The sequence below is a fragment of the Nelumbo lutea genome, chromosome 6, assembly GCF_056320005.1.
Source record: "Nelumbo lutea isolate HS-2025 chromosome 6, American lotus-T2T, whole genome shotgun sequence".
Lineage (NCBI taxonomy): Eukaryota > Viridiplantae > Streptophyta > Magnoliopsida > Proteales > Nelumbonaceae > Nelumbo > Nelumbo lutea.
This window is the reverse complement of record NC_142689.1, coordinates 28,409,636-28,481,724: the sequence shown is the minus strand read 5'-3', so window position 1 is coordinate 28,481,724 and position 72,089 is coordinate 28,409,636. Positions and strand designations below refer to the sequence as shown.

The window sequence follows — 72,089 nt, the reverse complement described above, 5'->3', positions numbered from 1 at the left end:
GAGAAGCGTTGGAAGTGGCAGGCTAGCTCTTGAACTTTGGTGAGGTACTTAGCCATGCTTTGTTCTCTGGCCTTGTACTTACCATTGACTTGGTTCACCACCAGTTGTGAGTCACTGAGGACTTCGACGTGCTTGGAGCCGAGGTCTTGGGTGAGCTGTAACCCCATTAGGGAGGGCTTTCGTACTCGGCTTCCTTGTTGGGTGCATGGAACTCGAATCTTAGCGCATACTCTATGACAACATTGTTGGGAGTGAGGAGAATGAGGCCCGTTCCACTTCCTTTGGCGTTGGATGAACCACCAACAAAAAGTACCACACAACGGGAACCTCCTCGGCCAGTCATGCTTCTTTTAGCTCTTCTTCGCGAGGTTGGCCGAGGGGCCTGCTAAAAGTCCTTTCTGCTATGAAGTCAGCTAAGGCTTGCGATATGATTGCGAGCCTTAGCTGGTACTGTATGTCAAACTCCGACAATTCTATTGCCCACTTAATCAGGCATTTCGAAGTCTTTGGCTTGGTGAGGACAGCCCTAAGGGGTTGATTTGTTAGGACTACTTTGGAGTTGGCTTGGAAATACATCCTGAGCTTTCTGGCCGAGATGGCGAGGGCATAAGCTAGCTTTTCCACTTTGGGGTACCGGGTCTCAGCGCCGCTGAGGACCTTGCTGACATAGTATACTTGTCTCTGAACTCCATCATCTTTCACCAGGACCGAGCTGACGGCCTCGTCTCGGAATGATAGGTACAAATACAGGATTTCTCTTGACACCGGCTGAGCGAGGAGCAGGAGTGAGGCGAGGTACAGTTTAAGCTCGTCGAAGGCATGCTGAATTCCTCCGTCTACTGGAAATCTTTCATCTTCTTGATGGCGTGGAAGGAGGGAAGGCATTTCGACATGAAGCAGTTGAGGGTGGCTATTTTGCCGGTCAGCCTCTGAGTCTCCTTCATTGACCGAGGGGGTGCCATGTCTAGTATGGCCTGTACCTTGCTTGGGTTGGCCTCAATGCCCCTTTGAGTGATGACAAAGCCTAAGAATTTCCCCGAGGTAACCCCAAAGGCACACTTGCTTGGATTGAGCTTCATGTTGAACTTACGCAAAGTATCAAAGGTCTCGACCAAGTCTGAGGTATGTGCTTCGATCTTCAGGCTTTTCACCACCATGTCGTCTACGTAGGCTATGACGTTCCTCCCCATCTGATTCTTGAAAATCTTATTGACAAGGCGCTAGTAAGTGGCCCCTGCATTCTTGAGACCGAACGACATCACTTTGTAGCAATACGTGTTGTGCTCAGTGATGAAAGATGTCTTCTCCTCGTCATCGGGGTGAATCTAGATCTGGTTATACCTGGAGAAGGCATCCATGAAGCTGAGTAGTTCATACCCTACAGTGGTGTCGATGAGATGGTCTATCCTGGGCAAAGGAAAACTGTCTTTTAGGCAGACTCGATTAAGGTCTGTGAAGTCAATACAAATCCGCCATTTCCCATTAGCTTTCCTTACCAAAACCACATTAGACAGCCAGTTAAGGTAATGTACCTCGCGGATGAAGTCGACATCGAGTATCTTGTCAACTTTCTCTCCTATAGCCTTCCATCGTTTCGGTGCAAAGTTCCTCTTCTTTTTTTGAACTGACTTAGAGCTCGGGTCCACGCTCAGCCTGTGAGTAATGACCGAATGGTCAATTCCGGGCATGTCAGCGGCAGACCAAGCAAAGATGTTTGCTTTAGTTCTGAGGAAACTCACCAATTCAGTTGGGTGTTCAAGGGGGAGGTTGGACCCAATGCGGACTGTCCTCTCTGGGGATGACTTGTCCAGGGGAACCGAGATGAGGTCCTCGACTGGTTGGCCTCATAGGAACTTCAGTTGGCTGGAGCCTCACTGGCGCGAGCCTCATTCTCTCATAGGTGTCATAGAAAATGATGTTAGTTGACAACCGCTATCCACTAAGATCATCTTCACCATAAAATTGGAGTTGATGGCTGCGACCACGAGGGCATCGTTGTGGGGGACAATAACCCCCTCTAGATCATCGTCAGTGAAGACGAGGGCATGTGAACCTCTCAGCCTTTTCGGAGTGTTCGGATATTTCTACTTCTTCGAGGCAAGCTCCTAGATGCTGAGTTGTCTGGCGTAGGCTTTTCGAGCCGAAGTCGAGGCTCCACCAGAGGCCATACCCCAGGCGATGATGTTGATGACACCTGCCACTTGCTGGTGGTGCTACTGATGCTGTTGTTGGGATGACAAGGCACCGACCTCTCCTCTGACGAATTGCTTGAGGTGTCCTCGATGAATGAGGGACTCTATTTCATTCTTTAGATCATGGTAGTCCTCGGTGTCGTGTTCAGTGCCACGGTGGTACTTATAGTACTTTGTAGGGTTCCCCCTCTTGGGGTTCCGCTTTAACTTTGTTGGCCACTTCACGAACTTCTCTTCCCCTATATGCATCAGAATCTGGGTGTGGGTGGAGTTAAGTAGCCTGTAGTCCCTGTAGGCCAGAGTGGCGTGCTTGTTGTCTTTGCCGCCATTATTGCCAGGGTGGTGCTGGTCTCCACTTTTCCTCTTCTTCTTCGGGGGGCCGTCATGGTGCTTGGCTGCTCTTGCTTGGTTGTCTCTGGCCAAAATCTCTTCGGCTGCAATGTATTTCTAGGCCTTCTTGAGGAATTCGAGTTTGGTCTTCAGCGGAATCTTGGCGACTGAGCACTTGAGAGTTGAGCCAGGGTGGAGTCCATTGATGGCTGCATGCATGGAGACCATAGGGTCGAGGTCTTGAACTTCGAGCTCTTCTTTCTTGAAGTAGTTGATGTAAGACCGCAAGCTTTCACTCGGCTCCTGTTTGAGCGACATCAGAGATACTACTTTCTTCTGGCATCGCTTGCTACTGATGAAGCGGGCAAGGAACATGGTTGTAAATTGCTCCCATGAGCTGATTGATTGAGGAGGAAGACTGGAGAACTAACGGCGAACAGCTCCCCTGAAGGTAGCCTAGAAGACTCGACACGTCAAGGTATCAGAATAGCTGTACAGTATCATGAGCGCTCTGAAACCCTCCAGGTGGTCATCGAGGTTAGTGCTTCCGTCGTACGTCTCCAGTGTGGGAGCCTTGAAGTGTGGGGGGAGAGGGTCTGAGATGATTTCCTGGGTGAATGCGCTCATGCGACCGGCGGAGCTGCCATGACTGGTTGAGGTGTCGGCTCGGTTCTCCTTAACCTGGCAGATCTTGTCCTTGATGGCTCCAATCCTGGCTCGCAACTCGACGATCCCTGGGTCGGCATGGGCATGGGCCCTACTCTTGTCTTTGCAGACCCGATGGGTGTTAGCTCAGAGTCCTGTATACTCCGAGGCAGGGTCACGTGCTCCTCTATGGGCGCAGTAGTCATTCAGAATGGCCTTGAGGTCTGAGACGGGAGGTGGAGTTGGATGGTGTTGGCTCTCGTCTCGACAACGAACTCTAGGGCGGCCGAACTACCTGCCATCATCCTGGGGGACCTCCCTACGACGGCGGTGGTGCTACTCCGAAGATTGATGATTGTCTTTGGATTGAGCGGGCGCACTCTCCCTTCAGCTGAGAGGACAAACATTCCTTCGAGGTGAGTCCAGGAGGCGGTTATTGCCCGATTCTGATGGTTCAACCAGCGGATTGCCGTGGCCGAGGGCAAGTATCTCGATGTTCTCACACTAACCCTATTCCTCTGACACCCCAACTGGGCGGTCGCCTTGAGAGGGACCTCCTGCTCGGGGGCAGACTTCTTCCATTCGTTGGTGAGGCTGTCCAAACGATCAAGAAAGGCCTGAAACTGTTTGTAGGTAACCATGGCTTCCGAGCTTACAGGGATTTTGAATCTTAGAGTGTTATCATTGTTTATCCTGAAGTGGGGGTCATCTTAGCAACCACGATCCCATAGATGGCGCCAATTGTTGCCACGTTGTTTGGCTAAGGGCAACAAGGTAAATTTACCCTTCAAGTTTCGAACGTTATCCGAGGACCCCAAGGCTTCGGAAGAGGTCGTTCGAAGTCGAGGACAGCAAACCGATGCAAGGACTATGGTAGCTGAGGACTACTGGCCAAGGCGAGGTCCCTAGTGGACTGAGGTACTGCAAAACAGGGAGTGTTAGAGGCCTTGGGGTGGATACCCTAGGCAGAGGCTCTGACGCTCAAGTTAGTACGATGTGTGAAGCTGGGGAGAATGCGAGAGTGTTCCTGGAGAAAATCCTCGGATGCACTAGATCTCCCAGAATTAATGCTAGGCAGATAATGTACGTGCAAGAAGTAAATGAGTGAGTAAATGTTGGGGTTACTCCGTTCCAGCTTCTTTTCAGGGGCAATTACCTCTTATTTATACTCGAGCGTGCTGGTGGTAGGTAGAGATGAACACCTCGGATGAGAGTCGTACGAGGTCAGACTGTAGGCCCTGGCGGTACACCAGATAGTTAAGTGATTGACTCCGTACGAAGGCAACAGGGCTCTCGTCTACTGTGGCTGATGTTAGCAGGCGTTAGTGGGCCCTCTAGCCCTATGTGGGCTGGGCCAAGCTAACCCACATCAGGAAGCTTTGATGAAGAAATTTCAGTGCTATCTTTTTCTAAAAATATTTCTACGAACATGAATTGTCTCATTTGTCTTGTAATTTTATCGGGACAAAAAGCTTTGGAAGCATTGAGTAGTAGATCATATAGATTAGGTTGGTTCCTTAGTTTTGACAATTTCTTAGGTGAAGAAGAAATGAGCCACGGACCCAAAAAGTCGCTATGCATAAAGAAGACTAAGTTCATGGGTTAGGTAAAAACCTCCAACCCATTAGTTTCAATTACTAGCTCATATTGACCAATTTGGTTTGATTGGTTCTACTTAATTATGCAAATTTTAAAATAAAAAAAAGAGAAAATAAGGAAAATTTGCACAAAAATGTAATTTTGTTCATTAGACAATAACCATAAAATAGGGAAAGATAACATAAAAAAATATATTAACAATTTTGTTAGTTAACGGAAAAACCAATAAAATGAGATTTGTTTGAATAAAATAGAAAATAGAAAATTAGAAACTGATTTTTTTTAATTAACGAATAAAATAAGAGAACTTTTCACTAAAATAACAGAAGTTTTTTGACATATAAACTAATATATATATATATATAAGTAACGAAAAGGTAAAAATAAGGAAAGATTAAAAATCAGGAACTTACTTCATACTTATTAATTAAAATAAATTAAGTAACTTAGTTTTATTAACTCAGTCTAAAATAAATAAAATTAATTTTGGAAAAAAATTAAATTTAAATAGTTGATAAAAAATTAACATAATAAAAGCAATAAAAAGGTTGTTAACAGAATTAAAAATCAGGAACTTACTTTATACTTATTAATTGAAATAAATTAAATAACTTATTTTTATTAACTTACTCTAAAATAAGTAAAATTAATATTGGAAAATTTTAAAATTTAAATAGTTAATAAAAAATTAGCATAATAAAAGTAATAAAAATGTTGTTAACAGACTTAACAAAAAATATTTTATTAGTTAAAATTGATACAAAATAATGTAAACATAATTTAATTAATATCAATAAAAAATTTATTTTGTAATTTAATTTAATAGAAAAAGTAAATTTCCCTCTTCCTGATAATCCCTTATAGATTTTTGTTTTGTTAATTTCGTAGATAATACATAACCTAAGATGGATTGGGTTCAGCTTGGCTCAATTACAAATGTCATAAGATTCCTGTCTAAATGTCATTTAATAAAGCATGTTCATCGCATTTAACAGTAATAAAATTAATAAAATGTAATTAAATATTAAAAGTCAAGATAAATAACAAAAAATTAACAGAAATTTATTTAACAATGCATAACCCAAAAATAATTTGGATTGGACTTAGTACCACTTGACCCAACTGATATTGTCATAAGGCTCCTTTCGCAATTTCTTTTTACAACACGCATGCAATGCATGAGGCATGACTAGTTGCAAATATAGCTGAACTTGAGGATCCCAAATCAAATAAGCTGATAAATGTGTGGATAAGCGATTGCACAAGTGTCGAGCTCCTAATTTGGTTCTGATTATGCAGATACAAAAAAAAAAAAAAATCATTACATTATGTTGGGAATTCGAATGGATTGGATCTGCTCCCCACAAAGCCCTCTCCACACCACTCGCATATAACATTGCAGCCACTCCAACCCCATGAATGACAACATACAAGTATAGAAGATGTTCCTGATGTGTGATTGCAATGTGTTGTGCTCCTTACAGCACAATGTAGCTGCATATTAAGAACATGCAAGTACAAAATATGTTTCCGATGTGTGACTACAATGTGTTGTGCTCCCCGCACCAACCCCACGATACATTGCAGCCACACATCAGGAACATCTTATGTACTTGTATGTTGTCATTCGTGGCGAAACGTCATTCATGTGTTAATGTTGAGAAGTGCTCCATGGGGAGCAAATCTGAATATATTTACTCCCAACCAAAGTTCAAAGTATCGATACATATCGTATTGGGAGCTTCCTATAGAGGGTGTATCGGGGTTTTGACCGGTTCAGGGGGTGGACGGACCTTAAACCAGTCCCTCTGAACCAAATTTGAATAAAAACTAAAAAATTAAAAAGAAAATCTATCAATACTGCCCGATACAATTCTACTGGTGTATCAAGTGTATTGATATTTAGAACCTTGCTCCCAACAAAATGCCATTCCACATTCTCTATGTCTACACATTTCAGACATAATGGGTCCCAATCTTATGGTGAGATGTGGTGATACATGATCACCAATAGAAAAACATATTTGAGCATGTGTATGCATTCCTTAATGATTTCCTACAAGCAAAAATTCTGCCTCACATAGCATCAAGCCGCGTAGGATATCTCCCATACATATATTTTAAATTCATGGGGAGATGTTCCACATGCTTCTAGAGTGTGTGCAGAGTTTTTGTTTGTCTGGAATTCCATCACTTCCTTGACTAAGTCTATAATTTCTTGTAGTTAAGAATGGTAATTTCAATCCTACCTGATGTTTTTTTTTTCTTGAAAAACAGATTTTAGGGCAAAGATAGGTTTTGGGACTTTACAACCCATACGCATACGAGTAGGGGATGGTATTTGATTAAACTTAACCCTCCTCGACCCCCTTATTGTTGGAAGGCATATGAACTTATGTATTAGGTGTTGAATGTAATAATATTTTGATCTTTTTGTGAAGGACAATTGGTGGTTTATGTATTTTCTACATGTTTTAATCACATCATTATAATTAAAATTTTGATATTTGTTGGTCATTTTACATGTTTATTACTTACATATAACATGAAATAATAGGAAATTGGATGCAGGGTTCTGAACCCAACTTGCCCACTCTTAAACATGGGGAGAATAAGGTTGAGGGTTTTTGCATTTTTATGTTCCCACCATGGGTTTTGGGAGGGTAAAGATTGGGAAGTCTAAGGAGATGGGAGATGGGTAGAGTCCCAAATTTACAAGACCATTTACCATCTCTAGCTACATTAATAATACCCTTATTACCCAAAATAAAATGGAGACAATATATCTTGATTCCTAAAAGCAAAAATTGTTGGAAGACTTTGGGAATATGACATCTAGCCACACATCGAGAATATCTCCCTATGAATTTAATGTACATATATGAGGGGTGGACATGAATTGGGCTTTTCATGAGCTATTTAGGCTCCATTCATGAAAAGTTTGATTTGATTAGGTTTAAACTAAACTTCAAGCAGAGCTTGAGCCTAGTATATAGGTTCATTTACTTATTGATTTGAGCTTGAGCCCAATAAAGCTAGGCTCATGAGGCTCACGAGCCTAATTAAGCTTTTATATATATTTGATATAAATATTATATATAATAAATAATTTTTCTAATTCATAATTTTTTTGTATGTAATATATATATTATTTTTGTAGGAATCTTAACCCATAGTTGAGCTCGAATCAAGCCAGATCAAACATATAAACTTTTGAGTCGAACCAAATTCGAATTCAAAATCTTTAGCTCGAACTCGAACCTCATGATTTTTCTTGCGAGCCAAATTGGAATAGCCAAATATTCGGCTCAGATCTACTCGAACCCACCCCTTATATATATCCCAATATTACGTTTCCTTGTAGGACAAACCCGAGACCCAAGTAATTTTTAAATATATTAGTGTTTGGTAAAAAAGACAAAATATCACATCAAGCTAGTGTTTGATTAAAACATTGGCGTATCCAAAAGTCACTAGGGAGTCTCGTCATGATCCTATTTTTTGAAGGGTTCTTGATTTCTACAAAGGAGCCCAGATCTTCCCCTCACATAGTGCTTCACACGTCAACTTCACAACATGTCTTGGCGAGAATATCATGTTCCCAATACATGATAGGTTATGGTTGTGAGGTCAATGTGAGAAGTGCTACATAAGGAGCAGATCTCAATTCTCCCCAAAAGTATTGTAAGTGTGACTATGGGTGGATTTAAGCCGAGCCGAGCCGAATAGTATGAGGCTCGAGCTCGGCTTGCCAAGGTAGTACAAAGCTCGAGCTTGAGCTTGAGCTTGGTTTGAGCTAGAATCTTGAGTTTGAACTCGACTCAAGTCAAAAACTCGTAAGTTTGAGTTCGGCTTGGCTCGATTTGAGAAAAAATGTTTTATAAAAACAAAAAATTATATATAAAAATATTTTTTATTTGATATTTAAAAAATTTAAGAATTATAATATTTTATTACATATTATTTTCTATTATATATATATATATAAATATTCAAGCTTGACTCACGAATCTCACGAGCTGAGCTCTATTAGGCTCGAGCTCGGCTCATTTATTAATTGAACCTATAAATTAGACTCGATTTAGCCGAACTTTTCACAAGTCATGCTCGAGTAGCTCATGAAGAACTCGACTCATGACCACCCCTAAGTGTAAAGTTTAGATCAACGCTCCACAATGGGGCACCCCACAAAGCCCCACATCGCATCCCCGCCTTGTATTGGAAACATTTACTAATGATGACTTCTTCGAATTTAGTATTATGATCGGGATATGTTCCCAGGCGGAGATGTGCTGTGAAACATTGTCGGGCGCATATGTTCTAAGTCACCGAGACATGTTCCAACATCATATCAATAAGATTTGACGCCACAAATCTCACATTCTCACCTCGAGATTGGGACCCATGTGCGGAGTCAGATCATGTTGGAACATATATGTTGGCAGCTAATCTTGACTGTGACCGAAAATACGAGACACGGATGAAAATGGTCTACCACGTGCAAGTCTGGTGTTCTGTGTCCCTCAGATCGCACTATAAATTCCAAAACCCTTTAAAACCCAAAACCCGCCTCAAGACTCAAGACTAGACTCCAAACAGAGCTATACGCTCTGCTTCACGTATCTCCGGAAGCAAGCATAGGATGAACAAATCAGAAAATCTAATCGTCAATAGACACAAATCTATCACTCCGATAAATACCAATCTCCGCAGGTAATGCATTTTCTATTTTTTTTCTTCTTTTCTAGTTTGTTGGTTTCCTAGAAGCTCAAAGTTGTTTTTGATCGTCGACAGATATGAAACCTGTTTTGCACTCCAAGTGTGGGTACACAGCAAGATTATTTACTCTACTTTGTTTGAATTTTTTTTTTCTAACTGTAATTCATCAGAAAAAGAAAATTTTGCAATCTGTAATTTATGGCATTCGTCATTGTCAAATTGAATTGTCAAGTTTCCAGTTACTAGGTGACCTATATGATAATATGACTAGTTATTTACTAACCGTTATTAACATTTTAAACACATGCACTCTTACTGATTCAAATTATGAAATGTAGATGCTGATTTCTATTTATCTTAGTGACAACAAGAAAGAGGATTGTATTATCATGGATAACAACTGAACTAGCTCAGAGAGATGTATAACGGGTTGTCCTTGCATCTTCACGCTTTTAGAGATTGATGATGGGTTTGATCTCTTTCTTGCTTGTAATTCTACTTAATGCTGTCCATCGTTAGATGCTTAGAATGTGTTTCTCCAAGTCCCAATTTTCTCTCCATGCCTCCGAATTAGTTAGTTGCTTGATGGCCTCGGTTGTTTATCCTGAAGTTACGTTGGGACTGATTAACAAACATGCGACATTATATGTTTCTGGAAGAAGGGAAGGTGTACATTTTCTATTGCAATCCATGAAATTTTGGAATACATAATCAATCTTCCTTGCAAGAAAACCTTGCCCCAGCTATTGGGTCGAGATAATCATATTTTGCACATGCCACACAGTGCATAATTGCTAACCATGGGACATAAGAATTGAGAAGATACAAGGGATATAAGTAGGTAAGGAAAACATTTTCTAAAAAAAAGTAGGTAAGGAAAAAGGAGGACATTCCAAAACTAAGGAGATCCCTCAATGTATCAAAAGATTAGAAAAATGTCAGATGTCCTACAACATGAAGAATCCTTTTTTAGTTCCCTTTTACCCAGGGATTTGGAAAAGTTCTTTGCTGAAAGTAAATTCTAAAATTGAAACTTTCAACCTGGAAACAGAAGCCGCATACACTCTTGAAACCACTGCCAGCTTTTTGAGTCCCCAACAACATGTGTATGTGCAAGCACTCTCATCCACCTAATGATACTGCTCTTAGTCAATGCCACTCATTCATTATGTCCAAATCGAGCTGTTGGGTTTGTGTTAGTGATTGTGGAAAGGCTAGAGCTTAAGTTATAGATGAGCTCCCCTCACCCAATGGGCTTAATTACATATGGATGATGGAACTTTTCAGAGGTACTAAAACTATCAAGTTGGCAATGCTTATGCAAGAAGCGGCCACAACATTTTGCTTAACCCTATATATAACAATAGAACACTAATCTCTTTGCTTCTTTTTTTTTTTCTTTCCTTTGTAAATTCTGTCATATGTAAAAGCCTTAAAAGCTTGTTTGCAACTGATGAGACCCCACCTGTGTTGCCATTCACTGATTCAAATTGATCCTCGACCTTTCCTTTCTCAAGAGTCAAGGCATAGTTGTCATTTCATACCAGTTAAATTTGTTTTTTGTTTTTTATTTTTTTGACCATGTTAAATTTCAGTTATAAATGCTTGAGGTTGTGCTTTAATAGATCTTTTTCACTGGCAACTAAAGGAAAAGAATTTATGGTTGTGATAGCAGTTTGATCAATGCAATTTCACCCTTCTGTTTCAGCATTTCCTTATATGCATCTAGTTTTCTTCTTTTGTATTGTTTCTTGGTGTAAATTCTTTTCCTGCCGTTAGGCTGTTCGTATGTAGACTGATACTCTTGTTGAGATTAACATTTCTCCTTTTACTTTCCTAAATATGAACTTAGTTTTTGTCATCATGCTTATTTCAGATGAAGGACATTGCTACAGAAAATTTTCAACAGGTATGAAATCTTAACAGATGAGCATAAAAGGCAAATACATGATATTTGTGGTATGTAAGGATTGACATCAAGTTTGGAGCTTGGCCCAAAGCTCAATAAAGCAGAAGAGATTAGGGAAGAACTTGAAAGGCTACGGCATTGAAAGGATCAAGAAAACGTTTCAGCCTATGTTAGACCTGTTCATGGGCCGGGCCGGGCTTTGCCTCTTAATCAACAGAAAATGTGCAGGCCCGATCATCGGGCCTAGATCTTGAGCCCGAGCCCGGCCCTTATATAAAGCCCAAAGACCAAGCCCGAGCCCGAAGCCCAACCTATACACAAAATGTCTTATTTTTAGTGTACTTTTATAAACTAATATTATATTAATTTAGTAATAATTTAATAAATTAATAAACTAATTTATATTTCTTAATAGTAAATTAATACTTATTAATAATTTAAGAAACAAATATATATTATATATATTTATTATTTATAACAAAATGCTTTTTTATTATATGTAATAGCATTGGGCCAGGCTCGGGCTTATTTCAGAAAGCCTGAGCCCGAGCCCGCGGGCCTGAAATTTTGTCGAAGCCTGAAAAATAATGGGTTGGGCCGGGCCGTCGGGCTATCCAGCCCATGAACATGTCTACTTCCGGTTCAATTATTGAAAAATTGTCTTTAGCACAATTCCTAAATGACAGTGACATCATGAAAGGATACGTCTCCTTATCTTTTAGGTCATTTTGTTTCATGTTCTGACTTAGAACATCATTTCCATCATGATATGTCTTCAAACTGTTTCTGAAGAGGCTTGATAGGTAGTTGGTAGGGGTGGATTCGAGCCTAGCCGAGCCGAATACTTGGCTATTCAAGCTCGGCTCGAGCTAGAGACTTGAGCTAGAGCTTGGCTCGGTTCAAAGCTCGCAAGTTTGAGCTCGACTACAAGCCAAGTTTTTTCTAAAAAATAAAAATTATATAGATAAAAATATTTTTTATTTTACATGCAACAAAATAAGAATTATAAAAATTATTTGCTATTATACATAGAAAATAAAAATATTATTTTATATAATAAAAATTATTTATTTTATATATAATTATATGTATATGTATATGTATGTATGCATGTATATAATAAAAAAATTATTTATTTATTATACTAGGCTCGCGAGCCTCACAAGACAAGTTTCATTGGGCTTGAGCTCGGCTCGATTAGAAAACGAGTCTATGTATCAAGCTCGAGGTTGGCTCGAATAGCTCGTGAGAAGCTCGGCTCGTGGCCACCCCTAGTAGGTGGTTATATACTATTTTTGTTGCTTTTTCATCTTCTACTTTGTGGATGTTTATTTTGGTTGTCTTATTTCTAGTTTCCTTTGGACTAACATAACCTTCTAAAATGCCCTACACATAATAATAGTCAAAAGTGGTGGAATGTAGGCAATTAGAAGGATGCTATTCATTTTCATTAGTCATATTAATGTGCCCTTAATTAGTTACTTTTTAATTGATCAGTAATAGTGACCTTCATTAATTATTTTTTGTAAATAGAACATATAGAAAAAAGGTGTTTTGAAGCTTTTAGAGCCTTACAAGTCTCCTCATTAACTTTTCCAAGAGCAATATCATGAGCATCAGTCTTCCAATAGAATCTATATAAGAATATAAAGAAGTTCTGGTCTGCAAAAGGGAGGAGTGAGCAATTATTTGCTTTGGAACACTTTAAGGAGGAAATTTGAGGAATTTATCATTTTGGGATCTTGTAATGAGAATTGTGAGAAGAGACTAGCTACTTGGAAGTGGAATTATACATCCAATGGTGGGCACCTACACTCATCAAGACTACCTTGGCAAATTTCTCGACTTATCATTTATTAGATTTTCATGTCATTTCAAAGGCGAGGGATTGCATTGAGCAACTTCAGAGGAATTTCATGTGGGAAGGAGGTGGAGAAAAGTGATAACCTTGTTAATTGAAAACTGGTTTGTAAACCAAAGGGGAAGGAGTTTTTGGTGTAGATTGCATCTCAGACAGGAATACAACATTGCTTAAAAAAGGCTTTGGAGATTTTCTCAATAACATGATGTCTTTTGGCCTTGGTTATCTAGAGCAATTATGAACTGATACTGAACACTAAGTTGGGACAATAACTTTTGTCTAGATAGGATCTCTTCAAACACGTGGAAAGGTAATATTAAATCATATACCTAATACCTCCTTCATTCTACACATTGGATACAGCCCTGGCAATTGTAATTATATCAAATTCTAGACTTGGTGAGGTAATGCCCCTTCCTTAGAGAATCTTTTGATCGTCTCATAATAATTAGTTGATGCAAGACCTTTGTGATTTAACACTTATCTTGCAACTAAATTCAGGTTGTAGTTGTGTAGATCAGAAACAAATATCATAGAAGAAGAAAGAAGAAGAGAAGAGGTGGATGTAAGATGATAACCCTAGGCAATCACATTCACACCTAAGGATGAGGGCGAAACTTGGCAGTCACACTGAATTCTGTAAAGAAGCTTTCTTTGTTCATCATCCAAAACTGTTATCCAAAGGATCCTTACAAGCTTAATAATAAAGAAGCTTTTAAAAGATGACACTTGCCTCACAACTTAGCTTGCCCCACAAGTTACTTACAAAAGAAGCTAAAACCTATCCCAAACAATTTCAAGCATAAATCCAAACAAAGGAAAGTTACTAGGTTGACACCTGGCCCCAAATATAACCCTCAAGCATGTAAAATTGCAAAAATACCCTTGCCATCTAGAAGTGTTGGAAAGCCAAATAAGCACTGTCTAGCAGTAATCTTGACCACATGAATCTTAAAGTGGATTGAAGATTCTAGGATCTTTGATCCCACAACTAATCTAGCTTCCATGTGGGCACCATCACCATAAGCGTAGGAGCAGCTTTCATTCTCTTTTTTTTTTGAAGACAAATAAAGAAGAAAATTTATTGAAAAAGAAAGCAAGGTACATTAACTAGGTGACAAAGAGTCACCAACCAACAAACAAACTGTATTCCAACAACTAAAACAACAGAAACAAATCCAACTACCAATATTAAACATTCAAAGTACACAAAAAATTAGCTGCAAAATTTTCTTTGCGAAGGCCTTCAAATTCTGGAAGAAATATCACCCGACCAATAATCCTTGAACTGATCAATACCCCTAGCTCTTCATTGCTTTTCATTTTGTCCTTGAAGATTCTCTTGTTTCTTTCCTTCCACACCTCCCAACACACAACAAAGGGAATATAGCTCCATATAATTTTTTCTTTGGTGTTCCCATGCACTATTGGCTATCTTCCAACAGTGATTTAAAAGGCAAGCCTAGGCGTATTTTAGGGTATGTGCCTCGCCTAGGTCCTAAACCCTTTTCAAAAGGCGCATGCCTGATGTGCCTCACCTCAAGGGGCATGGTACAAAGGCGGCTCATAGAATCAGGAATGCAATATGTTTTACATCATATTAGTTACTTGAAGTTATGCAATTGAGGAAAAAAAAAAGAGGTTGTGGGTTTTACATACTTGAAAATGCTTTATATGCTTGATTTTATTTTTAAATTTTCATTTGAATACACTTTAGATAATAGTTTTTTTTTAACATTTATTTTAAAATTTAAGTTTATATTTTTTATTAATATTATGCTTAATATTTTTAATTTTTTGCATCTTTTTGAAAATTTTGGAATTTTTTTTATTTTTCTGACATTTTTTTTTTATTTTTTAGCATTTTTTAATTTTTGCACCTTGTTTCAAAAAGGCGTGCGCCTCACATTGTGCCTTGCACATCAGGCACAAATTGCCCCTTGCACTTTTTTTTTATGTCTTGCACTTCTAAAACACTGGCTTCCAAAGATCTCATATTCATTGGGCACCCGCCTGGCCATATTGAAGAGCTTAAAAAAGTAGGCCCAAATACCTCTTACATAGCCACACTGAACTAGCAAATGCATGATGTTCTCCTCATTACCCTTGCACAACACCCATTTACTAGGGAACTAAAGGCCCCTTTTCTTCAAATTGTCTTGAGTAAGGATACAAACCTTTGATATCGGCCAATCAAATGCCTCCACTCTTGGAGGAGCAGGTTCCCTCCAAATACTTTTGATTGAATTAGGCACCATCTTTGGTTGTCCTTTGACACAATTTGAGTTTATTCCTAGGACTACTCATTGGGAAGGTGTTATTAGGGTATGGTGTTATTTAGAATGATCTCTTGTCGAGGGTTGTTATATAAGAAAGGGGGAGATTTTTCACTAGAAGGGTATTTAGATGCAGATTGGGCAAGGTCCTCAACAGACAAGAAGTCTACCACAGGTTACTACACCTTCCTTGGAGGGAATCTTCTTACTTGGAAGAGTAAAAAGCAAAGTGTGGTTGCTGGAAGCAGTGTTGAAGCTGAGTACATCGCAATGGCACATACAATGTTTGAGTTGATTTTGTGTAAGCATGTCCATTAGGAAATTGTAGTACCTATTTTCAAGGACCATAAAGTTGTTTTCTGACAACCAAGTCATTGCCCACACATTGCCTTTAATCAAGGGGTACAAGTCGGGTACCCGATTCGAAGAGTTTATACAATTATACTACATTAGGCCTGAGATTTTGGGCCAGGCCCATTGAAATTTTAATAATCCCCCAACTCGAGCCCACCCCAAGTTGCAGCCCTCTAATCTAGTCTTTCATGAGAGAACCTAACATATAGAGGTGGGCTGTCATTTTGTGAGAGAGAAGGTTGCAAGTGGTGATGTTTTTACACCTTATGTAAGATTAGAAGATCAACTAACTGATCTCTTCACCAAGACCCTAAGCTGCATGAGAATGGATTACATTTGTAACAAGTTGGAGCCATTTGACATTTATGCTCCCGCTTGAGGGGGATTGTTGGTCTGTTAGAAATATAGGTGGCAGATGTCTCTGTCTTTATTTTACATAACCAGGGGTATCTTTGTAATTTCCATAGTATTATAATATAAATAAAACTTTCTGTTATTGATAAAAAATAATATAAATAATACTTGGTGATAGTTAGGAGGTCGATTTTGACACTCTCCTAACGTTCTTTACTCTTTCTTTCTCTGTCTTCTTTTCCCTTTGTCTCCATGATCTTCTTCCTTTGCTGCCGGGTTTCTATTTTATTCCATTTATTTTATCCTTGAAATCTAAAGTCGATACCATGATATTTTCAATCTGGTACTCCTTTATTTCCTTTGCTATGTTAGGTAATTCACTTGCTTTCCATGTCTTTGCCTCTCCAAGTGGGTTGCTGACCAGCATGCCCTTCAAATTTTGTGCTTTGTTCAACATAAAGTCATTATTCTTAATGGATCCTTGTTCTTCTCTCTGTCTCTGGGAAGGATGAAGTTAATCCACGTGATGATAACTCTCGTGATTCTATTCTTCATGTTCCACAATTGACTATCAATCTTTTATCTATTAATAGGTTGACTAAAAGTTTGAATTGCTTTATTAATTGATGTATTTTTTCATGATTTCACTACGAGGATGATTGGCAATAGTTGTAATACAAATGGAGTAATCTTTTGCATAGTCCATCTATGAAATTATGATTTGGCGTGTTCAGTTAGTCCACTTGTCATTTGGGTCTTTGAAATTTCCTTTTAGTCAATTGTTTAAGTTTGTTGCTTATTCCATTTTACAGTGTGAAGTTTGCTAGTTGGCTAGACATTGTAGAGTATCTTATTTTCCTGGTAATAAAAATTGTTCTTTTCCTTTTCACATTATTCATTTTGATGTTTGGTGACCATATTCTATTTGTTCCTTGTGTGGCATTTGTTATGTCATTTTGCTTCTAGATGGTTATTCATGTTACACATGGTTGTATATGATGTAGACTAGAGATGAGTTCAAAGCATTAATAGAAATTTATATAATCTAGTGGAAAGCTGATTTAATTGTAGGATTAAATTTTTTTGCTCATAAAATACAAAAGAATACTTTTCAAAATACCTTAAATCTTGTTTGAATGAAAAATGGGGGTTATTCATTAGAGTTTGTATATATACACACTTCAACAAAATACAGTGGCAAAAATAAAAAGCCACCTTGTTTTTGAGGTGGATGCTTAGTAGTGGTGGTCATAACCCTATTTGGTTTGAGGGGATTCAGTCCACATGACCACTTAATTAATAGAATGCTAGAGCCATAATCCAATTTGTATTTACTCTATATTAGTTTTTGGTTGTGATTCTTTTATCCATGACTTGAGTCTTAACAAGTCTAGACTGGATGCTAGAGCCATTTAGGGAGTTCCTTTGGTTATCTTGACACTTAGAATATCGTTTTTATAACCTAATCTATGGAAAATGGTTTGTTTTAAGAAATGCCATCTTTTCTTTTTTGAGTCCACCCCTTTCTTTCTTTCTTGTGCCTCTCTTTAGGGGGAAAACATTAGTGAAGAGAGTTTGTTTGCCTTTTCTCTTCCTATTCCTGCACTTAAAATGACCTTTCCTAGGCTTTTGTTTTCCCCCTTTAGTGAAGGGAGCAATTTAGGGAGTTCCCTTGGTTATTTTGACACTTATGATATCGTTTTTATAACCTAATCTATGGAAAATTGTTTGGTTTAAGAAATGCCATCTTTTATTGAGTCCACCCCTTCCTTTCCTTCTTGTGCCTCTCTTTAGGGGGAAAACATTAGTGAAGAGAGTTTGTTTGCCTTTTCTCTTCCTATTCCTGCGCTTAAATGACCTTTCTTAGGATTTTGTTTTCCCCCTTTAGTGAAGAGAGCCATTTAGGGAGTTTCCTTTGGTTATTTTGACACTTAGGATATCGTTTTTATAACCAAAGCTATGGCAAATGGTTTGTTTTAAGAAATGCCATCTTTTTTTGAGTCCATTCCTTTCTTTCCTTCTTGTGCCTCTCTTTAGGGGGAAAACATTAGTGAAGAGAGTTTGTTTGTCTTTTCTCTTCCTATTCCTGTGCTTAAAATGACCTTTCCTAGGCTTTTGTTCTTTCTATTGTGCCACTAAAGTTACAGGTTTATACTAATAGGAAGGTGTCTCCTGCTATGGATCCGTCTGCTCAATTTGATACTTGGGTTCCTTATCTTGATGGTACTTCAGTTTCTATTCTAGAGAATCTTACTTTTTACACTTCTGCCCTTCTTCCTCCTAATATCGTTTACCTATTGCTGTTTGCAAGGGTAAGAGAATGGGTTGACTCACCCAAGTTGCTTTGCTCAATTGATTACTTATCTTTCTTCTTCTCCTTCTTTCCTGATCAGGAGTTCATCCTCATCCCTTAAGTTTTGGCATAAAAACTTTATTTTTGGTGTAATATGGTCAATGAAGATACAATGAGCAAGGATCAAGGATGTATTCTTTACATTTGAAGCTTATCTATAGAAATTGTTGTCAAAAATTTTAAGGTATGAACAAGGGTTCAGCAAAAATTAAAAGAAAAAGATAATAGCACTTGGCTAAACCACTCTTCTATGTCTTGCTTCCATTCCTATCTTAGCATCTCCAACAAACCCTTCACAAAGTTTATGGTTGCTACTCACTACATATTTCGTGGTAGCTGCCTATACCTGTTTCAACATAGACTTGGATTTGCGTGGATGAATCATGCCCAACCATAACATTGCATATGTGCATTTGTTTGTGGTGGACAATCATAATGTGGGCAATTGTTTTGAGATTTCTAACAGTGCAAGTAATGCAGCTTCATGATGGTGTAAAAAAGTCGGGTATCATGGGTTCCTGTGATCTTTGTCCTGGAGAGCCTAAGCAGTTATCTCTTTTGTAGCTCCCTAGGCTGCACCATCATGTTGGAAGATATAATTTTCTGATAGGTTATTTTATTAATGCAGGTAGCAGTTGATGACTATGGGGAGTTGATGATAGCACAAGAAGCACAGAGAATCTGAACATCACTCAAATTTTGAAGCACAACCTGGTCACCTCCTGGCCCCCACCAATTTTGCATTCCTCGCCATGCCCCTGAGGTACCTTTACTTGCAATTCATTGATCTTGTTACAATTATTTGTCCCATCGTGATCTTACTGTAGGCAGAGATTCTGCATATTGTTGATGTAATTGATGACGATAATTATTAAAAAAACAAAACCCTGTTCTTTTTCTTGGGTGAGAATGTACTGAGTAAAATTTTTGCTTATCATCAAGAGATATTGTTCAACTCCTGGATACACATCGATTTTCTGAAGGGTAGGGCCAGTTTGATAGTTCAATTGGACCTGACTAGGTAGTTATGGGCTTGGCATCAATATCTTGAATTCAATCAATGTTGATCGTGAGCATTGATCCAGTCTGATTCAGGTCCAGATTTATTTATTTATTTATTTTTTTGTGACTAATGCTAATCAAGACGTGTGTACACGCACACACCCCAAACAGCTTCATCCCAGGCTGATATTCATTATCAAAGGGGTCGGCCAATGGCAAGCGTCCGAATATACAGGAAATTCCTTCCACTGGTATTGATCCTACAAGCCACAAAATGAGCAGCCCCATTCTTAATTCTTCCTATAATTTGACCATGAATATTGCCTTGTTTGGATCTGCAACATGGCATAGGTACATTACAAATATGTCTGCCTGACTTAGAAATCTCCTGAGCAAAAATTCTTCTTTGTTCATAGTTCTTTCTTTGCCTCTCTTATTTTTCTTTGACCTTCGGCTTCTTTCCTTCCGATGTATGCCTAAATAAGGTCCAAGGTTTACAACCATTTTACAGCAAGAGGCATATGGTACATAAAACGTGCCAGAGTTCTGATTATTTGGCTACAAACATCTCTCTGTGTACCCGTAGTAATACTCTATTCATCAAAGGCAGTACCAAAATAACACTGACAGATTGATCCAATTTGTCTGGGATTTGGAATTGCCATTTATTAAGACCTTGATCAAGCCAACTGTTTCAGGTATTGACGTACTGTTTATTCAAAACCTTGTAGTTGTTTGATCAGGTCACATCTCACATGGCACTCCAGTAGAAAGTCTAATCTATATTACAAAAAAAAGTGAGATTTTTCCGGGTTGATTTGATGCAATCTGAACTCCGTTAAAATTTCAATAGCTGTAAACATAATGCAGTATGATTGACAGTAATACAGTCAATGCAATTTTTCTTCAGATGTGCAACATGTCCTGACTTATGGAGACTCTCAGAATCCCAATGAATAGGAGAATAGTAGAATACAGCCCCAAGGCCAAAACCTTAGAAATGGTAAACGTGAATGATCACTTCAGATCTGTGAAAACTTGGAAAACCTCTCATTTGGTTGTTTGGATAATATCATCGTAATTTGTTCTTCTGTTCCTTTCTCTTTAATATAATTCTCCCAATCTCCCCCCTTTTCCTTCTTTGTTCTGCTTTACAATTTTGCTTAATCGATAATTGTATTCCATGAAGGTCCGAGCACCTTGGGAACGGCCGAGAAATCAACATTTATATCAGACCAACATGAAGGTTTTCAGGTCCTGTACGATTTTGATTGTGTCCACACCAGAGCTGTCAGAATAACGCTTGTCTCCTTCATGAGAAAGAAGGTGAAATCACAGTAAGGTAAATGGTGGTAGGTAATCTAGCAAACCAGGCTACTCCGGGCTCAAGTCAAATCTACCATTAGTGGTCGATCGGATTTCGTCCTCACAACAATTGCAGCCGTGCATTTGAAACATATTTGTACATGCATGTTTTCATCATTCATGGGAAGATATTCCCAATGCACGGCTGAAGTGTTGTGAGAATGGTGTGAGGATAAATTTTCTGAGAATGAAATTGAAATTCTAGTGGTAATAGTGGTGGTAATTTCTAGTTTAAGACTAATCCAAGATCTCCACACTACAGCTGTACATTGGGAACATGAGATACTACAGCTGTAGTGTCATGTGGGTAGGATTTTCGTGAGCAGGAGATCTGAATTATTATTATTATTTTTTTGGGTGGAAATCCTGATTGTAATAGTTAGTGATAATTTCCTTATGCATGGCGGAAGTGTTGTGAGGATAGTGTAAGAACAAAATTTGTGAGGATAAAATCTGAATTTGAATCGTAGTACTGTAGTAGTAGTAATTTCTAGCCTAGACCGACCCACCGGACTTCAGGGACAGGCCTGAATCTGGACTAATAGACCTAGGTGCCCAACTGCCCATTGAGGAGGGCTTTTTGGCAGCATTTTCTGGCTTTGTGATGTTGGTCCCACATGGAAAGTCAAAAAGCTATGTTCGTGAAATTCCGGAAATCCAATTTTGGTGTCGTTGAACCCATGGTTTTTAAAAATGAACCGGTGACTGAACCTGTTAGGGGTCTGGTTACTGGTTCGAATGGTCTGACTGTTTGACCCAAATGACTGGCCCGAAAAAACCAAATTGATCAACTGATTAATTGATTGATTTGATTCAGTTTCGGTTCGGTCTTCTACAAAAATTGAAGGACTAGTTTGGTTTCAAATATTGGACCACGGTTTGGTTACATTTATCACCCCTTATATGTGACTGGAAGTGTAAACTATAAAGCATCTCAACCAAACATAGAGCAAACGTGTTTCTGCAATTCTTCTTCCCTTTCTACACTGAAGAAGAAAAGTCACCGCCGGTTATCTTTGCGAAAAAAATAGTATGTCCTTGGTTCCATGGGTGTTTATAGATGTGTCGTTTATTTGTATTTTTTCACTTTAATCGTTTCTTGTTTTTGTTGTTTGGTTGGATGTTATTTTAAATATATATATATTTTTTATTTTCTACCTAAGATTAATATCCATTAAAATGTGCCAAATCAGTATTTGGTTTCAAGAAACAATGGGACATTGGGGGAAACAAGAATTTAACGTTTTCCAAATGCCCGCATGCACAAAAATCAAAGTGTTTCAGTTTTCCATCATTTATTTGATAAATGGTGAAATTAAACAGTTGTTTCACAATGTTTCATATGTAATAAATGTCAATGCCCATGTGGTGCTGATGTGGCAGCATTTCGAGCCAAAATCATCAAAAGAAACACGATTGCCAAGGTTTCTCCTTCTTCACTGTTTTTCTTTTTCTTCATCTTCCTCAAAAAATATATAATTTTTTAGACTGAAGACTGATTTGATACGAAGAGTATTTTTACTAACTCCTCAATTTGGCTTTTGAACATGGCTTATGCACTTGCAAGTTGCAACTTTGACCAAGCTGCTCAGCCAAAACAGCGCTTTTATAGCAGCTCAATCAAAGTAGCTCAATGAAAACGTAAGCCCTCCCAAACCAGCCAGTCCTAGATTTCCTCCATTTCTTAGTTCTCACTTTAGCCCTGCCGTGACTGGTTTATGTATATTTACATGTATAGATATTTATGCATATTCTAATACACATAAGGATTATAAAGGTTGTAAGATTGTAATAAGACATGATACATGCAATATATGATATATGGATTATAAAGGTTGTAAGATTGTAATAAGACATGATACATGCAATATATGATATATGGATTATAAAGGTTGTAAGATTGTAATAAGACATGATACATGCAATATATGATATATGGATGCATATTTATAAATAGTAGCATGATAATTACAGATACACACAAAACATGAATACTAATGCAGACGTATATTCAACGGCCTTTTTTTTAAGTTTAGTAATCCGAGCTAATCAATTCATTATTATTTTTTTTTCTGGTATTGAACCATTCGCCTTTTCCCACATGCGGATTACTACAATTTTTCTTGGCATAGTATTGTAATTTTTCTAGCAACATTAATAATTCTTGGTGAGAGTTGATAGCGGGGTTGAAACGTGCCAACCAAGTCACCACTCAGTTGTTAATAGGTAATCACTTCAAATTTAGGTTTGAGTATCATTTTTAGTGAAATATTTTTTTCCCCATTCAATTCTGTTCTTGGCTAAGCCCACTAGAATTGGTTCTCTGCGACTTTGCCCTGGTTCAAAAAATGGTCTCCCTAGCCTAGCCTAACCTGGTATTTGCAAGCATAAAATAGATGCTTGAGTCAGGTTCGGTCTCCTGCCTAAGATCCCTCTGGCCACCTAAATCTCTTACCCATTATAATTTATATAAAGGTTATTAGCTTGACCCAAACTGGTCCTACAAGCCTATTAGCCTGGGGATACATGTAAACCCGACAACGGTGGAAACCCTGCCAGAGAAAAATAAATGAATCAGATTTTTTAGACGGAGGTTTGGACGTGAAGCCAAGCCAAGTATCCTATTGTACGGTGAAGATGTAAACATTTATCCGAGAGGGAAGAGGGACATATAAGGTATAAAATAAATTATAATATACGATGGTTACGACTTACAAATGGAAGGGAAAGGTATGAGACCAGAGAAAAGAGGGAGTTAAACTTTGTCTTTATTGAAGGCCACAGATATCCTTCATTTGGAATGATATTTGATGGGGCTTACCAATTTATTTTCCTTCTTGCCTTTTTCATGGCCAATGGGCCTAATTGATTGGTTATAATGGACCTATTTGAAAACTGGAGAAAGGGGCCTGTGAGCTAATTGAGAAAGAGATTTGATGGGGCTTACCCATTTCTTTTCTTTCCTCCTTTCTTTTGTATGGGGAATGGACTAACTTTTTTTCTTTTCTGGTTGTAATGGACCTATTTGAAAGCTGGAGAAAGGGCCTTTTGAACTAATTTATGTGTAATGCGGCCACTCGATGGCCATGGTCCTAACTCTCAATTTGAATCCTGGACCTTGCTTGGATGCTCTTTTCCTTCAGAAGGGAAAGGAAGTGTCTATGAAGATAAGCAAAGAAGAGGGAGTTACTCTTTCTTATGGACCCTTTCCCATTTCTTTTCTTTCTTGCCTTCTTTTTCTTGGCCAATGGGCCAAGTCTATTGGTTTTAATGGACCCTTTCTTATGGATATGGACCTATTGGAAAACTGGAGAAGGGGTCTTGTGAGCTAATTTATGTGTAATGCGTAGGGATGGCAATTTTCCCCATCCCTGATGAGTATCCAACTTCCCCGACCCCATTGGGTCAGGGATGAGGTTTGCTTTGGTGGGGTAGGGGTGGAGTGGGGATGGGGAATGAGGTCCCTACCCCGCCCTGACCCCAATTATATATATTAAATATATTATATATGATATTATTTATATTATATATATACATGTATATGTATTTAAAATATTATTCATATTTTAAAATTTTTATTTATTTTTCAAAAAAATATTGTTAAAAAATTTTGGACATTCGGATTCTCGTGGAGAATCCATCCCCATCAGGGATTGGGAATGGAGGACAACTTTTATACCCAATATTTTTGAAAAAAATATTGGGGTGGGAGATGGGGATTTATTCCAACATCAGGGTTGGAGACGGGGAATATGATCCCCGCCCCAAACCTGCCCCTGTTGCCATTCCTGGTAATGCGTCCACTTGATGACCATGGTCCTAACTCTTAAGTGGAATCCTGGGCCTTGCTTGGATATTCTTTTCCTTCATAAGGAGAAGGAAGTGTCTATGTAGATAAGCTATGTTAAATAAGAGAGCAATAACTATTAGAAAAGATTAACAAAAAAAGGGAAAAAAAAGAACTATCAGAAAACCCACCAAGGTCTTTTTAGGAAGGAAAATGTGCAAGTAGACAAGCATTATTAAATGACGGAGCACTACTTTTGATAAAACCCAGTAGCTTTCATGAGATGGCAGAAAGGCCCACTCCATCCTATTGGAAAGTTTTGAGCTTTTGGAGAACTCGACGGATTTGGCTATGTTTCTAGAGTTGCTATTGCATATATTTTCAGGCTCAAAATTAGAATTTCTAAAAGAAAGAAAGAAAGGTCTTACTGGTCAAGATTTTGGGTTTGCGCTAGTGTCATGGAGTTCCTTAACGTAGGAGCATTTCTTTAGGCTTTTGGTGCCATTCCCAAGTCCCATAGAAACTAGAAACCATGTATGGGTAACCCGATTAAACAGTTATTTCAATGTATTCAAAGCTGTGTCTAATGCATAGAAACTGCAACTGAAAATCGTGGCTGCCAAAAATAACATAAAGAAAAAAGAAATAAATCAAATGTAATACCTCCATCACTAAAAAGATGCAACATATTGGGTTCAGATTCTGGTGAACATAGTATAGATTTTGGCTCCTTACTTTACATTATCATCTAAGCAATTTCCATTGAGTTTAAGTTGATTATGTTGTAGCTTAATTTGTTCTTTCTGTTCAGTTAGTTTATGACTTACATAGTAAGTTCTTATTTTCAGCTTAATCTTAATATCAATAAAAAGTGTTGACACTAGAAATGTCATTTATATTATAGGGAAAGTGTATATTGTTCACAGTTAACTAATTTATGTATTGATTTCTTTTTATATTTTCAGAGGAGATAAGTTGGGGAAGAAATGTTTTCTTGACAAATCATATATCATATCTAGGTGAAATCTTAGTCCAAACACCTGGTAAGATGGTTAGCCACATATTTAACACCTTTATTGGTTCATCATGTGTACAAAGATGCTATCCCATAAGTCTCAATGAATATTCCTAGTTATATACTCTTGCCAAAATGAAATAACATACCAAATAGTTATATCTGAAACTTTTTCTTTAAAGGATGTTCCAATACCAGTATCATGTACCCAGCAACTACTTTATTGAAAGGAGCATCAAACATTAGCTAGCGAAAACTGTTCAATTGGAATTATAAGATGTTATTGTCATATACCATGTTTCCATGATATTATATTCGAAAGAAGGGAAGAAGAAGAAGATGATGATGATGATGATGACAATGCTGATGGTGTACGTAAAGCAAATATGAGCCTAGCTCTTTTCAGCTGTCAATGGTGAAATTTTTTTGTTAACAATCCTCTAAAGAAGACATCAAAACTAAGAAGATCTCCACCAAGAAGACATAACATCTTGGGTTCAGTTTTTGGTGAACATAGTACAGATTTCTTTCATCTAAGCATATTATTTCTGTAACTTGATTTGTTATTGTATAACAATCTCTTGTTTCAGATTAATCTTAAAAAAGAGTATGACTATCACCACATACATGTCATAACATTCTTATGACTTAGAAAATCTAAAAATGTAAATAAAATAGCATGTCAGTTAAGGAAAAAAAATACATAATCACATTAAACTAACATCTGTATTGTTTTTTAGGATCTAAATGGAGTTAAAATTTGGAAAAGGAATACGTTTTTGGCTACATGTTTCCCACCTTTATTTGTTCATTGTGCAGCAAACCTTGCCCAATAAGTTTTAATGAGCATTCCTAGTTGTATGCTTTTACCAACATGAAATAACATACCAAATGAATCATATCCAAAAAGTTTTAGGTGGATGCTCCAATACCGATACCGTGTACCTATAAACAACTTGAACGAAAGGAGCATCGAATATTTGTTAAAAATGTCGAATATCAATTTGAATAAGAAGATGTCATTCTCATGTTCCATATTTCAACAAGTTTGGATTAAAAGAATGGGAAAATATCAATCCGAATGACTTATTCTAATCTGGAAGTTCATTTGTTAACCTCCTCTAAAGATGGCATCAAAATCAATGAATGATATAATTACACAATCTTTATTATTAACGTTTTGAAAACATAAAATGAGCATTTAAAATGAATTCACTATTAGAAATATGGAAAGGCCATAGATGAGGTCATCTTATAGGATTCTATGATATTAATTTGAAATTTTGAATATAAACTTAATTAATATTTTGTAAATGAGTTTACTTGATTCTATTGCTCTCAAACACTCATTGAAAAACATTCTTGTCTTTATAAGGATTAAGGAGTAAAGAACTTTTATCAAAATACCTAAGTATTTTCAGCTAGTGGAACAGGAATTCAAGAATAGCCTCCCTGCTAATGAACTAAGAGGAAACAAGTCTTCTTGACCAAGTGATGATGATACATTATTTTTTTTCTATATATACAGAACTGGGGTTGCACTAGGTTATATGGAGTTGCTAATTTTTTGAGAATTGGTACGAGGTCTTTGTACCAGTCCCAACAATACCAGTTTCACTGGTAAGAAACAATTTCTGAGATGTTCCCAAAATCTGTCACAGTGGACATGAAAACTATACCATATATATTTTTTGGTAAACTGTAACCCATGTATAGAGTCTGTCATAGTGGCCTTTCAATTGCTGCTGCTGGGATTTGTCTGTTAACATGCTGGAATAATTTGATTTAGGATTTTTTTTTAACGTTTGAAAGCATGTCACAAGAAGAATGGATTAAAAAGAAGAGGGGGGGGGGGAGGAGGCATGAAAAGTTATACATCCAAAGTTAAAGTCAGCCCTAGGGCTTTTTAATTGCTGCTTCTGAAATTCGTCTTTTAACATCATGTAAAGAAGGCATCAAAATAAGAATCTCGCTTTCTTGATGCCAGATGCTTTGGATTAATAAATGGGACACCTCAAAACCAAATGCAATGCAATAACTTGTTTCAAGTTTTTCATTAGCAATTGAAAGCTTATACTCATCATTTAAGGTGAGCCCACCAAGTGTGTTTGTTTCCTGAAAAAACAATTGAGAAAGGAAAATTTGTTAATGAGTTTCATAAGATGCCTTGGGGACTTTCTCACAAAATTTCCTCTAGCTCACTTCTAATAACCCAAAAACAGCCCAATAGAGTTGTGAAAGAATCAGAAACATGGTAATTTTAGAATTCTTTAAGTGATCATTTGAACTTAATTAATAGTTTCACAATGACTTTGTTTGATTTCATTGCCTGTGACTTCCGAAAAAACTAATTAAGATTTAAGAACCATAAAGATGCAAGAAAAGTGCTGATTAGGGCACAGCCCAATTTTGGTAAACCAGGAACATCTGTGTGAAAAGACAACAGATACCCCTAATATAATAAATTAGACAGGTGCATGGGGTGCCTGTCTCTTTCAAGACATCGCTTTTGGTCTATTCACTAGGGGTATGAATAGACCCCTTTATCAAAAACTGAGATGTCCTCTCTCTAATCACAACTCTTGGAAGCATCTCACAAGACAAAAGTGTAAATATTGGAGTTTGTTTGGACAGCCTGGGAATGATATTGTTTGAAACCCACATCACCGCTGTTTGGCCAACTAACCATGATGCATGAATGTTTTGTATTGGGTGAGATCTTATTACCCTAATATCTAAGTTATCTCCAAACACAAGTAAGAATTGTACACACAGCTCATCACCAATTCACCAATCAAGGATTGGAATCTCCTCACTACCCTTACCCGGTTACCCACATTTCATTGGCTTGAAAGTTAAAATTGATCGAAATCCTTTTAAGCAAATTCATTGGATTTTAAGTTATCCTCACTGAATCATTCAGACCACAGTACCGCACTAACAAGTGGGCCCCTATTTATTTATAGAAAATAAAAAGTGGGCCCCTGATTTATCTCCTTGTTCTTGCCCCTGATGTATGTTATTGTTATTTTAATTCCGCCTAGCCTGTAAATCAGGGCCATGTCACCACGTCTCACCCCATAAAAAGATCTCAGTTTCAGTTCCAGGGAATATTCTAAACCAGATTCTTTGGAGTCATCCACCACTCAGTTCCTTTTCTCTTTTCGCAATAAAATAACTGCCGGGGTCGTTGGGACATGGTTTGAACAATAACCGAATATGCCTGGAATTCTTTTACTTCACCAAGCTTTTAAGGTCCTCTACCCATTTCGCCTCATCACGTTTAGCATATGCCTTCAAATATTCTACTTCTCACTATTTTAACCTCTTCTTCTTCTTCTTTGTTATCCTATAGTCCTACTTTGAACTCTCTGAGCTAATAATCTGTTCTGGTCCCTTTTGAGTTGAAGGAGGGACAATAGCTATGAAATTCGGGAAGAGACTGAAAAACCAAATTCAAGAAACTTTGCCCGAGTGGCGGGACAAGTTCTTGTCTTACAAGGATTTGAAGAAGCTTGTCCGGCTCATCTGTTCTGGGCCGTCGACATCCGAGGAATTGCCTGACTCCGGGAAGGCGGAAGCAGAGTTTATTTACCTCCTAAATTCCGAGATCGACAAGTTCAATTCGTTCTTTGTGGAGCAAGAAGAGGACTTCATAATCCGCCATAGAGTAAGTCATGCAATTTCTTTTTGTGGGTTTTCGGTGTTTGATGAAATTCGGTAGTTAACACTCTAGGGCGCTAGTTTAGGCTGGAGGAGAGACATTGGGTTGGGTTTGGCACAAGCTGTGTCAAGGGAATCTTATTTAACCCTGAACTGCCCAAATTAACACAAGTTCTAAACCAAATATGTAATCCGTAAGATACAGAACAGAAACTGAGGAGAGCTGCTCAGGTGTCGCTTCATTTGATCTTACCAAATGCTGAAATGCTGACTAAAGTGTATGTTTGTGATGGTGAAGGAACCAAATTGGTTAAAGGAGACCGAGATTGAAAGATATCTAATGAAATTGTAGCAGGACCTTAAATTTGCCTGGAGCCGGAAGCAACAGTTCATTTGGATCACGTTATTAAACAAGTTGATCCAACTAATTGCAAACTCTAGCTGGGGAATCATATCATATGACATTCCTGTTGCTTAGTTTGTCATGAAAACACTTAAAAAATAAATGCTTCTTCCCATTGTGAGGTTGGGATCGACTTGCAAACTCTATCTGATGCTGCTCTATGTTGCAAATTCATGCAGGTTTGATCCCAGACTTTTTTTTTTTTTTATGGGAGGTTTGATCCCAAACTAGTACCATGGGAAGGAGATTCCCATGGACGAAAAGGATGAAATCAGACCCTTTTTTTTTTTTTGAAGACACACTTTTTACATGTTTCTGTGTGGGTTGGGGGGAGGAGTGATCAAATAAAGAGGTACGCTTTGAATGAATAGTCATTGAAGTATTATGGACTATTAGGGTTATTCACTATGACTAATATAATATCAATTGAGAGTCAATAACACTTTCTGTATGAGCCGTTCCATTTGAAACTGTTTGATCCATGGTAAATGGATTTGAGTATGACAGTCTGGTGCGAGGGGTTTTGAGGATCACGTATGGAATTACCTTCTTAAATTGCCTTTCATAGGTTGTGTTTGGTACCATTACCATTTCAGGCGTTTTGACATGAAGCTTGTTTGGTTGGTACTTTTACTGACTAGGCATTGGACAAGTTTTGAGCCACTCCGGATCTCCTACTCACAAGACACTACCAGCTTGTATTGCACACATCTCCCCATGAACAGCTGTAGTGTCTTGTGGGTAGGGATGTGGGAAGAGTTTGTGGGTAGAAGATCCGAGCTCATTTTGAACAGTATTGTGTTTTGTATCGGCATTGCTACTTAAAATGTTTAAATGAAATGATTATATTCAATGTGACACCATTCTATTATACTGACTCTCATCCATATGGTCAAATTTAAAAATAAATGTTTTCTGATGAGTTGCTTAATATTACATAGATTAATATCTATATCAGATCTAATGGTTCTAGAAGCTTAGACCCCCCCCCCCCCAAAAAAAAAAAAAAAAAAAAATCTTTGTTTTGGAGGCAGGCTTTTATGGGTACTAGATGGTATATATCCATCTTTGCTAGTATGCGATGCACCAGAATATATTTCCACACTGCCACTTAGGATTCCAACTAAGAGCCAGGCCATTGGACTGTTTCTTCAAATGGTCAGCTGATGGAGGAAACATCAATGCTTCCCCCAACAGCCCTGAGTTTATGTTTCTAGTAGAAATGTTTTATCACTGTTTTAACTTAAAACAGTATCAAAAAAACATAAATTGATGTTTAAATTCAAAATGCCTAGGTGATGCTGGTGTTGCAGCATTTCAAGTAGAAACAGCCATGGTAACAAACATCAGCATAGTATATTACTTGGATGGATTTTAAATGTGTGTTGTCAGTGAAAAAAAAAACATTGTTTATGAAGATAAATTATTGATTTGGCAATTTACTTTCTGTACAACACATATTACCCTTACGTAACAAAAAAATCCTTAATCCCAAATGCTATACCATAACCTCAGCTACCCATTTCTGTTGGTAAGATTTAGTATGAAAGGTTCACAAAGACCACATGTTCAGCCATGGATCTCAAGTACCCAGTTCAATGGAAACTCACTAGTTCTGCTGCACCTAAAAGGTTTCTTAATAACTTAATTGAACTCACAAGTGTTTGTGTTGATTTGAAGATCCTTATTGTGGTTGAATACTATGTTATTTGTGATTTTCATGTGGTGAAACTCTCAACTACCGTTACTATTTGCACACACAATACAAATGCAGAGGTTTTTACAACTGGTAGTGCCAAATGCTTATTTGAAAGTCTCTTATTCTCCTTGGAGAACGCCACATAGTAAGATAGTTGAACTAATAATTGGTCGGAAATGCTGATATAGGAGCTAAAACAGAGGATCCAAAAGGTGATTACCACATATGGACCAAATGGAGCTCAACCTTCAGAGGTGGGTTATAATAAGGAGATGGGGAGGATCAGAAAAGACATAATCAACTTCCATGGAGAAATGGTGTTGTTGGAAAACTATAGCAATATCAATTACACAGGTACTCATTAGCCTCAAGCTTGAATCTACATTCATTTTAAAGAAAACACGAAGTATTTGTATAATAGCATGGCATCTCAGAGCTGCAAACTAGCATATGCTGATATGCACATTCAGACTAATGATATCCCCCATTCTATGGGTCCTATGCCAGATATAACCTATTTAACAAAGAGAAAATCATTCAAAAATAAAAACACTTCCTTGTGCTTGAACTAGTTATCAATTGTCAGACAAAAAAAAACACATTACACTACATGAATTCCCCCCCACCAATTTGAAGTTGGAGGCTTAACAGCTCATTCACACATAAGCATGTGCATTTAGAACCATTTCCCTTGACAGATGTGGGTGGGCGGTTTCCATCAGGCTAGGTCAAAATTTGGCCTGAGGTCTTCTTGGAATGACCATCAAATTCTGGGTCACAATCATTCTGCATGTGCCATGTGCGTGACAGCCGTGAGGAGGACATCTTGCCTCAATTTCTGTAACTCTTTGATTAACCATCATTCCTTGGAATAGAATTGGTATTAAAAATGATTTAATTTATTTTTAAAATCAATGTGTAATTACAGACATAGATTGTTGCAGGGTTGGCTAAGATATTGAAGAAGTACGACAAGCGGACTGGAGGTTTGTTGCGATTACCATTCATTCAGAAGGTGTTGCAGCAACCTTTCTTCACAACCGACCTTGTATCAAAGCTTGTTAAAGAATGTGAAGACACAATAGATGCAGTGTTTCCCGTTAAGGATGAAGAGGGTAGAAGAGAAGAAAAAGGGGAGAGAAAAGTAGCAATGTTACCTGGTCAGAGCATTTTCAGGAATACCGTTGCTGCTCTAGTTACCATGCAAGAGATGAGAAAGGGGAGCTCTACATACAGTCACTTTTCACTTCCTCCTCTCAACTTGACAGACTCAAATTCTTCAGTCCTTCCAACTTGACTCTCCCATTCCTATTCTCTAATACAAAAAAGAAATATCAAATGAAAATTTATAGTTATTACAGAGTACATACTTCTGTTATTTTTCTCTTATTCTTTCAATTAGATTATCATTATTGTTCCTTAATTTAGGTGTGATGATGAAAAAGAATGTCTGATAAACATAACATATGAGCAAATTCATATGTTTGGAACACAAAGGCAATTATGCACTATATGGATTGTCTTGATCTATAACTGGGTAATATTCAAGAAAGGAAAGCCATATACTTTTTATAATGCATTTTTTTTTATTACAGAGATACTAATTTATATTGTAAAAAGTAAAAATTTAAATTTAAATTCCATCATAACAATTCAAATAAATACAATTGTTCTTATAACTTTTTTGGTGCTTGCTTGATTTCCTATCTGCATAAAATCACAGATAAAATTTAACTTTACACTGGCTGATATTTCCATGTTAATGAATTTTATTCTCTTTGAATTGAATACATGAGAAAATTTGGTATACCTACACAACCTGCTTGCAAACCTGATAAAAGTAACAAATAAATAAATAAATAGAAGTCCCAAAGGACCCCTTGAGAGATCAGTCAACAATCAAACTATCCAACAGTTTATAATTGCCATTAACCTTTAATTGCCTGATTTAAATTTACAATGGAAAACTCCCATTTCTAATAAGATCTTTAGAGGAAAAATTAATCATAAACGTTTTCATTGTACAAAGAAATGAATGCCTTCTGGAACAAAGTTTGAACTATGAAGACAAAGTAGGAAAAAAAAAAAAAAGAAAACTAATCACATGGCAAAGCCTTTGGTCACTTCTCAGATTTTATCCAAGTTTTGGCAACCTTGATTTGATTTGTTTCAAATTCTGTTCAAACTTGTCAATAAAACCAGAGAAGACAGTTTTATATTTTTTTACTTACATTGTTAATACATCACTCAATAAACAAGATATCATCAAGCAGAGTAGTTAAATGTCTCCAGATTTATGATCAAGTAGGCAAGATCTCATCAAATGGTGTTTATTATGATCTACTTGCCTCATAATGCTATTACTTGTTGGCATTTGTATTATTGATAAATTAATGTTTCGTGAAACTTTATGCATCAATGCCACAATTATTAACAAGTGAAGGTTATGTAAAAAAGACAATACCAATGAACTCCCTAAAAATGGAATATTTCTTCAATAGTGCAGCCAATTGTGACCAAGAAAGTAGCTTACTGTTCCAGACTTCCAAGTGTCAAGAATAGGAGGCTCATCTTTCCCTTAATTAATTAATATTGGTATAGTAAAAGTTTCCTGAGCAAACCTTCTAAGTGATTAAAATAGTCCCTCGTTACAAGATACTATCTGAACATCTACAGAGTAGAAAAGCTTAATTCTATGTTTTCTTTTTATCAATGTGGGATTTGTCATTTTTTTCTTTGGGAGCAGATGGTATGTATGATATAAGTGTTAAGTTATGCTAGTTTGTGTCAAGACTGGAGAAAAGGATGGTAATTCTTTCATCAGATGGTTATGAAGCTCTTAAATTGTAACACCACCATGATCTCATGATCTCAATGAGCAGAGGTCTAATTGATTGACATAAACCAACTGATCTTATTGTATTCTGTTCTCTTGGTTATATTTTATAAGTTGAAGTTTTTCTGGTTGAACGAGTTCATACTCTTTTTTTTTCTTTTTTTTTGTGGGGAGGGGGAACCAAATAGCAGGGCTGCAGGATGATAACAAGTACAGAGATTGTGATTTGGACATGTTCAATTACTCAATATCTATTCTGATGGGGTCCATGAGATTGGAGTTCAGGTGAACATGCAAAATAGTGGGGCACAACACCAAGATCATCCTTTGACCCATGAAGTGGAAATTATTAACTGAACAAGTATATGACTTATGGGGTGTCTTGATATGGAAGAATTTTATGGTTTTGCATTTCACTTGAGAATACAGGTTGATAATCTAAAATGGAATTATTTTCCATTGTGACTGGGATGAGATCATTTTGAGAATTCAAGAAAATGATCTCAATTCTGATCAAAATGAAAAAGAGCTCATTTCTGGGTAATGATATTTATAAGGTTAACTGGCTACATATGTAATAATCAGAACCATAGATTGACTGAAATTTGTGGACTTGCACATAATATGTTTATAGAACATATTGATCAGAACCTAATAGCAGATTGGAATGATATGGCCTTAAAAAGAGAACAAAAATTATCTTGCTTGGATGGAAGCCCTCAATTCAATTCACAGTCAAGATAAATTTTGATGCCCGGGTGAGGCAAGACAAGGAGGAAAAAGTTGGATGTATAGCAAGGGATTATCATGGTTAGGCTCCACAATTGACCTAGCAAGGGAAGTAATAAAGCTGGTAAAGGATCATGGTTGGAAAAGAGATCTGGCTTCTAATAAATAGACTTGAAGCTTGTGATTGGTGATTGGATGCCCCCTCCAAAATGTGAGTTCAAATCAGCCCCCCACAACGTCCCACAGCACATCCCTGCCGTGTATTGGGAACATTTTTCGATGATAATATCAAGAATGATGATGTCATCATCGGGAGATGCTCCCAATACATGGTGGGAATGTGCTGTGGGACGTTGTGGGGACTGATTCGGTCTCCCAAAATGTGTGCCATATCTCATGGAGAATGGTTAACTAAACCAACAATCCTAACTACCAGAAAAATAGCAGAGATGAGATTCTTGAGGGTGAATTATCACACATTTTCTGTAGAGGTAATCAAGGAATCCAGATCTAATCCTCACACCAACCGCATAGAACATTGTAGCCCTGCATTGGGAACATCTCCCATGAATGACAACATACAAGTAAGGAAGATGTTCTTTATGTGCAGCTACAATGTGCTGTGCGGTTGGTGTGAGGAGCGCTGTGAGGAAATTTTCAATCAAGTGGCCGATTTCATCAAAAATAGGCATGATTGCTGAATTAATTAGTATGCTCTTTTTTTGTACTTTTTGGAGTTAAAAAAAATGTACCTTTTCACATAATTGCTATTATTTAAACCTATCAATTTGACCCAACTCAAAGTAGGATACGAGTCATAGAATTTAATCAATTTATATTGCATTGGGCTAGGCCCAATAAAAATTTAGTAAAATTCCAACCCAAGCCCACCTACTTGCACCCCCACCTCAAAGTATTCAATGTAGTGACCCTAAAAACCAATATGTGGTGATATTTTGAGCATTGCAAATAGAGGTTGGTAGATCAAACAAATAGGGATTGACAGCTTATAGCTTTTATTCAAGTCGGTCAATGATCACATATATTTTATTGATCTTTAGGCTCAGTTTGGAAGGAGTATAAATACAAATATGTACAGTGTAAATACCTACAAAATACAAGGTTTTGCACTCTATATATTTGTATTTGCACTAGGCTCAGTTTGGAAGGAGTATAATTATAAATTTGTAGAGTGCGGAACCTTGTATTTTGTATGTATTTGCACTGTACATATTTGTATTTGTACTCCATCCAAACTGAGCATTAGAGATGTGTGTATCCAGATTTGTGTAGATATTCTTCTCTCATCGTTCAAAGAGTAGAGAAAAAACTAATATAAAACACCAAATGGTAAATTGCATATTAATACCCTGTACATTGGGGTTAGTCTCACTTTGGTACTCTCACTTCAAAATGTATTGTTGCAGTACCTGAACTCTCAAAAACTGTCAATTTAGTCATTAATTGTTAATGAATGGGAAATGACACAAATACCCCTTCAAGATTTGAATAGGATAGGCGAGAGAAGCATAATTTTGAAATGGCCAAAATAGCCATATTTAAATCCCTTTTTACTACAATTGGGCATCACTTTACACTTTATGCCCTAACCTTTCTGTCGAAGAACGAGTGCTTCCCGTCAAGGAAGAGAAATAGCCAGAGAAAAACAATGTCATTGTCAGAGAAGAGAAATTTAGACTGCCATCATTATAATTGTTTTTTCAGTTATTCAATCCAAAACAAAGGGAGACGGGATCTGCTCCTCACAAATGAGCACCTCACATGCACATCCACCGTGCATGGAGAATATCTTCAGTGAATAATAATTGATAAATATGGGAGATATTCCCAATACATGGTAGGATGTGCGTGTGAGGCACCTCTGAGGCGCCAGGTGTGAGGAGCAGATCCGGGAGGTTTATATTGCCGTTGTTGTTGGAGAAGACAAGTCAGTCTTGCCATCACTAGAAAAGACAAAGTAAAATGATTTTAAAAATATTAAAAAAGATAATTTTAGCATTTAAAAAAAATTAAATCACATTTATCATCATGCGATTCAAATAACTAACGGACTCCATCATGCGATGCAAATAACTTTTAGAGCACAATGAGATCACATTTATCATCATGCGCCAGGCGATAATCTGCAATTTACCCAACAGTAAAATAAGATGATCTCATTGTGCTCTAAAAGTTCACAGTAAAGTGAATTCATATAAAAAAAACTTTTTATTTATTTTTTGATACTTAAATATGAAAAAAACTTATGAGGGTTTTGATTGGTCAAAGTCTTCCGGGTATCTATCATAAATTTTTCCTGAGTAGAATCCAAGCGAATATGAAATCTCTCCGGTATCATACCCTTCCGCCATCATAATAACTAACAAGTAATAACTATTAACTAATAGGAAAGGAAAATCTATCATGCCGGAAAAACATGTTACCGAAATAAATTGTAAGAAGGTAGTCCTAACTCCAAAGTTTCCTTTGAACATGGAAACTGAACCATAAAAAAAGATCCAAACAGTGATAATGGAGAAGTTGGTGCGATGGCGGGAGAAGGAACCTGCATATTCTGTCAGATCGCTCGTTCTTCCACTTCTACCACTCTCCTCCACTCCGTACGTTCTCCTCTATTTTATTTCCTTGTCTTCCTCTTGTGTTTGAATTTGACAATTGACATTTTAAATTACCTGTATTTCTTGTAGGATGAGAAGGTCGTTGCCTTTCAAGATATCAGGCCTTCTGCGTTCAGGTCTCAATTTTATTTTGCATTGTTCTTCTCTTCTTTCCTAATCTTAACTTTAGTTATGAATTTTTATATGTTTAGATGCTTGTTACAGAGCAAGAATCCTAGTATTTTTTAGTTCAAAATAATACAATATTTTTTGTGGCATTTTCGATGAAGCCCCACGGATCTGTGTTCCGCCCACCGCCCATGACCTAAAAAATGTTTTCAATTGAAACGGATCTGATTAACGTTTCAATCAGATCTTTGGTTGCTTGATCAGTTGATGCTTCTTTGGTGTTTAGAAAATAAAAATGTTTCTATTAGTTATTTGTGCTGAGAAGCTGAAATTTGGGATACCTACAATATCCAACTATGTCGTGTAATATGAAAAGTTTGGGTACCCAGCTTAGAAGGTGGTTTCTAAATTGGGTTTCTTTCTGCCTGGTGAGTGTTTTTCAGCAAGTTGCTAAATTTTTTAATGTTTTCCTTTCTGATGTTTCTCGAGCTGTAGTAAGTTTCTACTTTTGGTTGCTGTATACCCTAGTTATCTGTGGATATCTTTTCTTATTCATAACTCTAAACATGGGACAAGATAGATAGGATAACATGTTAGACATCCAAACCATCTAGTCATGTACCGCAGTATTGAAGATCTTAGACAACACTAGTGATGCCATTTGAATATAGGGTAAATTGCAGATTAGTATCCTTTACTTTGGGGGTAGTCTCACTTTAGTATTCAAACTTTAAAATGTGCCACTGCAGTACCTGCACTCCCGAAAACTGCCATTTTAGTCTGACACCATTAATGGGCATTATAATGGATAATAAAATTACCAAACTGTCCTTTGTTTGTCATAACAACCAAATACGTTTACAGAATTGATGAATTGGTCTCTTCCATATGCTGACGGATGAGGAGCACGGTGTACCCTCATACTTGGTCTTTTCTACATGCCACCCATATTGAGGAGACTTGCTCTGTTCGTCCAAGATTGTTAAGTGCCAGGTTAAGGAGTTCTTGACTATGACTTCGAGGGATGACTTTGAAATGGTATCTGGGCTCTCCGAGAGGAGGTGGACTAGTGGTGGGTTGGGGACTTTGTTCACTGCTGTTCTGGTTTAGCATCAAAGAAGAAGACGATGAATAATGTCTTCTTTTGAAGGGTAATTTTGGGATTTTGAAAGTTTCAAATCACATGTGACATCACATGCATCAGATTAACTGATGGAATTCTAACGGCAGGGCCTAAGTGCCAGTTTTCTTCAGGTACTGTAGTGGCACATTTTAAAGCTTGGGAACCAAAGTGAGACTACCCTCAAGGTATAGGGTACTAATATGCAATCTACCCCTGAATATATGATCTCTGTTGCAAGCAGTTGTTCAGATTACTTTATAATGATGGTTGTATAGCACTTTAGATTTTTCATTTGAGATTTTAACTTCTTGTATTAATATTGCACTCAAATGATTTATTTGTAAATTTTTCTGGTTCATTCACCAGAAAAGAAAGATTGTAAAGTTAAAGCAGAAGAAAGAAGATACAGTTTCTGTGAGAAATATTCAATTTTCAGGAGGAACTTAGCTTGTATTGTCCACTTCATCAGCCACCTCCATGGGAGACCATGATGCAGTAGTATAGCTAGCCCCTTAACCCTTTACAAAGTTGGGTTTAGACTTCAAAATCAGTTCCTAAACAAGCCAATAGTCAGACATTTGTTGGAACTTTTAAACCTGTCCGTGATCAAACCAAGTCCATGACCCGTACTGAAAACCCAGATCCTTGGCCAGCCAATCCATTAATCTTGGAAACATGAAGGAATTAATGCATGAACTATGGTGTTAGTGATAAGGTGTTTCCCGGAACTGAAGAAAGCCTGGAAATGACAAATTTCATCTTGAAGACTGAGAAATCAGGTACTTAGATATTAAGAAATGTATGAGAATTAAAATATAGCCTTTTAAGAAATTAGTTAGAAAGTAGTAATTTAGTTTGGAAGCCTAGTTCCCTTTACTAACAAGAGAAAACTTTGCCTCTACAAAGGGATGTAGTAATTTGCTTCTGGAAGATAAAGGATTGAGTAAAATGCTTTCCATAAGCACTTCGTGCATTGGTGGTGTGACTCCATTTTCTTAAAGGTGTGACTCCAATCTAGAATTAGAGTTCTAAGGTAAGATGCAAAATCCTACTCCATATCCAACCTTTGTCAGATTCAACGCCTACACTTCCTTGAATATGAGATATATCTCCTAGCAAAACTATATTGTAGGAGAAATTTGAATCAAGGCCTAAACTTGCTAGCAAAACTAAAGAGAAAAGTAGGATGGTTAGAAGTGTTTATTCCTAGAGCAAAATTAGGAATCAAGAGAGGTTGTCAGACCTCTTGATAATCTATGAGTGGTCCAAAATTGTAGTAGAAACATAGGTTTAAATGAATGGTTAGTCTATTTAGTTTATGAATCTCTAAATTCTTGCTATTTCTTGATTTGTTCTTCCTGTACAGCAGTTCTGTTTTGGTAAACTTGTAGTAGGTTCTCTTTTTTTTGTTCTGTGTATTGTTATTTATTTTTTGAATTTCTTCATATTGCTGTTCTGTGACCAATTGCACCCCGTGCTTCTCAAGTTTGCTATTTGTGCTGATATAGTTTCCTCCTACAACATTATTTTCTATTATGAACCAGCTCCTTAATTCCCTTTCTCTTCTTTCAAGAGCATCTAAGCCTTTAAATTTTGATTTCCAACCATATTTCAAGGTGGGACAAAGTGGAATTTTTTTAATGAGATCTTGGTGAATTTTTGTGATTAGTCTAAATTTCAAGGAAAAATGTTAACACCCATAAGGGGAAAAAACTATTCAATCTTATCACTTCCTAATTTTTCTGATACGTCCTATTTCTCCATTTAATCCCAACTCTTTCTTCTTTCTATCTATCAATTCCTATTCTTTCTCAATTTCATATCAAAATTATAGGAAGCCTAACATTGCTGCTGGTAGGAAAGCAAGGATTATTTGGAGTGTGATTCATTTGCATTCTTCAGGGGCATCTGGAACAACAAAACAATAGAATAATTGTAGCCAATATAAATTTTTTGATGTTGGGTGGGCTGTTAGCAAATCTAGGCTGTCTGGGCTTTCCAAGTTTTTCACTAAACATTGCTTATAGGCTGTCTGGGTGGTGCCTACCTTGCAAAACCAAAACCCGCCAAAGGAAATCAAAATCCCTCCCAAATGGGCGCCAAATCTCTTATGCACTGAGGTTTTTGTGTAAAATTTCAGTCTTTTATCTGAGATGACACAGCACCATTATACAGGCATCTGGGTATTATACCCGGAGTTTATTTCATTGATTGATGACTTCCTTTTCTTGACTTAGTTATTACAATTTGACAAATTGGCAGGCATTATCAGGTGATTCCTGTGGAGCACATTTCAACTATCAATGACCTCCAAAGGAGAGAGGAGGATTATCTTTTGGGTACTTTAAGTTATTGTTGGTGCTAACTAATGTGTGGTTTTAAATCTTCATGGTTTTCCTTGCAGCTAATCTCCAATTTTGTATGATCTACAGTAAGTCACATGCTGAGTGTGGGGAAATCTCTACTACACAGAGATGCACCTCAGTCCAATGAGTACAGGTATAATTTTATGTTTGCAGCTAATCTCCTACTGTTTTTATGTTTGCAGAATTAGATTGTTTCAGAGCATTTTTTTTTCTTCATCCAAATGATTTCAACGGGTATGGAGAGTTCCAGGTCTAGGTTTGTTGAAAAATATGTAAAGGAATGTTGCCAATCTAGTAATGAATTGAATACTTTCTCAAGTTTGTTGGAGTTGTCTTTTTGTTCTTTTCTCTATTACTATATTGATATTGATGGGTGGTCTTTGTTTCAATTCCTCTATTTTGGATGTTTACATGCATGAGGGATTGGGCTAGAAAATAGTCAACAAATCACTCTAGCATCCTTGATTTGTGAAAGCTTGCAAATGCAAAGGGCTGTATTTTGTTTCCTTCTGTACTATTTAGTTTCTTGGTTTTCTCTTTACTGGTTGTCCAAGTTTCCTAATTTTGAAATAAAGATCATGTAGGAGTGGGAAATGACAGTAAAAGAACCATGGTTCACAATTTTGATATCAATGGACATTTCACCATGTAGAAATGGAGAAGTTTCGGGGATATTTCCCTAATTTTTCTAAGATATTTGGAAAATCTAAAGAAATCGGAAGAAAATTACTAAAAACATGGAATTTGTTAATAAAAATTCATGGATTGTAAACCAATTCAGAGAAGAGATGTAGTTGATGAATGAAGATAATGTGTAATGTGTTCCTTGCGACCTGAAGTTGGAGTACTGTATTCTCCCTAATAGTGATATCATCCATTTTAAGGTCCACGACCCAATAACCAAGTAGGAGGAAACCTCATTTTCTTTTCTTTTTTTTTTTTTGAGAAAAAGGTAAGGATTAAAGACTAAACTTGAAACTATATGCAACATGTACAGCCAGAAACTATACATCAAGTCTCAATGGAAATCTTCAACAAAAACTTCCAAGGACTAAAGACTAAACTTGAAAGCCAGGAATTTTTTACAACTTATCTGGCTAAACAAAAGGATTACTGTGATAAGAAAAATTGATTATGGGGGATTCTTATGAAAAAAATCTTGAGCTGATAACCTGGAATGTATAGATGCCATATTGCCATTGCCTGCTGAATCAATCTATCTTTATCCCCACCCTTTCTTTCAAAGATCCTCCTATTTCTTTCCTTCCACACCACCCAAGAAAATGAATGGGGTATTGTACTCCACAATAATTGGGTAAAAGACTTAAGCCTCCCTTGAGGTTTGTCATAAACACTTGCTCCTCCCCTCTAATTTCTAATAGGACTTAAACCTCCCCTATCTAACTGAGATGTCATTCTATTTGACAGAATTGAAAAAGAAGACAGTTTTATCCTTTGTTGTCCTTCAAATTTTCAAAGAGTTTGATCAGCTTTATCATTTTGAAATAAGAATGATCGTTGTAGCTTGTTTCAACCTTTGTACAATCACTTTGAGGGCTGCTCACAAGAGTTGATTGACAAAGTTGATCTCTGTTAAGTCCTTAAGTTTACTGGACTGGGAGCAGGTTATTAAGATACTCCCAGTCACAGCTTAAAAAATAATACTAAAGAAGCACAGAGGGCTTTCTTATAAGCTCGGCCAATCCTATTGGTGGGCTGAAACATTTTAATAAAGAAAGGGGCCTGCAGTCTGGTTTAGTGAACAACAGGCCCCAAATTAATTGGGCTTGTTTGTAATGCAGTAAACATTTAATGGGCCTGCAGTAGAGCCCATTTAATGGTAATGGAACAACAGGCCCTAAAAGAATAAATGCATTTTGATTTATTAATTGTGAGGTGTCCCACTTATTTATGAGGGGATGCCACATGTCCTATTCTAACAAGGGCTATTTTCCCTCCTTTAGCCACTTGAAATGGGGGGACACATGTCACCCTAGGGGAGAGAAAGTTATCTTCCCTCCTCTAACCACTTGAAGTGGGGGGACACATGTCACCCTAGGGGAGACAGTTATTTTCCCTCCTCTCACCACTTGAAGTGGGGGGATACATGTCACCCTAGGGAAGAGAGAGAGTTATTTTCCCTCCTCTAACCACTTTAAGTAGGGGGGACACATGTTACCCTAGGAAGAAGGATTTATTTTCCCTCCTTTAACCACTTGAAGTGAGGGGACACCTGTCACCCTAGGGGAGAGAGAGTTATTTTCCCTCCTCTAATCACTTTGAGTGGGGTGAAACTTGGCACTCTAAGAAGAGAGGGGTGGGGAGTTACTTAACCACCTCCCTCCTCTATATAAACCCCTCTCCTACAAGGAGAAGGGGCTAATGCCTTTTTATTGGCTATTACTAATTTATTTGCAGGATTTCTAGCATTAAGAAACAAGTGGGAAGAAAAAAGAAAAGAAGATTGGTGTGGAGAGCATAAAAGAAAAAGGAAGAAGAAGGTAGGGAATCTGGTTTTCTTGTGCTTCTCACATGAGATCGAAGACCATATTCTATCTATTCTTCTCACTTTTTTCTTTTTTCCTTTTATTTTTCTTTTCTCCCTTGTTTCATATTGAAATACATGTAAGGAGACAACCATCTACAGCCTTGTTCATGAAACTTGGCTGATTATGGTTCCTTACAACCTATTAACCATCTACAGCCTTGTTCATGAAACTTGGCCGATTATGGTTCCTCACAGCATGATAATGCACACAACCACGTCATTTGTAACTTTATTGATGAAACATGCTTTTTATGATACCTATTTACTTGTTATGCATACAATGTTTGTTTTTTTATATGCTGGTTTTCTCTCAAACAAAGAGGGAATATATACCAGAATTTTCAAAGGAAAATTCTGTAGAAAAATGATACTTGGTTTAGTCTCTATTCATTGGTACTTCTGAATCAGAATCAAAAGGTTTTCTCTGCCCCTAGCAGAGATGTAATTAAGGGAATATCTACGTGATTTCCCGAATGGGGCTTACCCAAATAACAAAAAACCTAGTTATTACTCTAATCGGGTGAATTATGTTGTGTGAGAAATTATACTAAAAAAATTTCCACTTACAATCTCTTGAACATTTTGGAGTAATTTGATGTGAAATCAGCTATGCCTAATGAAACTGTGAAATCACAGCCTTCGATAGATGGGGGGCTGTTAGAGAATGAAAATTTTAGATTTTCTCTATGAAACTATGCAAAAAATTGAACCTAGGCTACACAGGCTAGAACAACAATGGCAAAGAAACAACTATAAAAATATCTTTGAAACTAAACCTTTCTTTTCTTAAGGTTTTAGTTAGTTCTAAAGCTATCATTCATTTCATTGAAGGGTTTAATTTCTATAATCCTGAAATCTTAACTTCAAATTCATTGGTCAGTCGTTGTAACAGCAGCAAGCTCATCATTGTACAACAGTCATGAAAACTTATTTTACATATAAAAGGATTCTCATTGTACATGCAAAATTATCCATACACTCCATGAAACTCAAATCTGGATAAAATAAAAATAGAACTGCTGACAAATGGACATACATATAGATCCCATCAAAACATGGATTGAATCACCACTCCTCTTAATTGGTGCTTGTTGTTCTTTTTCTGTTTATCGTTCGGTGCATTCTAGTTTTGATCAACAAGAGTTGTTATTACCATAGCAGGATGTAACATTGTTCATCTACCTTCTTCAACCTCCTAATTAAGAATGAGGGCAACCCCGTTCTTCACCTCTCTCTCTCTCTCCCCCTTCCTTCGTCCTTCTACTTTCTCCCCTGTTTAAGCCAAGAAGCATCATTACAAACCCAAACAATCAGTTTTCTATAAAGAGGCAATATTGGGTTTTTGAAAAATCCATCGATCTAGCCAACCTTTCTGTCCTATCTTCTGCCAGCTTTAGTCCAACTGAGGAGCAACCTTCTTCTTGTCCCAGAGGAGCTACCACTTGCAATGGTGTGACATCCTCCCACTGCAAGTTCCCACCTGCTACCAATGCCAAACTATCCTCTTGAGTTATGATAGGGCTCTCCTTGAACTTCGCAAACCTGAGATCCCTATCTCTATGGACTGATCATTCCCTAACAACACTTCCTCCTCTACCACTGTGTTCTTCACTTTTCCTTCTGGCACAACTCTTGACTTCCCAAGTGACTGAACCTATGACCTTCGGCCTTCAAAGATTTTAATGTCTCTTTGGGACCTGAGATCCCCAACTCTCGACTTCCCAACTCCCGACTTCCCATTCCTTCAAATTGGGTTCAAGGAATTGGTTGGGCCCAAGTAGAATTAGAAATTCTAGGCTGGGCTTTTCTTGACTCTTCTAGGATTTTATTTTTATTTTTATTTTTATTTTTATTAGAATTCCAAGAGAAGACCCTACTTCTACCATGTACCCCAAAACCCAGGTCCCAGGCCGATTCTTGTTTTGTTGCTATTTTGACTCTTTAGATCACCTTTTCTAAACTGAATTCCTTCTCCTGGCCCAGTTCTTTTGACCCAAACCACTTGAGACAGACATCTCTTTCAAATAGTCATCTATCAGGGCTTTGAATTCCCTCATAGTCCTAGGAAAGACCAGCTCATGGTCAACTTCCTCATTGAAAAGCTTGGTTTTCTCTCCTTCCGGTTGTTCCATTACCGGCCTTCCCCATTTAAAATTTGAAAATTTCCCTCCTTAAGTGGTAGGACTTGCCTGGTCAGTCTCCTGACAACCCTTGTCATTCGATCCCCCTATCCAACTAGGCTATTGGACAGCCCTTCTTGGATGTCCCTGAGTCTGTGATCTTGGTGAGAAGCTATTGCCAGCGGGCAATGAATCTCGGTGACCTTGCAACTTCTGTCTTCTCCTTCGGTTAACTTTCCCCTTCCTTGTAGGAATCGAAGAGCTCATCCCTCAAGATTTTCCTCACCATTTTATGCCTTTCTGTCGCTGGCCAAACTACTGGTTCAAGTTTCAGCCAAATATGCACTAGATAAACCATATCATCCACTTTAATGTCAACCAAACCTGGTACCTCCCCTCTCTATATCACCTGCAACCACACCCATGGTAATCACCTATCGCTGTAATAATTTTAGGGCTCCAAAGCATCAATGGGAGTCCATAGACTCGAATCTGAATCTTCTGATCTACACTCGAAGCAGAACGTTCATCGTTATGCAACCAGCAAACATGCTCCACCGGTCAATGAGCAGACATTTGTCCCCCAATCTCCACTAAGCTCTACTTAGAATATACTCAGCCTCCACCTCTGTGGAAATGATGAAGGGGAATAAACCATTGATCAATTTTTTCACCTTCACCTCCTCCAAATGGTTCCATGCCTCCTGAACCCAGACTTCGACATCCACTACCGTTGGCACTTACCCCTCAAATTTCCCAACTAGACAGTTCTTCTGGAATCTCCTCCAAAGTTGCACCCCTTTTTCCTCTGTTTCAATAAACAATAGCTCACCATTCCGGTAGAACTGACAATCACCATCCATCGGCTAGACTTTGATTTCTAATATATCTTATGAAACCCCTGTTTGGTGTGTTGCTTCTCTGCCACCCAACCAGGGCTTTTTGGTGTCATTTTCATGGTGAAACTTTTAATTTTTAAGAAGAAAAATGACTAAAATGGGGGGGAGGGGGGGGGCAGTAAGCTCTCTACTAGTCATCACATGAGGGAAGCAATCACATGAGATTGGTGACAAATGGTTGAATTCTATAGGGTTTACCACATATTACGACATTGAAGTATGTCACACCAATTAAACTTGATTTAATTTTCTAAAAGGAACTCAAAATAAATATACCACATAAATAGTAATTTCCAATAACAATGATATATAGGTGTAATTTCCCCATGCTTAATATGGGGTCATTCTCTAGTTCATGGATCTAAAGAAACTCTGCCAATTTAATCCTTCATCAATTCCTTTTAATGCAGTTCCACAATTCCAGAAGTTGCATTTTGTCTTAATTATACATGTTATCTTCCATTTTCACCCTTCTCAGGTTTGGATTTCATGCCCCTCCATTCAACAGCGTTAACCATCTCCATCTCCATTGTTTAGCACTTCCTTTCATACCCAAGTAAGCTTTTGATGCTTGAAAAGCTCCTTTATTGCTTTAATATCTCTTTTTGAAACAATAGCATAACATTAGTTTGTTGCATAGAAGTCAAATAAAACTCCTTTCTTTGATTCTCAACAAAGAGCTTTGAACAGATGGAAACATGTAAAATACATGTCTTTGGGACCTCTGGGATTCATCAAGGCTGAGAAGTTGATGGAGAAGATAAAGCCATAAAATATATTCAGTCAATAATGTGACTACTTCCAATTGTTGTTGCTTAAGTTGCATCAAGCAATGGTAAATGGGACTTTACCCTTTTCAAGTATTCTTATTTACTATTGTTGGAAAGCAGGATGCTTGTATTAAGATCTAGGAATCTTTTATAAGCATATTAATACTTGCTATTGAATATTTTTTCAGTTCATTGACACAGTATTATTTTTGGGTTTACGAGACATTAATTCATCCATCTCAAAATTTATGCAAGCTTATATGCATGTGTCCATGTTGTATACATCCTATAAGTGTGTGGGTAATCTGCTTGGGTTGCTTCTGTTGTCTTGAAATATGTAACATTCCCAGGTACTCTGGATTATAAAACAGTCAATTTCTACATTTCATCACCATGTGTAGCTTGTTTACTCTGCTCAAGGCTAATATATTAGTCTTCTCTATTTTTATTTTATACTTGATAATGTCGTATGTTTGGCCCTCATATTGTGGTTTCAGGGATTTCATTAAGATGTTCTCTGTTGCAATTATGCAAACTAAGAATTAGCCATTCTTATAACCCTAACTGCATTATTTAGGCTTTTTTTTTTTTTTTACAATTGGTTTTCTTTATTTGTACACAAATAACTGAATATTAGAGGTTTTTTCAGTATCTCTCAGGTTGATATTTTACCGATCTCTATAATGAGGCCATGTGATGGATGTCACAAGTCCTCTACCTTGTAATACATTGAACGTAACAAATTGGTTGCTGCATTTCGTCCTTCCATGATGAACTTAAAGAGTTAGTGGTAAAGTTATCAAGAATTGAAATTAGTGTAGGTTCCAGTTCTTGTGTCATTTTAAAATTGTCAGATTGAAAGCCACTTGAACCATGCTTGATTTTGGATTAGTATGAATTACTTTTGCCACAAAATGGCAATTAAAAGGAATTATTTTTGGTGACAGCCCTTATCCCTTGATCACCATAAGTGCCGAGGTTCAAAATTTCGCAATGTATAGGACCATATCAGCCGATACATATCGTTCTGGTACAGGTCTGATACACAGAACACATAGAAATTATCTGTAGCGTTCCTTTTCGTATGTATCGGTCTGTATTGAACTGTTTTGGGCCATGTATCGGACTGTTTCAAGTCTGTATCGGCCGATATGGTTCCGAAACAGTCCAATACAGCCTGATACAAGTCCCCTTCTCTCTCATTAATTTCATTAAATTATATTTAGGGCCGAATTACCTCATTAATTTTATATTTACTCCTTATTTAGGTGCAATTTCTCTCTCATTAATTAGTTAATTACTCCTATAATTAATGCATAATTTTAATTTTGAATTTCAATTTTAGTGCCTAATTGGAATTCTCTTCTCATTTATTTCGTTAATTAATAACCCTCTTTCTCATTAAATTTGTTTTGTTAGTATAAAACTACAAACTTAGAAATAACAAGATTCGAACCCTAGCCATTAGGCTTTAACAATTAGAGGTACACCACTAAGCCACACCCATTTACTTGTATAGGTTTATGAATTTTTATTGTTAAGTAAATTTTCTCTTTTTCTTAGTGTATGTTTATCATTAAAATGTTAAAATTAATTATTAAAATTTATGTATTAATAAATATTAAGATAAATTATATTGATTATTTTAAAACTAATGTATATCAATATTTTAGTTTTTTTTGTTTTTTCATGTTTTAGTTATTCCATCATTTGTCAATAGTTACTAAGTGTGTCCCGATATCTCGAATTTTATATAGACCATTAAATTACAGTTTTTTTTTTGTTTTACTTTTAAATAACTTATTTTCAATCACATAAAACTTGTAACTGTCGTTATTAATATATTTTCTATGATTTATTTGAGTTTTTTAGCATATTTATGTGTATATTGATTTTTCATCCGTAACCATACATATCCAAAACGTATCCCAATACGTCTCTTAAAATTATCTTTCCGATACACCTTGCGCTTCCCATACTTTAAACTTGACCCTAACTGGCACTATTTGGAATCAGGGCAATAAATGTCATTTAACATCTTTCCTTAGGGCCTTGGTTCTCATTGGAAGCTCATCAAAAGGTGTCAAATTTTGTTGGGGGCAAGTGGAAAAGTTGCTCATCCTAACAGTCGCTCCCCAGAAGTATCTTAAGATTTTTGCATCATGCACTGCCTCATTATATGATGGGGATTGATTTGCACTAATCTACCCTTGTGTCATTTTCATCAACATGCCATTATCATAATGATCAACCTGATCATCCCTCAAATTCTTCAAGACCATTTTCATGATCATAATTATGGTTTCTTTTGTCATCAGTGCATCCTTCACACCACCATCTGGATTGTCTTCATTGATATTTTAATGCATCCAAACCCATGGCGACAAATTGGAACTCAAATCATTATTTGAAACCTTTAAGATTACAACGATTTCAGAATTCTATGTGTTGGATTGAGTAGGCTGTACGATTGTGGGTTTATCAGTCTTATTTATATTTCAGAACTCTTCATTGTAATGGGCCTAAACTGTTTTATTATTTAAGTGTCTAGGTGTCCCATCACTAATCAAAGGCATTCTAGTCTCTTTTCATGTAATTATTCAAATGTTAATATAAGATAGCTTCTAGTTCTAGGGCCAGCTGAGAACTCTTCTGGCCAACCATACACTCTTCTTTTCTCCTTTCTTCTCATCTCTTCTGGTTTTCCTCTCTAACAAACCAGCAAACACTATATTCACACTGAAGTTGTTAAATATGGCGAGGGTCATACATCTTATGTTTTATGAGCTGGTAACGAGTTGTGGTAAATGCCTGCACATGTATTTGGATGCGACAATCAGTTTTGGCGCTTCACAACATATACCATTCTTTTACTTCATTCTGGGTGGCTTCCCATTGTTGTCCAAAGATTTGGGAATTTGATTTTTGTTTGCATTAAAGTTGTTAATATCAGATGGCTAGATATGGCAATATTTGCAGATATTTTGGGTAGATCAGTTATATATTCTTGGTTCAAAAATGAGCATGGCTGAGGATGGTAAAATGGATGAATAGCAAGAGTAAGAAAGAGATAATTAGAAAGTAATGCATTAGGAATAACTTAGAATTAGCTCAATAGGATAAGCACCTCAGTTATGCACCCTATGTGGCCGATGTGGTAAACCCACGGGTCATTGAGCAAAATGGCCCCAAATACTTAGAGTAAGAAAGAGATAATAGAATTTTTCATGAATTACAATATTGTCAGTCTTAAAAGTACAATGTATAGAAATTATTGAGCAAAATGGCAGGTTATTATTTCTGTAGCCTACCCCAAATACTTAGATTGAAGCTGACTTGTGTTGAATACATTAAAAGTATTTATGCGTAGAAATGGTATACATAAATGTTCTATTTGGTCATCTAACTGATTGTATTTAATTGTGAGCCCTTTGTTCTATTCAATGTTCTGTTATAATGTCTATTGTGATCACTTGTGAACATCAAACTTAGATCATCATAAGCAATGCTTGATGACCCAAATGGATATTGATTACTATAATCCCGAATCTATGCACATCAATCTCGGAGATTTCCTTTAAAGCAAATAAAACTGCTTGCACACAACTATCAAGGCACCCTTGTTTTCAGAGAGCACTAAGAGATTATGATATCATGGGAGGAAGAGAAAGGAATGACATTAGTTGATCCCTTGCAAAAGTGAAATGGTAAGCTTTGCAACAGATTTGCTTACACAACAGTAAGTAGGAACGTAGATTTCCATCCATCCATTGTTTTGGGTGGCTTTAGATGCTAAAGATTGGCTCCATAAGATCGGCCCACACCACAATCCATGATTGAGATGTGTGCCTTTACCAGACTTGGTCTTACCTTACCAGGTTGTCTGTCACATCAAAGGAATTGCAGATTATACATTGCCATTCAAATTCCAAAGAGACTACACTTTACAGGACAACTTGTTAAATATTGGGAAAATTCTACTTTAATACCCCAAACTTTAGGGGTAGTGTGAAGTTAGTAGCCTAACTTTCAATTTTGACACTGCAGTACCTAAACTTCTAAAAAGTGTCAAATTAGTCCTTGCCATTAATCGACCGTCAGTTATCTGTTAAAAATGTCAAAACTACTCTTCAAAATAAGATAGTGTTCATTGTCTTCTACCTTGAAACTGAACTTTGATAAGATTTTTTAATTTTGTAGCAGACCTTGCTAGTAAGGTCTCTGAGACTTGGGATGAGATTGCCCATGCATCATTAGCCTTCTGATTATGGCAATGAACGCGCTGCAGAGCATCCAATATACGATGGATATCTTAAATCTATTTACTCTTTTAAATTATAGGGATTAGCCTCTCTGGAAAAAAATGAGAAATTTTTAGAATTTGTAAGGTGAATAGAGGAATTCGGGTATGGCCCCAACAAGTCATTGCAGCCATACATCGGGTACATTTGCTATGAAAAACGTGGAGATGTTTTCAATGCAAGTCAGATCTGTCCACAAGAATCCTATCCACGCTTACCCACATGACACTGCAGCTGTACAGTGGGAACTTCCCATGCAAACATGGGAGATGTTCTCAATGTACAGCTGTAATATGGCATGGGTAAGAGATCCGAACTCACTGCAATGGCTTGTTGGTACTAGATCCAAACTGGTTACTGGGGGTGAGGTTTCTTGAAGGGTTGCTTCAATAATATTTGAAAGAAATAGAGACTCATTAGCCTCTTCTTTGAACCTTGAAGGTTCAGAAGTACCAGTTTAAGGCCAGTACACCCCCTGAACCACTTGCTGACCCAAAACACCCCTTATAGGAAAATATTGGGAAGGTTCCCATACGATACGGGCCGATACATATTGATATTTTGAACCTTGATTTGAATGATTCAAAACACCAATTTGATGTTTCTAGTAACAGCCTCTCTCAAAGATATTTCAACCATAAATAGATTCAAATAACAATCACATGCCAATTCATATTGGTCAAACCAAAACGTTTCATATAGAAACAACAGTGGAACCAAGCCGAACTACATGACCTTGCGGTGATTCATTCTCACTAAATAAGCGTACTTAGCCAAGATTTATATTGAACCCTCGAGATCATGACTGTTGATCAAGAAAGGACAGACAACCTCCTCTCTCTACTAACTCTCCATCTACAAAAAAGCATTGTGTAGGGAGCTGCACCACATGGAACTTTTCTTCCATGAGGTCGATAGAAACAATATACCTGGAACTCACATTCCAGAGTTTCACTGAAACTCTTGTTCCCCTAAAGTTTTTATCATCAACTAGGTTTTTTGGAATTGAGTTGACCAATCGCCATGAATTATCACCAGCACTACTTAATGTCATTATCTCACTTCTACGAGTGAGACCATAACCATAATCCTTATATAAGTGGACCACCTTATACTCTTGTGTACAAGGAATACAGACCAACTAAAACCAGAGGCCATTGGGTTTAGTAGAAAAACAGGGAGGAAGGCTTAAACATTGACCTATAGCAGGATTAACTACATAAAGATTTAAACGATTCAATCCATCTTTAAACAGAATCATACCATTAGAGCAAATTTTAAAGAGAGGCTGCTTACATAAACTCAATGCTTTGAGTTTGATGATCAAACACGGCCTAGCATTACAGTGTTGGTGTTGAATGAAACAATGGTTAGAGATTAAGTCACGCCATCTCTTGCAGACCTTTCCGAAAGTCTTGTGAAGAATATCAACCGGCACTCTGGTGAGTATTTCGAAAACAATGTCTTCATTTACATAAGGATTGGCCATTTTCTAGTTCTCGCTCTGTACGTTTGACTTGAGTGATGAAGGACTGAACGAGAGTGTCCCTCTACGCAGTTCAATGGAAAGTTTTGCCTTCCGAGTTTATATCGCCAAACGTAATCCTCCAAATCAAAATCAAATAAGGAAAGTTGCGAATTTCTGGCGCCAAATTGATTTCTTTCTTTTTTTAGCTATTTGAATTTTGAACTAGATATATGATATAGATTTTCTTCGAACGCAAGTAAAAACTTCTAAAAAAACAAGGGTAAATTACAAAGACCCCATACTACTATAGGGTCTGTGACAAAGATCCCCTGTACTATAAAGACCTCTTCCGTTAGTCTTCCGTCCAAAAATGCCATTGCAATATTTTTTAACCTCCATTCTATCCTTATAATAACTATTAGAAAAATACTGTTCATCGTCCCTGACAGGGCTGCGGTAATAACAACTTGAACTTCAACCTAGCAAACAAAAGTTTGAACTAAAAATCTAGAGAAAAAAAAATAAAAAAGAGAAGCGGAGAGAAACAGAGATCGAACTGTATTCGGTAGGACGATAAGCATACGACCAGTCCCCATATCAAAATCTAACGCAGTTTCGTCGAATCACACCTCTTTCTCAAGAGGCCAATATGATATCAGAGACTTGCATCACTTCAGGCCGCCGTCGGAGCAACCGAGCTAGAACTTTCACTTCTCCGAGCTATCTTCTTCCACTAACCGAAGAAAATGTCGAGAAGGGTAGATGGGGTCGTCGCGTGGCTGGAACTTTCATTTCTCCGTCCCCCATTCCGTAACTGGCTTAAGATAAATAAAAGAAAGAACAAGTAAACAAAACTATTCATTTACATCCCAGGTACGCACTCTTGACCTTGCGCAGACCCTTGGCTAATCCAACTCCCTTCGTGTAATCACCATTACCGACGAGGAACGTCACGTAGGCCCTCTTGGAATATCCTTTGTTGGGGGTCGCGACCTTGCCGCCGGTGCCTGTGAATGCATCCACCGGCACTCCTGGGGCCATGCTTAATTTCAAGTTCTGCTGACAATGTCCTGACTCCTGAGACCGAGGTGAGGAGTGTTGGGAAAGCAAAGCCAGCAACGCTGAAGATGCCAACCTACTCGCCTTTTGTTCCTGAGCTCAACAATGGCTCCCCTATGCTCCCATAAATAAGCCTCAAATGAGAACTAAATTCATGCCAAATGTAACCCAAATGAAGTTTCTGGGCTTTTACGATTTTTCTAATGTTATTATTGAATGGACGTGGAACGAATGGGAATGGGGTGCAGTCGACCGTCGATCTAGCCTTATCATCTGAATAAATGGACAAGATTTGATGAGGACGTCGTGTGGAGAGGTCGTCATTGCAGAAATTTAATTTATAATTTCTGCACCCTTTTTTTGATCTTTTACACTTGTACAGATTATAGAGAAAATAATATGAAAATAATATTTCCTCCGTCCTTTAATTTCGGAGAGTTGGGAGAGAGAAAAAATGAGAGAGGACCGCGAAGGAGGGGAAAACAATAGACTAAATAGGTTTTAAGAGAAAAAAAAAAAAAAAAAAGTAAAAAAAGAAAATAGAAAAAGTTTAGTGAGGTATTTTGGTAATTTAACGCATTTTGTTATTTGACTTAACGGTTAAAGGGGGTCTTTGTCTTAGGTCATAGTATAGGGGGTTATTTGTCGCAAAACAAATTACAGAGGGGTCTTTGTCACAGACCCCATAGCACAGGGGCCTCTTTGTAATTTACCCAAAAAACAAAGTTCCCTCCAAGATTCCCCACAATCCCTCACTTTTCTCTCCTAAATACTTTCCTCTCCTAAAACTACCTCTTCTACTTTCTCCTAAATTACCTCTAATTCCTATTTATCTCCTAAATTATCTCTAATTTACTAGAGAGTTTCTCTCCTAACTTATCTCTAATTCCTATTTATCCATTCCCCTAATTTTTATTTATATCTATTTAAAGAAAATTTGAATTAAAAAATTTAAGAATGGTTTAAATATTCCAATAAAATTATATGTTAAATTTAAAATACTTATTCAAAACACAAAAAATTATAATAGATTTAATAATGTTCATATTATTAATAAATTATATTTTTAGAAAATTCATATGAAATTATATACTAACAATATAAATTATGATTTTTTTGGATTATTCTATTTAAATGTTATTCAAATAATAAAAATTTAACATTAAAAAAAAAAAATATTATTTAAATATTTTAACAACTAAATGTCTTAAATAACAAAATAACATTTTTGAAACAACCAATGACATGCTCTAAGGTCTCTCTCTCTCTCTCTCTCTCTCTCTCTCTCTCTCTTCAGCACCCAAAATTGAACACCTCACCCTTTTAAACCATAAATTACCCATATGGACACTTCATTTAATCAATCATACATTACCAAAAGACACTACTTACCCTAAAACCCTTGCCTATCAAGTTTCACCTTGAAACACCTTAGTTTTCCCCTTGATCAAGTCAAGATTCTTTTTCAGCTCATCTTATTGACTGGGACCTATGACCCTTGAATCCCTTGCATTTAAGCTTCTTTAGAATTTGGACCAATTGAATCCCACCAACAAGGTTCTATATCACAAATTGTCATTCGCTTGCACAATTTTCTTGTTGTATAGCATCAAAATAATAACCTTTTTTGAGTAAATCCTAGCCACTCAAAAGTTTCTAACCCTTGGGTCAGAATATTCCCTTAGGCTGCATTTGGAAACAATGCAAATATGTAGAATGTAAAACGGTTCATATAAATTGCAAAGTTGGGTTAGTTTTGCATTGACAAATTTACCTTCTTACCAAACAGACTTTTAGTTGTAATGGATGCGAACAAGAATTATTAAATTATTATTAATTTCAATATTATGTCATAATTATTCTTCTACTTTTCAATTTTTTTAAATTATTACATAATTTTGTTATTTTAACTATTTAAATCTTTTTATGTTAAATATTTTGTTATTTAAAATATATAAATAATATGTAAAATATTTACAATTTTTCATTATATTTATTTTAAAGTTATTACATAATATTAAATATTTTTTATATAATTATTTAGATAATTTTAATATTTTTATTTAAGATATTTAGTTATTGAAATATTTAAATAATATATTATTTTTTAATGTTAAATTTTTATTATTTGAATAACACTTAAATTGAAAATTTTGGAAAATGATAATTTATGTTGTTAGTATAGAATTTCGTGATGAATTTTGTAAAAATATAAATTATTAAATCTATTATATTTATTTTTAAGTTTTTAATAAATATTTTAAAGTTATTGTATAGTTTTGTTGGAATACTTAAATAATTCTTTTTTTAATTCAAATATTTATATATAGATAGATAGATAGATAGATAGATAGATATAGAGAGAGAGAGAGGCCCCAAAATTTGGCTTGAAGCCTCTTGGAGTTGCCACTCACCTTGAACTGAGGGTGGTGACTCCCTAAAAATTGTATAATTTTCTTTTGAAATTTCTCCATAGTGACTCTAAATACCTGGCCTGCTCAAACCCAAAACTTTGGGATTCTTTGCCTGAGAGAGAAGGGGTGAGGCACCCCTCTCTTGTACCTGATGAGCCCTTAATGGCATGTGTTATCTCTCTTGCCATTAAGATAGGAAAACAATGTTGAATCTCCGTTAGAACCTACACCTAATCACAAAATTGTTTTAGGTTGGAATTCAACGAGGATAGTGGTATTGGGGTTCCCTCTACCTCTTTTGAAACCAATTTTCACTTGCAATCAGTTATCTAGCTAGAGAGAGAGAGAGAGAAAGAGAGAGAGAGAGAGAGAGAGAGAGAGAGAGAATCATCTCCATCCCCACCCCATTTGGGACGGATTCCCATGGGGATTGGGGAAATGGAGAAAATTGCCATCCCTAGACCAAACCAAAGATTGACCCAAACAGATACAACCTAAGTGGGCCGGTTTTCACAAATGGTTAGTCAGCGTAACCAACTCCTTAACCTAACTAGGATGACTTGGTTTGTGAAACTACCTACAACTGAACCAAACCAACCTGTGAACATTCTTAATGGTTGGTGAAGCTGCCTACAACCGAATAGAACCAACCCGTGAACACTCATAAATTTTAGCTAAATTATTAGTCTAATATCTAATAAATAACAATACTTTAATCCCCAATAATTATTGAAAATTTATAGCAAAAATATACAATTATTGAAAATATATTGATAATGAAAATACAATAAATAACTGATAAAAATATAATAATTAAAAAACAAAATAATTACTAAAAAATATATTAAATAAGTCAATAAATAGTATAATCTCAAAGAATAGTTTAATCTAAAATAAATATAAATCAATAAATTATAACAAAAATATAATAAATACAATAAGTTCAATAAATTAAATTTTAAAAGTTAAATAATAGTAGTTTAATATCCAATAATTATTGAAATTTTTTCGTTAAATAACAAAACAAAAATAAAATAATATATAATTATTAAAATTATATTTAACACAAAAACAATAAAAAATCACTAAAATATAGTAAATTTTAATTTTAGTATATATAATTATAAAATAAATATAGATTAAGATTTTAAATAAATATTAACTTTTTTGAAATTTATTTTCTAAAATTATTAATTGATATAAGTGAAATTAGTTATTTACTATATTATTTAGTTATCCAAATAATACCACTATTTAAATTTTAAAATATTAATTGTTTATTGAATTTAATAATAATAAAATTAAAATTTATACTATTATTGCATAATTTTAAATTTAATTTTGTAAAATATTAAATTATTATTAATTTCAATATTACATCATAATTATTTTTCTACTTTTAGGAAATTTTCAAATTTATTACATAATTTTGTTATTTTAACTATTTAAAATCTTGTTATGTTAAATATTTCAAATTATATCCAATTCCTATTTATCCTCTCCCCCACTTTTTATCTATATATATCTAACAAAAGTTTGAATTAAAAAATTTAAGAATTATTTAAGTATTCCAACTAAATTATACAATAACTTTAAAATATTTTTTAAAAACAAAAGAAAATGACTAGAATAGATTTAATAATGTTCATATTATTAATAATTTATATTTTTACATAATTTATCACAAAATTATGTACTAACAACATAAATTATGATTTTTCCAAATTGTTCAATTTAAATGTTATTCAAATAATCAAAACTTAAAATTAAAAAAATAAAATATTATTTAAATATTTCAATTAATAAATATCTTAAATAAAAAATATTAAAAATAGCTAAATAATTATACAAAAAAATATTTAATATTATGTAATAATTTAAAATAAATAAAATTTAAATAATGAAAATTTTTAAATATTTTACATAAAAATAAATTTATTTTGATTGTTATTTAATGGAAAATTTTCTACATTGGAGATTAAACTACTATTATTTAACTTTTTAAATTTAATTTATTGTACTTATTGTATTTTTGTTATAATTTATTGATTTATATTTATTAGATATTAAACTATTATTTGAGATTATACTATTTACTGACTAATTTAATAAATATTTAATTTAATGTATTTTTGTAATTATTGTATTTTTATTAGTTATTTATTGTATTTCTACTATCAATATATTTTCAATAATTGTGTATTTATGCTATAAATTTTCAATAACTATTGGAGATTAAACTATTGTTATTTATTAGAGATTGACTAATAATTTAGCTAAAGTTAGGTGTGTTCACGGGTTGGTTTCATTCGGTTGTAGGTAGTTTCACCAACCATTAGGTCACGGGTTGGTTCGGTTTAGTTGTAGGCTATTTCACCAACCAAATCAATCTAGTTAGGTTAAGGAGTTGGTTATGCAATTGACCATTTCTAAAAACCGGCATGCTTGGGTTGTATTGGTTTGGTATAGGGATGGCAATTTTCCCCATTTCCCCAATCCCTGTGGGGGTCCGCCCCAAATGGGGCAAGGATGGGGATGGGGCTACATACACACACACACACACACACACACACACACACACACACACACACACACACACACACACACACACATATATATACACATACGTCTATATACTAACATTTCCAAAAATGTGGTTGAATATGTTTGAATATTTTCCAATAGGATTGTAAACTTTAATTATTTCATGTTTATTTTTTAATAAAATAAAAAATAAAAACAAAATGGTTAACATTATAAAAAAATTATGGGGAATGGGGATAACCTTGTCCCCATTAGCAGGGATGAGGACGGGGACAGGGAGCCCCGTAGCCATTCCTAGTTTGGTGAGTTGGTACAAAAGGTTTAAACTTAAAAATTAAATCTAAATTTAAAAAATTATGGTTGTGTTATTAAAAAAATAAATTTATGATATAAAATATTTTAAGCTAAGAAATATGAGAATTTTCCCACTTTCCTGTATTAAAAGACTATGTATATATATGGTGGGTCATTTGATTTTGGTTGATTTACAAATGATTAAATCAAAACTGATCCAACCTGGTCAGGTTGGGAAATTATTGAACCAATGCCAACCAAAATACTAGAAAACCAACCAACTTAGGTCGAGTTGATCGGGTTGGTTAGTTTCATCTAAGGGTGCTCACGGTTCAGTTAGCCAAACCGTGGGACTTTGTTTTGAACCAAACTGGTACTATTGGTTTTTGGAAAACTAGTAACCAAAATTGAACTGAAACCAGTTAGTTAACTGATTGACCGGTTCCGTTAACCATCGTTTGGATTTGTTGGTTTTTTGGTTTTTAATTTTTACAATATATATTATAAATATATATATAATAAAATATTATAAATATATATATAATATTATATTTTAAATAATAAAATAATATATAATATATATTTATATTATGCATTATATAAAAGACTATGTATGTATGTATATATATATATATTTATATATATTTATTTATATAATGCATATTTATTAATTTATAATATACATAAATATATATAAAATATATAGAAATATATGTATATTGGTCGGTTCGATTAACCATTGGTTTTCTATATTGGTTAACCGAAATCGAACCGGTACCTTTGGTTTTAAAAACATCGAACGAAACTGAAATGACTGGTTCGATTAACCAATTTTTCAGTTTGGTTTTGGTTGGTTTTTTCGGTCAGTTTGGTTTTTCAGTTTTTTTGCTCACCGCTAGTTTCATCAATTTGATGACTAGCCTTAGAAAAAACTAATTATTGTTATTTTTGTAATGTAAAAAACATTATTAAAAATAGCACATAAAATATAAATAATTATTAATTATTTAAAAAGTTAAAAATATAAAACCATTGTATATTCTTATATGTTTCTGTTGTATAGCTTTCGCTTAACAAATTCCATGCATCACACGGGTCCTCACTAGTATAAAATATAAATAATTATTAATTATTTAAAAGTTAAAATATAAATAATTATATACTCTTATGTGTTTTTATTGTTTAACTTTCACTTAACAAATCCCGTGCATTGCACGGGTCCCCGCTAGTAGGTTTTTATTCTTTAACACAACCCCTTGCACTAAAACCCATAGTGTGAATAACCATAGGTAGGGGTGCAACTTGAGCTGGCCCATATTAGCAGTTTATTGTTTCACGCTTGGGCTTCGGGTTGGGCCCATTGAAAATTTGAAAAAATCTCAACCCTAAACCGCTAAAGTTGCATCTCTATGTTAATCATCTCTTAGGCTTAGTTTAGAAAGACTGCAAATGCAAATATGTAGAGTGCAAATATAGACAAAATATAAGGTTTTGCAATCTACATATTTGGCATTTATACTCCTTCCAAACTAAGACTTAGGCTCAATAAGGAAAGAGTATAAATACAAATATATACAATGCAAATACATACAAAATATAAGGTTTTTCGCTCTACATATTTGTATTTTTACTCCTTGCAAAGAGTACAAATACAAATATGTACAACACAAATACATCTGAAATAATATATAGATAGATAGATAATACAATGTTTTAGACACTATATTTTTGTATTCGTATTTGTACTCTTTCCAAAGTGTACAAATACAAATATATACAACACAAATACATCACCTGACGTAATATATACAGAACATAAGGTTTTGCATTCTATATATTTGTATTTGTAGTTCTTCCAAACTGAGCCTTAGGCTCTATTTGGAAAGAGTGCACACACCAGTTTGGTGCATATATGATATATGCACTCATGTTCAGTTTTGCAGTTGTTTGGAAGAATGAATTTGTGTATTAAAACTGACATCAAACACAAATTCCAAGAGATGTTTGCATTCAAAAATGGGAGCAAAGTTTATAGCCAATTAGACTCAATGTTGGTTAATGTAAGAAGGTGGGTTCAGTCTTACAAATCCTGTTTATACCTATCACAACTAAGAATCATTTGACAAGATTACGAATTTATCATTGTAAATCTTCGCAACGGAATTCATGAATATAGATGGGGATTCAATCTTTTTCAAATCTTCAAAGGGATTCACTAACGAATCGTAGGTTGTCTTCTTTTGAATAGAAGAATCAGATGGTCCAACTTCTCTTTCCGTAGCCTTCAGCGCTGATGGGCACCCCACATAGAGTTGCTACAACTGTAATCAAGGAGAAGAATGGCCAAACTCCCCATCTACTAGCAGTATAAGAAATATGAATGAGAAAATAATGCGATTGTAATGAAGGATTCATTACAACCTATGATTCTTCTATTTCAAATGTTTTAGAATGTTCTTTACAACTGATAGTCAAGAATCGAACAGCTGTTGCTGAGATGTTGGGTCTTTCATATCAACACCATACCATGATAATGAAGGATTCGGTTCTAATTTTACTTTCCCTTGGTGTTGATAATCTTGTAAAGAGGTATGCATTCCTTCGTGTTTTCTTGGAGGCTGCGTTTGGATGCAATGCAAATTCTGGTTCAGCGCAGATATGTATCCCGGGTTGGATTTGCGAGTATTTGGATACATGGTAAAAAAACACCTAAAATCAAAGTAAAATTGTAAATGTCAGTATTCACATCGATTTTGGGGTGAAAAACTATTTCAATTTTTTCGAATTAAAAATGCACTCGAAGTCGATCAAGGGAAATAGGCAGAGGGTTTACCCTCATCATCCACTAGAAATCACAACTATTTTTCCATTATCGGTGTAAGCATTCATCTGATATTTGAGCATCAAGTCGATGACCACTTCTATGCAACGGAGATTTACTCAAGTGTTCGAGCACCTGAGCATCTGAGAGATACCCAGTGCAAAACAAAAATGTTTGATTCATGTGAGTGCAAAGTGGCTCAAGATTTAGACACCCATTTTGCACTTAACTCATTTGTTTTGAAAGATGCAAATAGCCTCCAAGTACCCCCAGGAGGCCAGGACAAACTGTAAAGGCTTCCAAGAAGCCTCCCTCCAAGGCCCTCTTTGTCATTCTAGCGAACATTGTCACAATACATATAAACAATAAAGGGGAGAGCTTTTGAAGAAATAAGCACACCTCCCATTTAAAAGGACAAAGAATTTAGTAGTTGTGATGCAAACCTTCACCAAATACTTTAGATCGAATACATGAAAAATATTTATGATTAGAAATGGTATACATAAATGTTCTATTTGGTCATTTAATTGATTGTATTTAATTGTGAGCCCTTTGTTATATTCAATGTTCTGTTATAATGTCTATTGTGATCATATGCACATCAATCTCTGAGATTTCCTTTAAAGCAAATAAAACTGCTTGCACACAATTATCAAGGCACCCTATTTCTAGAGAGCACTAAGAGATTATTATATCATGGGAGGAAGAGAAAGGAATGACATTAGTTGATCCCTTGAAAAAGTGAAATGGGAAGCTGTGCAACAGATTTGCTTACACAACAGTAATAAAGTAGGAACGTAGATTTCCATCCATCCATTGTTTTGGGTGGCTTTAGATGCTAAGGACTGCCTCCATAAGATCGGCCCACACCACAATCGATGATTGAGATGTGTGCCTTTCAGTGCGGGGTCGAGGTGAATGGTTTTTGACAGGATGGAGAGAGCCTTTACCACACTTGGTCTTACTCTTATCAGGTTTTCTGTCGCCATTAAGGCTCAGTTTGAAAGCAGTATAAATGCAAATATGTATAGCGTAAATACATACAAAATATATGGTTTTGCATTCTACATATTTTCATTTGTTCTCTTTCCAAATTCAGCCTCAAGGAATCGCAGCTTATATATTGCTATTCAAATTCTCTATTAAAACTTTGAAAATTTCCCTCTTTAATGGTAGGACTGCCTGGCTAGTCTCCTGCCAACCCTTGTCATTTGATCCCCCTATCCAACTAGGCTATTGGACAGCCCTTCTTGGTTGTCCTCGAGTCTGAGATCTTGACGAGAAGCTATTACCAGCAGGCAACGAATCTTGGTGACCTTGCAACTGTTGGATTTTAATCTCATAAGAGATTAAATCCAATGGGTTTGATTGGTCAATTACATGAGAAATTGCACCTGCACACTTGTTTGAAAAAATCAGTTTTTCTCTTACAAAAACCCAATTTTGAACTTGTCCCACATTGGAAAATTATAAGTTTTGTTTTCAATATTTCAATAAGAGCTGATTTACACTCCTTAGAATTAGTAGATGAGAGTATGGGTATTCGGTACCGCGCAACGCGCGCGCACGCGTGTGCACGCGTGTGTGTGGCGCAATGAGGCGCACTTTGCTCGCACTTCGCGATGGGCGGCTCTGGTTTTGGTACGTTGATGACCGTTGATCACCATTGATGAGATCAACGGTCATGATTCGATTGGGTGTGATCAAGAGGCACAATTCAAAGTTAACAATCACCAACTGTTAACAACTTTTTAAACAGTCACAATGGTTGAAATTGTGACTGTTCAAGGTGCCTTCTCTAAACCAGCACCTATATTTTACTCATACCTCTTCACAAGTTATTTAAGGAGCATGAATCAGACTCCAAAAACACAATTTCGAAATTCACTATCTCTCTCTCTCTCAGTCCGGTCTGCTACAGTCTCATAGAAGTTTTCTTTGGAGACTCTTCAACTTTGTTGGTTGTAGATTCTTGCCCAAGGCTCTGTTGTATCCTGAGAACGAATTTGCCTGTAACCCAACAGCAAACTCAGTAAAACTGAGTGGGGGCAAATAACGTTCTAAAGACAATGTCTTCAGACGCGCTTCAGAGCTTCTCCTCCTAAGTTATAGTGACATCATCTTCTCCAACAATTTTTAGAACGTTATTCTGCAATGGAGGCGGAAGCAAGCATGACTTCGATCAAGATGATGAACCAAGATCTTGTTCGACTAGACTAGTTCGATGGAGCAAATTTCAGCTGATGGCAAGACAAGATGATCTTCTTTCTGACCACACTGAAGCTATACTATCTGTTGGACCCGAATCTGCAATCACTTCCTGAACCCATTGACAAAGACTCTGAGAAACTAAAGAATGAAAGAGCAAAATGGGAAGATGACTCACTTTTGTGCCGATGACACATATTGAATGCCTTATCAGATCGGCTCTACAACTTCTACAAGGAACTTACATCTCCAAAAGAAAGCTGGAAGGCCCTGGAATTCAAATACAAGGTGCAAGAAGCAGGTACGAATAAGTATCTTATTGTAGAATACTTTGACTTCACCATGAACGACCATAAACCCATACTAGAGCAAGTTCATGAACTACAGATGATAGTCAATAAAATTCGATCCCTTAACATCATCCTTCCTAAATCTTTCCAAGTGGGAACAATCATTGCCAAACTTCCACCCTCTTGGAAGGACTACAGGAAGAAGCTTCTGCACAAGGCTGAAAAAACTTATCTTGGAGCAAATTCAGCAACAACTTCATATTGAATAAGAGTCTCGGTTGAAAAGTATGTTTGTTGGATATGCAGAACATTGCAAGGCCTATAGGCTTCTAGACTTAGAGTCCAACATAATAATTGAAACTAAAGATATTGAATTCTTTGAAAATAAACTGTGTTCTAAACCTGTAGAAAATGAATCCACAGAAAATGACAGAGAAACTCAGATCTCAATACCTGTTGATAATAATGAGACTGAAAGTAGAAATGACACAACTATAACACCTACAGTAGGACTTAGAAGAAGTCAAAGACAAAGAACAGAGAAACACTTAGGTTCAGATTTTATCTCTACTCAATCAATTGTATTTTTTGTTGAGGCTGATAGAGAGAAGATTTTAAAAAAAATACCCATTGTCCTAAACATTGAAAATGATCCAAAAACCTATAGTGAGGCAACAACCTCTAGGGATGCTACCTTTTGGAAGGAATCTATAAATGATAAAATGGATTCAATAATGTCAAATAACACATGGGTACTAGTAGATCTGCCTCTAGGATCAAAACCAATAAAATGTAAATGGGTGTTTAGAGAAAAATACAACATTGATGAAACTGTGCAAACTTTTAAGGCTAGATTGGTAATCAAAAGATTTAGTCAAAAGGAAGTGATTGATTACTTTGGCACCTATGCACCAGTGGCTAGAACAACTTCTATTAGAACACTTATAGCATTAGCATTCATTTATCACTTATTTGTTCACCAAATAGATGTTAAAACTGTTTTCTTAAATGGTGATTTAAATGAAGAAGTTTACATGGAACAATTAGAAGGATTTGTTCTTCCTAGAAACGAGAAGAAAGTCTGTAAACTGGTTAAATCACTATATGGATTAAAACAATCACCTAAACAGTGGCATGAGAAATTTGATTCTTGCATTCTAGTTTTTGGTTTTAAACATAATAGTGCTGATAGATGCATCTACTCGAAATTCACTGAAAATTATTGAGTAATTGTGTGTCTTTATGTGGATGATATGCTTATTGTGGGTACAAATATTATTGGCATAAATGAAACTAAAAACTACATATCCTCTATTTTCAAGATGAAAAATTTATGAGAAATAGATACAATCTTGGGAATAAAAGTTAAAAAGCATAGTAAGGGATATGCATTAAGCCAATCACATTATATTGAGAAAGTATTTGAGAAATTTAAGCATTTAGGGTTTAAAGAATATAACACGCCATATGATTCTAGTATAAAACTAGTAGAAAATACTGGTAGAGCAATTGCACAACTTGAGTATGCTAGTGCAGTAGGGAGTTTGATGTATGTTATGCTTTGTACCAGACCTGATATTGAATTTGTAGTAAGTAAACTCAGTCAGTTTACAAGTAATCCCAGTGCAGAGCACTGGAAGGCAATTGGAAGAGTTCTTGGGTATCTCAAGAGAACCTTAGAACTTTGCTTGTTTTATTGTGATTATCCAGCTGTACTAGAAGGGTGCACTGATGCAAGTTGGATTACCGATAATGGAGATAACAAGTCCACATCTGGATGGATTTTTGTCCTTGGTGGGGGTGCGATCTCTTGGGCATCCAAGAGACAAACTTGTATATTTTACTCGACCATGGAATCCAAATTCATAGCCTTAGCAGCTGCTGGAAAAGAGACTAAATGGATTAGAATTTATTATTGGATATAAAACTTTGGCCTAGTCCTATGCCTCAAATTTCCATTCACTGTGATAGTAAGGCAACTCTGTCAATGGCCTACAGTGGTACCTACAATGGTAAGTCCAGACATATAAGTCTGAGACATGAATTTGTTAGGCAACTGATTCAAGATGGAGTCATCACTATAACCTATGTGAGGTCAAATAAAAACTTGGTTGATCATCTTACCAAGGGTTCAGCTAGAGAATTGGTAAAAATGACAACTAAAGAGATGAGATTAAAACCCTTTACTTAGTCACCTGTAATGGTAACCCAACATAAACTGAAAAGCCATCAGTATTGGGTTATGGGTAACAACAAGTTACAGCAATGTGACTGTTAGCACTGACATTGAGAAATTTCACATCACAACATAAACAGTATTGTCCGTTATGATGAAAGGTTGAGATAAACTCTTAATGGAGTTCTGAAATGTGTCAAATAACGGAGCACATAGTGGAACTTCACCTATGTGAACATAGAAGTGGTGCAGCTTCTCATGAGGGTTTGGGTTTGCTCTCGGGATTGTTCATGAAACCATGAAAGAAGCACATGGCCATAACAGTGCTGAGCAAAATTTGAAACTATTGCAGAGACTAAACATTTTTATTTGTATAGGTGTCTCCGATCTATCTTGAGAGTAGTTGGTTTAAGGTCTTACCACCAATAACTTTGACAAGGCTCTGAGATAACTATACTAACAAGAGGTTTAAGTTGATAAACACCTTTTGTATGCATAACTGTGTCATAGTAGTTTGGATTGAGAGAGAACTATGTAATTGATCAATCAATGTGGGGGATTGTTGGATTTTAATCTCATAAGAGATTAAATCCAATGGGTTTGATTGGTCAATTACATGAGAAATTGCACATGTACACTTGTTTGAAAAAATAAGTTTTTCTCTTACAAAAGCCTCGTTTTGAACTTGTCCCACATTGGAAAATTATAAGTTTTGTTTTCAATATTTCAATAGGAGCTGATTTACACTCCTTAGAATTAGTAGATGAGAGTATGGGGATTCGATATCGCGCAACGCGTGCGCACGCGTGTGTGTGGCGCAATGAGGCACTTTAGAGGCGCACTTTGTGATGGGCGGCTCTGGTTTTGGTACGTTGATGACCGTTGATCACCATTGATGAGATCAACGGTCACGATTCGGTCGGGTGTGATCAATATGCACAGTTCAAAGTTAATAGTCACCAACTGTTAACAACTTTTTAAACAATCACAATGGTTGAAATTGTGAATGTTCAATGTGCCTTCTCTAAACCAGCACCTACCTTTTCCTCATACCTCTTCACAAGTTATTTAAGGAGCATGAATCAGACTCCAAAAACACAATTTCAAAATTCACTATCTCTCCCTCTCTCAGTCCGGTCTGCTACAGTCTCACAGAAATTTTCTTTGGAGACTCTTCAACTTTGTTGGTTGCAGATTCTCGCCCAAGGCTCTGTTGTATCCTGGGAACGAATTTGCCTGTAACCCAACAGCAAACTCAGTAAAACTGAGTGGGGGCAAATAATGTTCTAAAGACAATGTCTTCATACGTGCTTCAGAGCTTCTCCTCCTAAGTTATAGTGACCCCATCTTCCCCAACAGCAACTGTCGTCACCTCCTTCAAATAACTTTCCCCTTGTTGTAGAAAAAAACAAGAAAACAGATTCGAATGGCACTCAAAATGAAAGTAAAACAAAGATAAAGAGAAACAAGCATAAATAATACATAGATTTACATGATTCGGCTTATAACCTACGCCCACGGGTCAAGGAGGAACAGAAATCCACTAAAAAGTTGATAATGGAGAAGAAATACATAATTGTGCTCTCACAGAAAACCCTAAGCTTCAAATACACCCAATGTCTCACTCATCTCTCACAAGACTCAGACTCTATGTACAAAAGAGAAAACCCCCCAAAAATACATAACTTTTCATATTTGATTCATACCTATAAGATGAATATGGATCGATTCCATACCGCCAGCCCAAGCCCATAGCCCATCACATACCACTATGAAAATTTGTCTTCAGGGTTTTTTTTTCAAATTAATTCGGAACAGATTCATGAAACAGGTCGCTACAAAGAATCCAAAGCACAAACATAACACCCCTTGCTTCCTTCTAGGAATTCAAAAGCTCATCCCTCGAGATTGTCCTCATCATTTTATGCCTTTCTATCGCTGGTCAAACTACTGGTTCATATTTCAGACAAATATGCACTACATAAACCACATCATCCACTTTAATGTCAACCAATCCCGGTTCCTCCCCTCTCCATATCACTTGCAACCACACCCACTCTCACATTGCTAGTTCTTTTACCGAATCATCAGTGCCTAGGAACCCCCCATGGTAATCATCTATCGCTGTAATAATTGTAGGGCTCCAAAGCATCAATGGGAGTCCATTGACTTGAATCCCAATCTTCTGATGTACACTCGAAGCAGAAGGTTCACTCGTTATGCAACCAGCACACATGCTCCGCCGGTCAATGAGCAGACATTTGTCCCCCAATCTCCACTTAGAATATATACTCAGCCTCTACATCACACGAGGGAAGCAATCACATGAGATTGGGGAGAAATGGTTGAATTCTATAGGGTTTACCACAACTACGTTAGCATCAAGCTCAGAGCAGAGCTGGACTCGAATACTCTACCACATAAATAGTAATTTCCCCGTACATAGTATGGGGTCATTCTCTAATTTATGGATCAAAAGAAATTCTGTCAATTTAATTAATCTTTCATCAATTCCTTTTAATGCAGTTCTACAATTCTAGAAATTGCATTGTGTCTTAATTATACATGTAATCTTCCATTTTCACCCTTTTCAGGTTTGGCTTTCATGCCCCTCCATTCACACTGAAGTTGTATACTTGAGATGGTGAGATATGACCAGGATCATAGAATGCTATCCATGCCTACCCACATGACACTGCAGTTGTACGGCTCCCCATGACATACAAATATGAATGTACAGCAATAATAAGGTATGGGTAGGAGATCCGTACTCGCTGCATTGGCTTATGGGTACTAGATCCGAACCGATTACTGGGGGTGAGGTTTCTTGAAGGGTCGCTTCAATAATATTTGAAAGAAATAGGGACTCATTAGCCTCTTCTTTGAAGTATCTCTTGTTTTTCTGCTTTGGGCTGTGGAAAATAAAATTGAACTAAAAAGGTGTTTTGAGCATTGGATGAGAATTACTTGGAAGATAAAACACTTTTAAGCCTCAAAGCAGAAAACCTAAAATTGGGGCGTTGTATTTTTGAGCAGTAGATAATGTAGATACAAGAAAATCAAGAACGACGGACCATGTTTGAATATGCGAGCAAGATAAGGCAAACTTGGCCACCTTGTGTGCTGACAAATTAGCAGTTTTAGGTACAAAAGTAACTGAGAAATGAGGCAATTTAAAAAACTCATACAATTGGTAATGAGTGTAGAAACACTCCAAAGAGGGAAAGAATCGTCCTCCAACAAGAGTTGAATAAGGAGCTTTGCATTAACATCCAGAATAATAGGATGAAGTCCCCAAGAATCCCAAAGAATCCGCAAACCTGATGCTTTCTAGTAAATGAAAATCATCAACCTTGTGGTTTTGTTTGGTGGGTTGGGCATGAATAAGTAATAGGATTAATGTATTTCTATAAAACCTGGGAGTTAGATTAGTCCTCCCAAGGAATCATGCGATTGTTGTAACGGTCTTCACCTCATGAAATACTAACGTTGTGCTTGGTACCATCGCTATCGCTGTTTCTACCTAAAAAAGGTTTCAGGTAGATCGATACAAATGTTGAAAGAAATGTATTGTCAATCACAAGGACATGGAGATACTTAAATTAGATGATTACACCTCACCCCGGACCTAAAAAAAGACACTATTTTGATGTGTGGTCACATCAAATGTGTGAGATTGTCAGTTTGAATCAAGGTTCAAAGTATTGAAACTAGTCAATACGTTAGTAGGGCGTATGGCCCCGTATCGGTACTCTTTATTTTTTATTTTTTATTTTTCGAATCTGATTCCGAGGGATCAGTTTAAGGCCAGTCTATCCCCTGAACCACTTGCTGACATGGAACATTCCTTATAGGGTGTATTGGGAAGGTTCCAATACCATATATATCAGCTGATACATATTGATACTTTGAACCTTGATTTGAATTATTCAAAACACCAATTTGATGTTTCTAGAAACAGCCTCTCTCATACATATAATTTTAAGGTATACCTATTTCAACCATAAGTAGATTCAAATAACAATCACATGCCAATTCATATTGATCAACCCAAAACGTTTCATATATAGAAACAACAATGGAACCAAGGAGAACTCCATGAGCTTGCGATGATTCATTCTCACCAAATAAGCATATATAATTAGCTAACATTTATATTGAACATGGTCTGTCGTTCCTGATTTTCTTGTATCTACATTATCAACTAGGTTTTTTGGCATTGAGTCGACCAATCGCCATGAATTATCACCACCACTACTTAATGTCAGTATCTCACATCTATGAGTGAGACCATACCTATTATAATCCTTATATAAGTGGACCACCTTATACTCTTGTGTACAAGCAACATAGACCAAATCGAACCAAAGGCCATTGGGTTCAGTAGAAAAGCAGGGAGGAAGGCTTAACCATTGACCTATAACAGAAATACAGGATTAACTACATAAAGAGAGGTTGCTTACATGGACTCAACGCTTTGAGTTTGATGATTCGATTTATCAGCTTACTTCCTCCAATCTTCTACAAAATCAGTGCAACGCAATCATGCCTGTAAAGTCGTGGCATCGAAATGATCAAATATGGCCTACCATTGCAGTGTTGGTGTTGAATGAAACGATGGCTAGAGATTAAGGTGGCGTTTGATAAATCTTAAAATTCAGATATGAAAAGTTAAAAAGATATTAAATGTGTCTGAAATCTGAAAAGAGGTATAGTTGCTTTTCTACTTTTTAGAAGATCTGAATCCATGAGTTTGTTTGTGCTGGATCAACCTTTTACCATCTAAAATTTATTGATTTTACTATTTTACCCCTAAAATATACAATTTTAAAATGTTGAATTCAATTTAC

General features: G+C 36.3%; 2 protein-coding genes and 1 long non-coding RNA gene across 3 annotated transcripts; all 3 read left to right on the top strand.

Moving 5' to 3' along the window:
* Positions 1 to 9,239: 9,239 nt before the first annotated feature.
* Positions 9,240 to 26,383, top strand: LOC148848220 (uncharacterized). Its single transcript, XR_016101398.1, has 6 exons — positions 9,240 to 9,479; positions 11,362 to 11,394; positions 19,221 to 19,355; positions 20,784 to 22,600; positions 25,712 to 25,789; positions 26,084 to 26,383. It is a non-coding gene; the product is annotated as an uncharacterized LOC148848220 (long non-coding RNA).
* A 2,490-nt stretch (positions 26,384 to 28,873) lies between these two features.
* Positions 28,874 to 33,095, top strand: LOC148848219 (SPX domain-containing protein 3-like). The gene is made up of 3 exons (XM_088952439.1): positions 28,874 to 29,431; positions 31,715 to 31,880; positions 32,471 to 33,095. The coding sequence occupies exons 1-3, from the start codon at positions 29,186 to 29,188 to the stop codon at positions 32,821 to 32,823; spliced, it is 765 nt and encodes a 254-aa protein (XP_088808565.1). The 5' UTR covers positions 28,874 to 29,185; the 3' UTR covers positions 32,824 to 33,095.
* Positions 33,096 to 37,368: 4,273 nt separating this feature from the next.
* On the top strand, positions 37,369 to 48,052 carry HINT4 (histidine triad nucleotide-binding 4). Its single transcript, XM_088948205.1, has 6 exons — positions 37,369 to 37,712; positions 37,800 to 37,846; positions 41,224 to 41,300; positions 41,394 to 41,460; positions 47,373 to 47,450; positions 47,585 to 48,052. Exons 1-6 carry the CDS (start codon positions 37,641 to 37,643, stop codon positions 47,664 to 47,666), a joined length of 423 nt encoding a protein of 140 aa, XP_088804331.1. The 5' UTR covers positions 37,369 to 37,640; the 3' UTR covers positions 47,667 to 48,052.
* Positions 48,053 to 72,089: the final 24,037 nt, after the last annotated feature.

Bases quoted from the DNA above. Each gene is read 5' to 3' on its own strand.
- LOC148848219 (XM_088952439.1), top strand. From the start codon at position 29,186: ATGAAATTCGGGAAGAGACTGAAAAACCAAATTCAAGAAACTTTGCCC. The intron at 29,432-31,714 runs GTAAGTCATGCA...ATGCTGATATAG, and splicing joins ACTTCATAATCCGCCATAGA to GAGCTAAAACAGAGGATCCA. The intron at 31,881-32,470 runs GTACTCATTAGC...AGATTGTTGCAG, and splicing joins TAGCAATATCAATTACACAG to GGTTGGCTAAGATATTGAAG.
- HINT4 (XM_088948205.1), top strand. From the start codon at position 37,641: ATGGCGGGAGAAGGAACCTGCATATTCTGTCAGATCGCTCGTTCTTCC. The intron at 37,713-37,799 runs GTACGTTCTCCT...TATTTCTTGTAG, and splicing joins CTACCACTCTCCTCCACTCC to GATGAGAAGGTCGTTGCCTT. The intron at 37,847-41,223 runs GTCTCAATTTTA...ACAAATTGGCAG, and splicing joins ATCAGGCCTTCTGCGTTCAG to GCATTATCAGGTGATTCCTG.